Below are 63484 nucleotides of genomic sequence, written 5' to 3' on the forward strand. Positions count from 1 at the left end.
TTTCAAACCTGGGAATGAATGGATTAAACTGCAGCAGCGGTCAAGGTGCTGGAGATGCCAACTGATGGGAGAGAGAGCTAGGCTTCCCAGGTCGTAGGGGAGGTCGAGGAGTCAAAGGTCGAGTTCCGGTCAAGCCCGAGAAAAGCCGGAAGTCCTGGATCCGGTCCACTCTTAGCGAGACCTCTAGCAGCGTGATTAGCCCTCCCGAGGCGGAGCTTGAGTACCGGGAGAGGGCGGAGTTTGGAACCTCCCAATGGCAGCTCGGGAGTCCTTCCACCGCAGCCAATCAACACAGGCAGACGGTAAAATTTGAACCCCCCCCCCCCCACCTCCTCCGCCGGGACCTGTCCCGAGAGCGTTTGTAGAAAGTGTGGCCTCTCGCCCAGCCGGGGAGGCGGGGAAAGGGTGGGCTGGTCCTCCCGAGCTTGCCTATCACTGCACGCAGCCTGGGGAGAGGCGGGCAGCCGTGCCAATCAGGGCAGCAGCTGTAGCTCAGTGGTGCAGTTGGCTATAGTTGTTGCAACTTTTTTCGAAAGCTGCGTTTCCCGGGAGATCCTGGGCGGTGACAGAGCGGGGCCATGGCTAGAGGTATTGGCCCAGGTGGCCGGCGCCGGGGCGGCTGAAGTGGGAGGTCGAGCTGGAGGGGCGACTGGGGTGGCGGGAGCGGCGGCGGGAGGCATCTTCCCGCGGGCTGCTCAGAAGGAGCGCGGGACCTGGGAGGGCGGGGGACCGGCTGCGGAACCTGTCGCCACCCCCCAGCCCTCAGAAGCCCCTCCCACTCCCGTGCCTCGGATTTCACCTCTAAAGCCTGGGCACCCCGGTGGCTTGCCTCTGCCTCTCCAGAGGCAACGGATCCATCTGTCAAAGCTCTTTGGAAACTGAAGCGCAGGGCACCTCCAGGGAACTGTTGTTATTGATACAAAGACGGGGGAGGGCGAGGCTTCACCCTCTTCGGGGCTCTCGGTGCAAAGGGAGGTGACCCCGAGGCGAGGGCGCAGTCTGTAATCGTGGGGAGCGCGGCGGAGTAGACACCGCGGCAGGCGCCTTACTTCTCTCCCCATGCCCTGAGTCAGCTCTGCGCTGCCGGGGCGCGGACTTGGCCCGCTGGCCCACTTTGGAGTGAGACGAGTCCCCTGGCACCTTCTGAGGGGCCTTCGTGCCGCAGCAGGTCAGAACTCCTGCCCACGGGAGATGGCTTGGGTGTGATTGTACAGCCGCGGGAGGTGATGTCCCTGCCTAAAGTCCTTGGCACACTTAGTTTTCTGTCAGTACGGGAAGACCCATGTTATGCGGCAAAGGGATCTCCAGCCGCCGGTCATTTTCAGCTGCTCTGTCTCCATGCAAAAACTTGAGCGTGATGGTTGGGTAGCATTACTATTTAAAAAAAAATAAGTTGAGGTTTCACATTTTTCTCAAAATTCCAGGGAATAACATGTTAATAGTAATTAGCCTTTAATGTAGTACTCCCTATAACAATAATAATGAAAAAAAGAAAAATTCATTCAGCAAATATTATTGGGCCCCTTTGCTTCCGGCCCTACACGCAGTTGCATCATTTATTCTCCCAGCAACCCCTTAGGTTCTTCTGGGACCAGACTTACCCAGATTCTGATTAATAAATGAGTCATAATGAACTTCAAGTTGAAAAGCGTCATAACCCAATCCACAGAGAAAGTTGAGTATCTCTCTTAAGAGTTAAGCATCTGAAAGTATATTTAATAGTATCTGACAAATCTTAATAAGGCTATGCTTCCCTGGTTAATTTTTCCCATCACAGCAAAATCATTTAAATTACATTTCAACAGTAGTGCATTAAAAGAAAAAGAAAAGAGTTTGCTTTAACTAATCTATAGGGAGAAACGAAACTGAGCACTTTGCTATTCAAATACTTAAATAATATGGACAAAGAATAATTACCATTGAGGGCCAGGCACTTTATTATCTCACTTAATTTTTATAGATTGTTATTCCCATTTTTCAGAGGTGGAAACTGAAGTCCAAAGTCACTATCTGGACTCTGGCCATACTGTATCTTTGCTTGTTCCACATACCTCCCTTGGCCAAAACGAACACAAGGGTTTCCAGCCACTACTACCATGGCAGGCTTATGACTCACCTTTGTGATTATGGGTTAGTGATTCCGTCTTACTTGACCCCCAAATTAGTTGTTACTTATTTACTAGGCTTCATTACTCATGCAGAGTTTTGGGCATTTGGTGTCATAAATATAAAACCATTTACAATCTTTCATCTTTTTCTTCTGGAAATGTAGTCTTATTCCAAACTTGTAGTTGCCTTAAAGACCGCTGCTGGATCATATGAACAAAATGATCAGATACCAGGCAACTCCTCCCTCGTGTTGAAGTTTTACAATCGCGTATTTTCCCCCTCAAATATATTAGTTTGAGGAGGATCAGTCCATCTACTTTTCTCCATCTCTACTGCCACTGCCAGATGGCTCCTGTTGGTCTCCCTCTTTCTACTTTTATCATCTCCACTTTATTACCTCTCAGCAGCTAGAGTGGTCCCTAAGAACATAGATTTTTATCATGTGACCACTACCTCCTCTCCCCTAGGCTCCCTTTAATTCTTAGGATCAAGTCCACAATCCTCACCATGGCCTGCAGGGCCCTGCTGGACCTCTCTGGCTTTACTGTGCTCCATCTGTCTCTGTGTGCACTCTCATGTCCTTAGCACAGAGGGCCTGGAATAAAGTAGGTATTCAATAAATGTTTGTTGGATGAATGGATTGATATTTTTGTGCTTGAGTTCAAGGGAAGCAATATATTCTTCATGGTAAAGCACCCTTGTACTTGTATAGCAGAACTGGGTTCAGACTCCAGCTTTGTCACTACCTTAGTTGTATAATCCTTAGTCAAGTAATTTATCTTCCCCAGCCTCTATTTCACATCTGGAAATAGAAATAGTACCTTCTCATAAATGGCTATGAAGGTTAAATTAAATAATGCACTATTACAGGGTCTAACATATAATAAACATTCAGTAATGTTAGCTATTCGTATCATTGCTGTTGAATTCTTTTTCTATGAGGCCTGGGCAACATTAAAGAGTTTTTATTTCTGCCGATGGGTGCATTTGTTATGTACATATGAACACCTCATATAGAGAGAAAGGAAGAACTGTTTTTAAACTTATACTGAATTGTATTACATCTTCTACATAATAGAGTTGCAGAGGTCAGAGGAATGGGTGATGGATTTGTGTTTTAATGTATCTACTGCTGTTAAGGGCTAAAATAGAGAAACCTATGGCTATGAGTATGTGTGTGTGTTGGGTGGGGTGTTAAAATATATGTGAAGCGGACAAGATGATCTGAGTGGCTGCTCCCTGCTTCGAAACCAAGTTTCCCATAATAGTCTGGCAACAAACTGCAAACCTTCTCTGCCCTGCAGATGTAATGGGCACTGTTTCAAATGGCAGGACCTGGGGGTCAGAGGGTCACTTTAGAATTCTCTTTCACTCTCTGCATAGTCTCTTTAAAGGGTGAGCTGATTTGGGAACAGTGTCTTGACATTTAATCCTATTCAGCCTATCTCTTCTAAGGAGAGGTAGCTACTTAAAGTGACAGCCATTTGTTTATCTGTGGATTTTGGAAGGTGCCCTGGGTGATTATGGAATTCAAGGTTCTTGTTTTTTATCCATGACACTGAGACTGGGGAAATGACTTGGCGTGGTCACAAAGCACCTCTGGGGCAGACGGAGGGAGAGAAACCCAATCTTTGCCTCCCAGGCCATGACTCAAGCATCAGAGCTAGATGCCCTGTGTCTTGTTTGCATCTATGACTTTGCGTAAATACAATGACTCCTTGGCTGTGGGCCCTGAAACCCTGTTAGCTAAGTACAGTGGTGCAGGGCAGTGACCTACGCTGAGACAAAATACCAGAGTGGCTGGAACTCCGGCCTACCTAAGACATTTCCTCATGAGCGTGGGGACAGGAGCACTGAGTGACTTGTTAAGCCTTTCTGCAACACCGTTTGCTCCTCCCAATTTGAATTTCCTCATGTGCAACTGGAGGGTGGTGCCTTTAGCGCAGGCTCTGGGGTGAGCTGGCCTGGAAATCCATTTCTAGTTCTGAGAATTTGGCCAAGCTTCTAATTTCTCTGAACCTTGGCTTTCCCATCTGTAGAAAAGAGATAATAATGGTGTCTACCTTCAGAGGGCGGTTGTGAGGTTTGAATGAGATAACATACGCAGAAGCACCCAAACAAACTTAACACTTAACCCTTGCTCTTTCTCTCCGGGGCCTGTACAGGTCAAGCACAGACCGCCTGGGTTTGACATCTGACCCCATCACTTTCTAGTCCTGGGGTCTTGGGCAAGCCCCTGCACCTCCCCTGGGCCTCATCTTAAACGGGTTTGCCACGGGACCTGCCCGCCCCCGACCCGTGAGCTTGCAGAGAGGATTGAATGCCCATCAAAATGCTCTGTGAGCACAGGCTCAGGCACACAGGGACCCTGGCCTGACGCGTTCGCCGCCGCTGCGGATCGTGCTGGCACGGACGGGTCTTCCCGAAATACCGTTGAGCTAGTGAGAGAAGGAGCCCGGTCCCCCAGAACTGGGCTGTCATTATGTTTCCCACCCCTTCCTCCCAGAGCGGCTGCGGGCGCGCGAGAGGGGGCGCGCCCGAGTCGGGATTCGCCACGGCCGGGGCCCGCCTCCCTCCCTCAGAGGAGCCTCGCAGCGCCGCCCCTGCCAGCCCCGCCCCGGGCCGGGAGCCGGACAGTGGGCGGCGGCAAGCGGGACGACGCGCTGCCAGCGCCTCCCTCCTTCGTCCTCGGCCGGGCCGGCCGGGCTGCCGCGGCGCGCGTCGGGCCCGGCGTCACAGGCCATGGGGGAAGGGGGCGCCGTGGGGCGCCGCCGGCCCTTCCCCGGGGCGCCGCGGCGGCGCTGGTGGCGGCGGCAGCAGCTGCGGCAGCGGCAGCGGCAGCGGTGGTGGCCGGGCCGCGGCGGCGAGGGCGCGGGGCGCGCCGCCATGGGCCCGGCCGGGCTGCAGGTGGGTGTGTCGGGCCCGGTCGCGCGGGGGGCGGGCGGGGCCCGGCCGGGCCGGGCGGTGGGAGGGCGGCGCGGGCCCCGGCCCGGCCGGCCGGCCCCTGCCTCCCCGCGGCGCGGGCGGCCCATCGCCGCCGGGCCCTCGGAACATGGCTGCGGCGGGAGGCGCCGCTGCGGCGCCCGGCCCGGGCGGCCCCGCTCCCCGCCCCGCCGCGCCCTGAGCGCCCCCTCCCCCGCTTCCCCCGGGTCCCCCTCTCCAGGCAGGAAGATGTCCAAGCCCCGCGCGGTGGAGGCGGCGGCGGCGGCGGCGGCGGTGGCAACGACGGCCCCGGGCCCGGAGATGGTGGAGCGGAGGGGCCCGGGGAGGCCCCGCACCAACGGGGTAAGCAGGCACCTTCCCGGCACTCACTCAACGCGCCCCCAGGGGCCGTGCGGCGGCCGCCTCGTCAGCCCCGCACCGTGAGCACGTGGGCGCGCCCCCGGGACCCCCGCCCGCCGCCCTGGGCGGGGGTGCGGGCGGGGCGCCCGGCCGGGCAGCTTCCTTTTCTGCTGCCTGCCTGGGAGTGGCGTCCGCTCTCGCTCCGCCATAACTCCGGCAGTGTTTGACCTCGGAAAAGTTTGTCTCTTTATGGCATTTCTACATCCCGAAACCCAGCTACCCCGAGGTGGCCGCCTTCCCAGGGTGCGCGGGGCCTGCCCGGGTCCCTCAGAGAGGTCACGGGTCTTGCCGACTTGGTGTTTAATGGTTCACCAGCGGAAATGCCCTAGCAGTGTTTCTGGGGAAGCCTTCCTCCTGTCTTTGCTTGCTCAGGAGTGGCCCCCCGCCCAGAGACACCTCAGTGACCTGTACCGCCCCACCGGCCTGTCCCACTCACCCGCTAACGCCCAGATACCTTCTGCAATGGAGTGACTCCTGAGTGCGCTGGCTGTGGGCTCTGCTTTCATTGAGCTCTGCACCCCCACCCAGTCCCCCAGTTACCCTGAGAATTCCTCCAACCGAAGTCCAGACCCTTAGTCCTGGGAGGCTGCTGGGCTGTATTGATTTGAGAGGCGCCAGCCCTGGCACACAGAAGGCTCAGGCAATAATGACGAGTTCTAAAAGCTACCCTCAGGACCAAGAAGTGGTTAACCAGGTTCCCTGAGGCCTGTTTCTGTGCTAGAGTCCCTTCACCAACTGCCAGGGGAGTTGTTAGCTCCAGCACATAGGCCAGCCCTTCAAATTTGTTTCCTCTGGGTCATTCTGACCTCCCTGCCACTGGTAGGTTGTCTCTTTATGTAGACCTTTGTGTATAGCTGCTGGCCAGATGTCCCTTTAGTGACCAGAATTAGAGATCACATGTATTCAGGAAACGTCCGACTTGGGCCTGGAAGATTCCAGACCTTCCACTGGTAGCCCAGCCTTTGAGAGATGATGTCTGTTTTTTGTTTTTTGTATTCTGATTATCCGTTCTCCCCTAAATGCTATGGGATTTATTCTTAAAGCCTCTTTCAGAATATGCATTTGTCGTTTTAGGAGAATGTATTTACCGGGCAATCAAAGATCTATTCCTACATGAGCCCCAACAAATGCTCTGGAATGCGTTCCCCCCTTCAGGAAGAGAACTCAGTTGCACATCACGAAGTCAAATGCCAGGGGAAGCCATTAGCTGGGATCTACAGGAAACGAGAAGGTAAGCCTCTGAAATGGCCCAGTTCTGACCACAGTCAGGTTGCAGAAGCTTTTCTCCTCCGTAATTATGCATATATATGAAATGTTTCTCCATTCTTTTCAAACTCAAATTCAAAAGGTTTGAACCATATTTTCTGTCTTGATGCTAAGAAACACATTCACAGGAAAGAATGACCCATTCCTGGGTGTGTGCCCTGGTGGTCTGGCAGGTTCTCCCTGGTTTCACAAGAGTTAGCATGTTGTCTTGCCAAGTTGCAAAAATAAGGCACTTGACCTGCAGTAAAGAGGCTCACAGGTGCCAGAAATGTACATACCAGGCACTTGCAGTCCTGTGTTGTGTGAACACAGGAAACTGACTTCCTTCCTTTTTATGAGCCGGCCTTGACCTCATTTTTAAAGTTTCTTTCCACTCAAGTGTTCAGGGTTATTCTCCAAAGCAGCATCCTATGTGATGAGATTTGAAAATAAATTATTGAACACTTAAATGTGCATTTACTGAAAATTCTGTCTGGCCCTGAAAAATAAGGTGAAACCTTATAAAAGTCTTGTTGTAATCCACATATTCCCTTTTAAAGTTGCATTGAGCTTTCCCCAACTCAAGCATGCTCCCTTCTATTTAAAATTTGCTTTAAAGAAGCAGAACTCTGGCTACCAGCAGCTCGATACAAGGAAGGCTTGTATTTGTTAACAGAAAATGTCAGAAATGATGGTGTAGCCCAACCTCTGAGGTCAGATCTAAGAACCAGGGGTGGGAAAGCCCGGAATGAGGGGCAGGAGCCAGCACTTGGCTTGATTCCCACCCTGGTGGACAGTGATACTATTTCAGTCAGTCTTTAAATTACGTGGGTTCTAATCGTAGCTCTGCCACTAGGTTTGGGTGGGTTGTTCCTCTTTTCTGAGCCTCAGTTCTTCCATCCCTAAAGTGGGAGAGAAAAGAATCCTACCTCACAGGGCTATTCTGAAGGTGGTTTAAAGCACAGGTGCAGAAGGGCATGGTGAAGTGCTCTCTCCCGACAACCCTTCCTCCTCTGGACTGCATGTGTCACAACCTGCTCCTCCCTGCTTTGGCAGCACTTAGAATAGCACCTGCCTCACACGGATGGGGGAGGGCACTCTCTCTAAATGGTATTCCTACAGCCTCACACCCCTTCTGGAGTGGGAGGAATGTGATTTTTCCTAAATGGTGACATGGTACACAAGCCAGCTTATTTGGCTCATACTGTTACTAAATGGCAACAAGGAGAATTTGGGGACTGGATTTACTTTGCAGCAATCCCCAAGGGCCAGGCTCTTGTCCTTTGTTCTCTACCTTTTTTCTGCTTTGATGCAGATGGATGAGACAGCTGATAGTCACAGGTACCACCCACTCCTAGGGTTATAGCTGACGTCCTGGCCTTAACTACCTCTGTTTCCACTCAGGAAGGCATGTAAGGGAGTGAGAATGGTCTGGGTGGGTTTTGCTGCATTTTTTTTTCTTTGTTTATTGAGATAAAATTCACATATCATATAGTTTACCATTTTAAAGTATACAATTCAGTGGTTTTTAGTATATTCACAGATGTGTGCAACTACTAATTCCAAAACATTCCACCCCCTGCAAAAAAACAAACAGGTACCTATTAGCAGCCACTCTCCGTTCTTCCCTCAGCTGTGGGCAACCACTAATCTACTCTCTGTCTCTGTGGATCCGCTGTTCTGGACATTTCCTAGAAATGGAATCACACATACGTGGCCTTTTGTGTCTGGCTTCTTTCACTCAGCATCATGTTTTCAAGGCTTATCCATGTTGTAGCATGTGCCAGTGCTGTATTCCTTTCTGTATAAATCTCCATCATGTGGATTTACCACGTTTTATTTACCCATTCATCAGTTGATGGACTGATTTAGTTTGTTTCCACTTTTTGGCTATTTTGAATGAGCTACAGACATTCGTATACAGGTTTGTATGTAGGCACAAGTTTTTAATTCTCTTATTAAAACCACTTAGGAGTAGACTTGCTGGGTCATAAGGTCCCTCAATGTTTAACTTTTTGAAGAATTGCCAAACTCTTTTCCAAAGTGACTGCACTTTTTTACATTCATATCGGCAATGCATTATTTACTAATTTGTGAAGAGTAAATCATTAGGTTAAAAAAAGTGAAAAGTTCACCAGTTCTGGTGCTCCACAAGTATTTTCAGTAACAGACTATTTTTAGCACCCTTCATGACATGCTGACCAGTGTCTGGGCCCTGAATGCTGGGCTTCCACCCCTTTATAAAGGCAGAGGGAGTTCTTTTTTAGAATCTGAAAGGAATTAGCTCTTGGGTAAGAGGTCTTTGTGCTGAGGAGGAAGTTCTGCTTTATGGCCTTATTCTTGTTCATTATTGCTGGCCACTCTTTAGGAGTTTAGTATTTTTTCTGGGGTCTGCAGCTCAGTTCCCAAAAGCTATTGACCAAGTGTTCATGTGGTTCTGCTGTCTGCTTCCAGGGTGCTCTCCCTCATCAAGATGTGGGAGACAGGGTGTGCTAATGAATTGGGTGGGAGGGATCCTTTTCCAGTGCATATGTATGTCAGATCATCACAAGGAACAGTTTATATGTCTTACAGTTTTACTTGTCAAACTGTACCTCAGTATAGCCAAGGGAAAAAAAGGAGATAGAGAAGACCAAAAGCTCTACCCACTGTCTGGGTTAAAAAGTAAAGGTGATGCTTCTGAGGTGGTAGTGATATGGGCATCCTAGGCCAAGGACACCTCTGCCTGACACCCATGATCCTCTCTTCTCCAAAGGCTGTCTTAGAACAGGGAGGCAGAGAGTCGAGAATAAACTGTCTTCTTCTACCCTCTGCCTACAGAGAAAAGAAGCCCTGGGAACACAATACGTAGCACCGTGAAGGCCGAGGAGCAGAAGAGCAAAGACGCCAGGAGAGGTCCCCTGGCACCTTTTCCAAACCAAAAATCTGAAGCAGCAGAACCTCCAAAAACTCCAACCTCGTCTTGTGATTCTCCCAATGCAGCCGTTGCCAAGCAAGCCCTGAAAAAGCCCGTCAGGGGCAAGCAGGCCCCTCGGAAAAAGTAAGTGCCTCTGGCGCCCTCCCAGCGCAGAGCAGTTTGGTTCTTCTGACCCAGCAGAGCCTGGGTTAAGCAGTCCACCCTCTTAGATTCTCTCACATTAAGGCTCAGATTCCCTCTGTTGCCACCAGTGACACCATTATTTATCAGCATCTCAGTCTGGTATATGGGTCTCCTCCCCTCCCCAGAGTAGGCAAGCCTGCCTTTGATGCCCTCTCTGAGGACTCCACAGGCAGGTGAGCCTGTGAGACCACAGTGGAAAATGGTGTTTGAGTGACATTGTTTCCAAGGAGCTGCCTGCTAAGGCGTTGTGTGCTGCTGGGGTGTGAGTGTGATTTGAGTGCTAATACTTACGTTCTCCTCTTCTTGTCCACCCCAGGGCTCAAGGAAAAACGCAACAGAACCGCAAACTCACAGACTTCTATCCTGTGCGCAGGAGCTCCAGGAAGAGCAAGGCTGAGCTGCAGGTGGCATCACATGGTTTCCATTCCAGCTCTTGGAGGGGAGACGGCCCAGTGGGCACTGCTTGGCACACACAACCTGAGCTTTCTTTTTGTCATGTTGGGGCAAGTCTGTCTCTGTGGTCTTGGTATTCTTGGTCTAGTGGGCGTCACCAGGAGGCTTGGCTCAGATGCTTCCGTGAAGAAGCCTCGTACTTGTAGCATGTGGCATGGAAAGTCAGGTGTTAACACTGCAGGCGCATTTTTCAGGACTTGTTGGCAGGGCCATTGGAGCCTGAGACCATGGGGTAGGCTGCTTGTCCTTTTAGAAGTTTGTCTGGAGGCCAGAAGTTTCCATGTGGTGTCTTTTAAGGTGGTTAAAGAGTAGTAACTTGGTTGTATGACTTCGGAGCAGTTACCTAACTGCACTGTGCCTTCGCTGCCCTGTCTGTACAGTGCGATAATAAAGCAGTGTCCCATGGGGTTATTGGGAGAATTAGGTGTGTAAATGCATGTAGAACACTTAAAACCGTGCCTGGAACACGGTAAGCGCTGGTCATCCACAACTATGATCACATATGTTCTCCCATTGTTGTCACTTCCCAAGGCTCCTGTCTGCTCTTTCCCACCCTGGTCACAGGCAGGAAGGCCGGATGGACTGCCTTCGCCCAGTGTTTGCAGAGTGCCAAGCTATGCAGCAGTTGTCAGTATTTGATGCAGTGAGGTGTGGTGGTTGCCTTTCTGTGAAGGGAACCCAGAGTGTGGCCTGGCCCTGCAGCCCAGAGGCTGTTTACCTCCGCCTTCCCCGAGGGGTGTCTGGGCCGGCCCCTCTGCTCTCCCACACCCCTACAGCAACCTCTAGGCAGAGGAGCTGGAGCCGGAGGAGCCGTGCTCAGGATTGCCACCTCCTCAGGATTGCCACCTCCACAGAGTGGTGGTGGTGGGGCCCTTGTAGGCACACACAGATTCCTTCAGCTTTTTTTATGTTAAAATCTGTAGATACATACATGGTAATGTAGCCTTTTCTCTCTTTTTTTCTTTGAATTGATAAGGCTTCATTTTAAAAAACAAACTAAAAAGGGGGGTCCATTTTTCCCTATAGAGAGAAGCTTTGGCTTTTATTTCCTTAGAAAGCCAGTGTCTTTTGGCCAAGAATGAGCTGCTATGTTTGCCTGCAGTGGGAGGCTGTGCTAGGTCTGTCTTAAAGACAGCACTTCAGAGGCTGGGGCAGTGCCAGGCCCCAAACCCAAGACCCCTCCCAGGTGTGGGTTAACCACTGTTTGCCCACACAGAGTGCTGCGGGCTCACCAAGCAGCTGGTAGCTGCAGGTTGGGGGCAGCTGGGTTTGCCTCTTTAATGAAATCACAAGGGCTTTTCTGTCTGGAGGAATGAAGGTTGCAGTGGGACAGGATGCAGGTCCGCTGAATCTTGCAGCTGGTGAGCGCAAGGGAAGACACTTGCGTCCCCAGATCCAGGCCTGCAGTACAACTAAGCTAACTCTGTCACTGGACGAGGAGCCAGCTGCAAGGGAGAGCCATGCTGCCCCCCTCGTAGTTTATGTTGGCCCTGCTGAGTGAACACCATGGCCAGGTGGTTGCTGGCCAGGCGGTGAGGTGGCTGTTGGCTGGACGATGAGACTGTGGCTGGCCAGGGTGCTGGTATCTCCTGACTGCACAGGTAAAGCTAGAGGCCAGGGCAGCCAGGCCTCACCTGAGGGGTGTGGTCAGTCCTGACCTGCCTGTCCTAGGGGGCAGAAGCCAGAGCCCAGATGGGTAGGGCATAAGAGAGGGGTGAGGTAGCCAAGGGTGAAACTGAGATTAAAAGTTTTGCAGACACCTCACTGAGTTTGAAAACAGAGTAGGCAGGGCCAGTGCCGGGGCTGGGGTGAGAGGTGGAAATGGTCTTAGAGAGATGCCCAAGCCCCTCATTGCTTCGCTGTGGGGCCCCTTAGCTGTTTGGCCCAGATGTGGTGGGATGATGGCCAGTATTGGGGCAGGAACTCATCCTGTTGGCAGTGCTCTGGCTTCCATTTCCGGCTCAGCCCTGGGCCGGAGGTGCAGAGCAGGCTGCTGACTGCCTTGGGCATGTCTTCCATCTGTCCCTCCTTCCAGCCCTAATTCAGACCTCCCTTACCTCCCACTCGGTCTGCCTCAAGGCTGCCTTGTGGGCTGCTGCTGGAATTCTATTTAGGAAGCCTAGAGCTGGCTGTTTGCATGTCCCAAACCCTCAGCCTCCAGAATGAAACTCAACCTTTGGGCTTTGCATTCAGAGATCTACCCTTGTCCCAGCTTCCCTTGGCGTCTGTGCCATGTTCAGTCATAGCAGGAAAATCCCCAATCCTTACCCCCGTTTTCCCACTATTAACTCCTGTTTACATAGCGCAACATACTTCTCAATAGTCTCTGCATAGCCGTAATGAGTTCAGCAAGGGTGTGTGTGTGTGTGTGAGTGAGTGAGTGATGTTACCATGTGCAGTGTGGTGTGTGTTTGTGTGTGTGTGTGAGTGAGTGAGTGAGTGATATTACTATGTGCCAGGCACTGTTTTCAGCCAAGAGACTGCATAGTGAACAAGGTCAGGTCTTTGTACTAATGGAGTTTATATTCATTATAATAATTTTTTTTTAAAAAACCCAAAAGCAAGGTAATTTCAGATGGCACTTTGACATTAACTTAATAAGACAGTGGTTTGACAGTGTGGCCAGGCTAAAGGGAGTTGTTCTGAGGAGATGCCTTTTGAGCAGAGCTTGGAAAGAAGGAAGCAAGCCAGGCAAATTGACTGGGGAGAAGGTACCCCAGGCTGGGAGAACAGAAAGTGTGAAGGTCCTGAGGCAGGGATGAGCCTGCCTGAAAGAGCCAGCAGTGTGGCTGGAGTGTGGGCACAAAGGTGACAGTGGCATAAGAAGCTAGTTAGGTGGGGCCTGGATCCTGCAGGATTCAGAGTTCATCGGAAAAATAGCTCTTATTCCATAGCAGTGGGAAGCTACTGCAAGGCTTTTCTTTTTCTTTAAATAAACTTTTTATTGGGTGTTAATTTTAAATTTACAGAGGAGTGGCAGAGATAGTACCAAGTGTTCCCATAGGCTCCTCACCCAGTTTCCCCTGTCATTGACATCTTACAGTCCCCTGGTACATTTGTCTCTTTCAGGAGCCAACTCTGTATATTACTATTGAATGAACTTACTGGAAGGTTTTAAGCAGGGAAACAACATGATCTCATTTTTAGAAGTCCCCTCTGGATGCTTCTGGAGAATGGGTGGTGGTAAGAGCAGAAGTGAGGAGGCCTGTGAGGCAGCTGTCACAGACAGACATCTGGGCCTGGCTGGCTGGAGCAGTAGAACTGGAGCAGGGTCGGCTGGATTTGGGGCTGCCCAGTGAGGGTGTTACATAGCAACAGTAAACCCCTCCTAAGGGAGTTGCAGAGGCCTGGTCTTGCTCACCTATGTGTCCCAGCACATATCACAGCCATCCAGAAATCTATGTGGACTGATGTACAAGTCCACAAGGGCTTCAGGCTGGCCCTGCAGGTGCTATACAGTTGGTGGGCAGAGCTTCTGGTCTGTCTTGTCAGAGCTCCCTCTGCCCGCCCTAGTGTCCCCAGAGCAGTGGGACCAGCGTTGGGGATGGAGGTACGTGCCAGGAAGGGCCTCAGGGACAGGAGACTGGAGTGTCCACTCCTTTCTTACTTGGCCATCAGGGGGTGCTGACTGTTTAGGGTGGGAGGCCCTCCTCTCCACCACAGTCATGGAGATGCAGCTCAGAGATCCTGAACCCAGACGCCCTTAGGGGCCAGTAGGTGGGAGGAGTGTGGAGTGTACCTTATCCTCCTCAAGGGCGTGCACCTGTTTGACTCCAGCTGATTTTATGTGATGTCAGAGTCCTGATGCTTCGGTATCAACAACTTAAACAGAATATAGCCCAACCCAGTTCTGCTGCCACCATGTGTCCCTTACAGTCCAGTTGAATCCCAGGTAGCAAATTGTCCACAACGGATGGGTGGAAAAGGGTGGGGATGTAAGGGCTTAGGCACTTCCAGGACCACTGTCATGGAGGTAAACTGAGTGACCCTGTGGGTGTCCTGGGTGGCCAGGGCTGCCCAGAACAGGCCAGGAGACAATGCTGACATCTTGTTCTTTCCTCTCCACCCAGTCTGAAGAAAGGAAGCGAATAGACAAACTGATTGAGAGCGGGAAGGAAGAAGGAATGAAGGTAAGGACAGCAGGGGCCCCACACGGAGGCTGGGCCATAAGATCACAGCTGCCACGGTTTTCAGCTGACAGTGGCCGCCGTGCTTCTTTAACCTGTAGTGGCCCCAGGGCCCAGACTGCTAGCTTACCAAGGGGCTGAGTACCAAAACTGATATTAAGGACCATCTCAGGAAGGAAACATAAATGGGCTTTGTGTGGGAAATGTTATCCTGAGGAAACTTTTTAGAATTGTAGTACAATACATATAAAATGTACCATTATAACCATTACATGTACAGTTAAGTGGCATTAAGTACATTCACAGCATTGTGCAACCATCAGCCTAATGAAAAAGTTCCAGAGCTATTTCATCCTTCCAGACACAAACCCCATACCTGTGAACAGTCACTCCCTGTTCGCTCCCCCAGCCATGGGCTACCACCGTCTGCTTTCTGTCTTTGGGTTCGCCTGTTCTGAACATTTCACATAAATGGCATCATAGAATAGGTAGCCTGTTGTATCTGGCTTCTTTCATTTAGTGTAGTGTCTGAAGGAACTTTTAAAAGGAGAAACTAATACATTTTTCCTAAACTCTTTTTCCAGGAAATGACAATGCCCAAGGAATTCGCTTTTTTCTTTGTATATTTCAAAACACGGTGGGTGAGAGGGGAGGAGGATGTCCACATGGGCTGGGCTGGGACACGGGTCAGAAAGCTGCAGTTTCCACCCTCTGTCTTGGGGAATCTGAACTTAAGTCTGGGCCCCTCAAACAACCATGCTCCAGCTCCGCTTGAAACGGAGTGAGGAGAAACACAGGAGGGCAGATTGTGGAGGAAAGGAGAGACGTGGAATACTGGGTCTGCCCCCCCCGAGGAGGCCGAGTATGTGGGTTTGAGTCTGCACCGCACCCCTTCCTTGCCATGTGGCTGTGGACACAGTATGCAGCCTCAGTTTTCTCATCTGCAAACAGGCCAACACCCACTTAGTACATCTATCCTGAGGATCGAATGTAACAATGCGTTGTGGGGGACACAAGGCAACATTTTGGGGCGATGGATGGTCGCATGACTATTCACACTTAATACAGCATTTAACTGCACGTGGAGTGAATCCTATGGCACACTCGATAAGGCCCCAGGCACCTGGGAAGCGGGTGTGCATGGCCTCTCTCTCTCTCCCCTCCCTCCTTCTCTCCCTCTCTTTTCCTTCCCTCCCTCTCTCCCTCTCCCCTCTTCCCTCCCTCCCTCCCTCTCCCTCCTTCTCTCCCTCCCTCCCTCTCCCCTCTCTCCCTCCCTTCCTCTCTCCTTCTCTCCTCTCCCTTTCTCCATCTCTCCCTCTCTCATCATCTCATCATCTCTCAACAGATCGACCTCATCGATGGCAAGGGCAGGGGCGTGATTGCCACCAAGCAGTTCTCCCGGGGCGAGTTTGTGGTAGAATACCACGGGGACCTCATCGAGATCACTGATGCTAAGAAGCGGGAGGCTCTGTATGCACAAGACCCCTCCACAGGCTGCTACATGTACTATTTTCAGTATCTGAGCAAAACCTACTGGTAAGCCCATTAGCACACCAACTGCCTTTTCCCTACTCTGGCGGAGAGGACAGGCCACAGCCAAAAGCCACCAAGAGCATCCTGATTCTGTTCAGGTCTTGCCACCCTTTTTCAAAGGTGTTTCACAGCTCTGCAAGTTCCTACTTCCCCTCCTTATTACTTGGGCTTGGACGTATTCTGGATGCCATCTCATCAGATGAGATGCAGGTGTGGCCAAGGCACAGGAAAGCCTTTTGGGAGGCTTACCTGCCTCTCCTTCTGGGGCTTTCAGCCAGAGCAGCTCTAGAAATCGCCAACTGTTCCTTCTCCATATGGCCAGTGTAGTTGACTGTGTTTTGTTAACAGGCTTTATTTTTTAGAGCAGTTTTATGTTCCCAGCAAAACTAAGTGGGAGGTACAGAGAGTTCCCATGTGCCCTCTGCTCCCACATGTACACTGCTGCCCCCACTCAGCATTTTGGATTTTTACCCATTTATTTATTATGCATAACTATAGTTACCTCACATTCCTCCACAAAGATTCTTTTGCATTCCCATCTATTCCCACCCACACCTCAAATACCCCACACAGTGCTTCTATCTAGGCTCTCAAAGATAAATTTTTTCCCAAAAAAGTGGTAATAAATCCCACCAGAGTTGAGAGCATGATTCTACCTGGAATCAAAAGCCTCTCTTACCAATTTAATCCTGTGTTGTCCTTCCTCCCTGCCAGCGTGGATGCAACAAGAGAGACAGATCGCCTGGGAAGACTGATCAATCACAGTAAATGTGGGAACTGCCAAACAAAACTGCATGACATCAACGGCGTGCCTCACCTCATCCTCATCGCGTCCCGCGACATTGAGGCTGGGGAGGAGCTCCTGTATGACTATGGAGACCGCAGCAGGGCTTCCATTGAAGCCTACCCCTGGCTGAAGCATTAATGCCCCACCCCTTTCCATGGACAAAGTGCCCTCAAAGGGAATTGATTTTTTTTTACACACTTAATCTTAGCAGATTACTTCAGATGTTTTTAAAAAGTATATTAAGATGCCTTTTCACTGTAGTATTTAAATATCTGTTACAGGTTTCCAAGGTGGACTTGAACAGATGGCCTTATATTACCAAAACTTTTATATTCTAGTTGTTTTGTACCTTTTTGCATACAACTCAAACGTTTGTGCTTCCCGTGCATGCAGTCAAAGACTCAGCACAGGTTTTAGAGGAAAGAGTGAACATGAACTAGGAGGCTGGGTGATTTCTCCTGCCTCCAGCTGAAGAGCTGGGACTGTCTCCGCACACCTGGCACTGAGTGTGGGCCGGTGTGAGGACAGCGCTGCCTCCCAGGGCCTGTACGGGATGTTCCTAAGCTCTTGTTTCCTTGACATCTCGACAGGCGCACCTTGAAGTGTATGAATATTTTTTAAAAAGGTTTCGCAGTAAGCTAGTCTTCCCCTCTGCTTTCTCGAAAGCTTACTGACCCAGTGGCCCGTGAGCATGGGCCGGGCCAAGATTTACTCTTCCACAGGCTGCTGCTTTCTGGGCACCTTGAAGCATCAGGGCGGGTAATCAAAGTAGGTGTGGGCAGGGAAAGCATCGCTTACCTAGCCTTGCCAGGGCAGGGCTTCCCGAGACTGGGTTAATTCTTTATAGAAATGTGAACACTGAATTTATTTTAAGGAAATAATAAAAATCAAAAAACAAAAAAGACAAAAAAAAGAAAAAAACCACAGAAAACAACTTAACGTGTATATAGGTCTTGAAGTGAGTGAAGTGGCTACATTTTTCTTTTTTCTTTCTTTTTTTGGTGGGGGGGTTTGTTTTTGTAGAAGAGATTTGAGATGGTACTCTATTCTAATCAAAAATAAAGTTTTGTAGTGGGACCAGAAATTACTTACCTAATTACCTTATCACCCTACCCCCACCCCAGCCTGAACCGATTCTGCTGGCTTGAAAGTTCCAGACCTGCTGTCAGGCTTTCTATTTGTCAGACCACCTGGTGTCTTTCCCACAGAAATGCAGCCATGATAGGCATGTGAGCCTACAAGCCCTGAAACAAAGGGCCCCACCCCATCTGCTGGTGTGCAAGGTAGTAGACAGGCCCAGCAGCCCAGGGATGAGGCTAAAGTTCTTAACTCACAGCAGGAGTAGGTAGCTTCCTCCCACCAAAGGGGGACCCATTCTCATAACCTGTAGTCTGGGGGTGCCATGGCTCTGGAGCCATGACCTGGAGTCCCCCTGGTCCCAGGTAAATGAATAGAGACAGGTATGAGAGCCTGTCCTCAACCTTGATGCCCCCGAGCCCCCACCCCGGCCTTATATGATGGTGCTACCTAAGAAAGTCTTCCCACCCAACCCCCACCGGCCTGGTCAGTGGTCAGTGAATTTGGAGGAGGATCCGATGGGAATATGTAGATGTGAGATAAAATGTCTTGGTTGTACCTGTTTGTGGTTTAGCTTTGTATTTAAAAAGAAAAATTGAAAATTATTTGTCATCATAAAAATGAAACAAATTAAAATATTTATTGCCAGGCAGGCTACCTGTGTGTCTTTTTTAAAGGGTAAGGGTAGAAAAGAGTAGGGCTGGATTTTGTTTTATTCTACAAAAGGGTTATACACCTGTTGTTTTGGGGAATGTCCTGGGGACAGTTTATTCCTTTGTACAAATGGGGTTTTAGGGTACTAGAGAAGCCTGAAAGTTAATGCATGCTGAACCCACCTTAGAATAATGGTTGGCATATGGTATAAATTTTAGCTGCTACAACAGTCATTGTTTCTAATGTATTAGGCTTGATCTTCAGGCAGGTGTTTCAGAATCCTCAGCTGCACCTGTCTTGTGCTGGAAGCCCCTTCTACCAGCCCAGATCTGTCCCTGCCACACAGCCTCCATCTGCCCTTGATAGGCTTTTAATTCCCTCAGCCTCAAACACTGACAGATTGAACCGTGGATAGAGTCCTTGATTTATGGGCAAAAGATGTGGTTCCAGCACCAGCTTTGAGCCGTTGTCAGCCCATCGTCTAGGACAAATTACTTACCTCTCTGAAACCTGTACATCACATGGAAATAGCCTCTGCCCACCTGCCATGCAGGGGTGTCTGGAAGATTGAGTCATTCCATGCTATTACATCTTCACCTTTGGGGGTGGTGTGCCTGATGGCTGAGAGTTGAGCCCTGGAACAGGATCTCTGGCCACTCAGCAGCTGTGTAACCCGGAAAGGTCACCTAACCTCCTGAGCACCACTTTCCTCTATAACATGAGGCTGTTCTGGTACTCAGATAGGGTGATAGGATTAAATGGGTTTGTACCTAAAAAGCACTTGGAGTAGTACCTTACATACAGTAACCCTCAGTAATTACTGTTACCTATTATTATTAGGATTAAAAATGTGAGCTGTTTCTACCATTCACTGTTCACAAGTGCCCAAGGCTGACAGACAAGTGCCTCCAAGCTCTGATATATAGTTGTATTTATTTATTTTTTAAAGACAATTACTACAGCAACCACTCCTCATGCCTTCCAAAATCTGGCTTGAAAACTTGCTTCTCAGCCTGTTCCTCCCATGCTGGGTTTGTAAATGGAAGCCCATGTGTGGGGTGCCTGTGAGCTCTGTTTTCCTGTGGTCACATCAGGTCTCAACCCCAGGAGAAACGTTCTCAAGACTTACCTGAATGCCCACCGTCTGATTTTACCAAAAGTTGGTAAAATATGAGCATTCTTTACTGTTACTTTTTTGAGCCTCTCAGGATACACAGCCACCAGGGCTGTTTTAATTGCCATTTTTCTCTGAGTGTTCTCTTGCCTTATCTATCCCCACGAGGGGGAGAGAGAGAGGTGAGCATTCCTAAGTCTGGAAATAAATGATCCATGTTATAAGAGGCTTATTGATAGCAACCCACATTGATCTGTCTGCTTCTAGACTTGATGGTCATCCTACAGCATGGAGATGAGGAAACAGGCAAGAATGGCACAGGTGTAGGGAGGTCAGCTGCCATGGGGCTCTGGGATGTTAGGCTGGTGCCGTGGAGGATGGATCTCAGAGCTGGACTTCAAACATCAGTCCCAGGGGCCAGCACTGCTCTGCGGGCCTGCAAAGGACACAGCCCAACCCAACTCTGTCGTGTGCTCCTGCACCCCAGGGTGTACATGGTGCTGCAGTCAGGAGTCATGGATTTGTTTCTGAGTTGGCTCTCACCTCCCAGGTGCAGAAATCTTTCCCCTCCCATACCTTTTAAGAGGGAAGCTCCCAGTGAGGGCTGCAGTGTCATATGGGGTCAGGAATCAGAAGCCTCTGAGCTAAGACAGTCAAGGTGGTTTTCTGGACCAGATTCTTAAACGTTGCTGACTTTTTTTGGGAGGCAGAGTGGCCGAAGCCTGGGATGTGGAGTTTGCACCTGGGTTCAAGTCCTACTTCTATCACTTTGGAATAGGGGCCTTGGACAAGTTTCCTAGTACCCCCTGCTGTAACCTTGGGTGCACCACGGGACTAACAAGGCCCATCCCATGGGGGTATAGTAGGACAGTGCATGGAAGGTACCTAACATGGTGGCAGCAAGGGGGGCAAGGAACCGTGTTCCTTATTCATGCAGCACTTTTTGGAGAACTGGGGCACATACAGCCTCACCGATAAGAACCCAGGTCTCAGAATCAGGCCTGCGTTTGCATCCTAGGTAGCTGCTGCCTACCTGCATGACCTTGTGTAAGATGCTTTAACCTTGCTGAGTCTGGATTTCCAAATCTGAAACTGGGGGATGAATACCAGCCCCCATCTCCCAGAGTTGTCACAGGAATAAATGGGATGATCCATGTAGCAGGTGACACACATTCAGTAAGTGAGTGTTTTTTACTAAGACAGGTTCCCAGGATGATATATATATATATATCTCTATATCTATATATATATATATATATACACACACACTACCATGTATGTGTGTGTGTGTATATACACACACACACACACACACACACACACATATATATATATATATATATATATATATGTTAACACTTCTACACGTATACATACAGCTTATAGATTTGGAAATCCAGATTCTGAAAGGTTAAGATACCTATACAGGTGCCTAACAGATCACTCTAAAAAACTTACATAAAGTGTAAAAGTCATTTTACTTTAATACAAAATCACATAAAGTCATGTTAGCAAATAGATGAGATATTCACTAAATATCAGTGAAATCAGCACTGGAATGTCAATGCCACATTTCCTGTGTCCTCTTACCCCTCCCTCTTTGGGCTGATATATTTTGCTGCTATGCGGTAAAGATGTTATGTGTGGGACCAGATGAGGAGAATATATATCTGCATGCTGGAGGCCCCTCTGGACTGCTGAAGTGGGGCAGGTGGTGGGCCCTACTGTGCTTTCCCTCTGCTTCCTTGATTTCTTTGTGCTACTTCACCTGCTCTGGCCAAGCCCTCAGAGGGCATCCAGTTCTGCAGCCAGGGTGAAAGTGATCATGAGACAACCTCACCTTCTTCCTCCTCAAATGGTTTCAGTGGGGGCAGATGAGCAGGCACTGTGTGTACGGACCCTGAGAGACGGCTCTGGAAGTCTTGGTGAGTTGTCTTCTCAAGTCTGAGAACCACTGCCTAAATTGGCCTGAGACCTATGGCTGCTTCCCTGATCGGAAAGAAAACCTGGGTGGAGAGAGAGAGAGATGTCAGAGGGAACAAAGAGAATGAGACAGTCCCCTGCAAAATCTGTTAAGCAGCTCTTGAAGGCCATTGTCTCAAACATTACTCAGACTCATTAGGGGCAGGTACTGTTCAGGAGCTTTCCATCTGTTAGCTCATTTCACACTTGATACAACTTGAGGTAAGAGCCATCAATGTCCCCATTTTATAGATGGGCAAATTGGCAGGGTTAAGTTACAGACCCAAGGTCACACAATATGTTGTGGAGTCAGGAATTGGACCCAGCACTGCCTTAACTACTGTGCTATGTTGAAAGGTGGTGCCCCACACCATTTTTTTCCCTCCAGGGTGTTTTATTGTAGAGGAAACAATAATTTCTCAATTTTACTTACAGTTAAAAACAGATCTTTACAATGAAGAAAGATTAATATGTAAGTTCTTCGATAAAATATATGAAGGTTTGAATATTGCAATATGAATTCTAAATTTTCTGTTTTTCCCCCTCACAGGCAAAATTTTGAAAAGGAAGAATGATATCTGGGGTTGATCACAAAGTACAATCTCAATACTATTTCCATCTTTGAGCAAGATGCAAAGATGGCTGGGGGGCTGAAAAGTCAGTGGAGGGATATAGGCTCTTGCATCTTATCAAAGACAAACCCCTGGCACCACTTGCAGCCATGGCTCTGGCAAGCCCTTGACTAGCATTCGGACACAGGCGTGAGGGCTCAGCCTTCTCTCCTGAACCAGTGCTGCTACCCCCAGCCCCCAGATCCCCATCTTGGGAGGTGATCATCCTCTGCCCAGTCACTCCTGCCAGGACACTGGGGGTTGTTCTCAATTCCTTCCCCTTCTGCTGTATTTCAGTCATCATGCTTCAAATGTGTTCCTAATCCCATGTCTCACCTATACTGCCACCCCGGAGTGTGAGCCCATAGGATGAGCAGGACAGCCTTCCCGCCACCTCTACAATCCACTCACACAGCAGCCAGCATGACCGCATCACAGTGCAGAGCTAAGTCATTCCGCAGCTTAAACCCTTCCACGCTCCCCACTGTCCTCAGAATAAAGTCGTCTTAGCATGATCTACTTCAGAAAGTCATTCATTCATTCCATTAGCCCAAGAAGCTTCTCTGACCATGAAAATGTGGCATCACGCTCATTAAACATATGCTCTCAAAGCAGCTCACGCATCACACAAACATTTTATTTTTGCCATGTCAGGCTCAAACTCTTAAGTCACAGAAAGAACTCTGCTAGAAAGGGCAGAAAGAAACCAGTGGTTTAATGTCTTCTGGGAGCCTGTTACAATGGGATACTCAACCAATGAAAATGCTAAACACTTCCTAAGTCAACACACTGAGTCCGGTGGAGATGCTCTCATACACTCTCACCTCAGGGGACCCTTCCTTGGACAAGAAACACTCCCCTTGGCCCTGCTTTGACTCTGTCCCCACCAGCCCCAAATCACAAAGCAGCCAGAGTGAGCTTTTACATGGAAATATGGTCATGTTACTCCCCAGCTTAAAACCCTCTGAAGTCTCCCCAGGGCATTTAGAATGAAGGCCAGAGTTCTCACTAGGACCCACCAGCCCTGAGTGACCAGACCCCTGGGCCTCTCTGACCTCTCCTCCACTCTCTCTACTGCTCCAGCCACCATGGTCTCTGCTCCCAAGCTCTCTCCTGCCTCAGGCCTTTATATCGGCTGTTCCCTCTGCCAGGAATGCTCTTTCCTCAGGCCCTTATGGTCTTTCAGGGCTCATCTGAATGTCACCTCCTCATGGAGGCCTTCCAGGACTCCCCATATGTAAAGTAGCCCCAGTCAACCTCTCTCTCAGCACCCTATTATGGTCTCCACAGCACTTACGGCTATCTGAAACTGTCCTGTTAATACATTCCTTACTGGTTCACTCCCTGACTCCCTCTCCTAGAACATAAGCACTGTGAGGGCAGGGCCTTCATCTGGTTCCCTGAATTGCCAGCACCTAAAACAATGGCTGCACATGGTAGGCCCCAATAAACATTTGTGGAAGGAATTAATGAATTTGGTTTCAGGTGGTCTTGTTTGGCAAAGCGGTTTTCATAAAGCCATCCTAGAAATTCTAGTAATACCACAGTCTACGGGCTGTCTGCCCTGCAAATCCATCCCCTTGCCCCTCTCCTGCTCTCTGCCCCAGGAGGCTGACCTCCGTGGCTTTTAGTAACAAGCTCCCTTGTCCTCTAGCTTCTGGCTGGGCTCAGCCAATGGAAGGCAACAGCAAAAGCTGGGAAGGGTGGAAGGAGAGAGAGGTGGGGGTATTTAGGTCCCTGCTCCCTCCCTGCCAGGCCTCAGTTCACTAGCTGCTGTGTTCCTGAAGGCCACACTCTTGCCTGGCCCCTCTCCCCTTACTGCTCCCTCCCTCCGTCACCCCTCTGGTGTTGTTCTAGGGTGCTTCTCCATCCCTTGCTAGTTCCTTAACCCTGGTCACACATCTGTAAGATGTCCCTTCTGAAGTCTTTTCAGTCACTCCTTTTGAATGTGCCCCATGTTTCTGAATACCAGGACCCTTGACTGACAGACCCATGGCCTGAAATTTCACTCCTGGTGTATACCCCTGGAAATTCACACATTAAGTCCATGAGAAGACATGAATAAGCACAGAATATTCATTGCAGCATTGTTTACAGAGGGGGATTGCCAAAGCACTCGGGGATTCCACCACTGGGAGTTAGTATTTAATGGGCACAGAATTTCAGGGTGGGATGATGGAAAAGTTCTGGAAAGGATAGTGGTAATGGCTGCACAGCATCATGAATGTGCTTAATGTGGCTGAATTATACACTTAAAAATGGCTAAACAGTAAGTTTAATGTTATGCATATTTTATCATGTTTAAAAAAAATCATTTGAACTCAGTTTTCCAAGCCTAAAGGATCTAACCATGTGTGGGCTAAAGCAGTGCTGTCCAATAAGGTGGCCACTAGCTACACATAGCTTTTGAACCCTTGAAACATGGCTAGTCTTAACTGAAATGGGCTGTGACTGTATATACACCAGATTTTAAGGGTTTACTATTTTTTTAAAAAGAATGTAAAATACCTCATTAATAATATTTTATAGTGATCACATGTTGAAATGACAATATTCTGGATATGTTGGGTTAATAAAATATATTATCAAAATTTTTAAATAAGTGTATAATAAAAAAGAAAAACAACAGTGATTAGTGGGGAAAAAAAACTAGGAAACCGAATGAGGTATTCATCATCAGTTATGTACAGAAAATACATCCACACAAGACAATATACAGTTTCTAGAACACACTGAATAACACATTATTATGATTATGATTATTATGATTAAATGAACTATAGTTTATACATAATATTATATTGATTTCAAGTTGAATACCATATGAATATGGCTGGCAGGAGGGGAGCTGGACAGCAGAATGGGAATGGGGGACGGGGACAAAAAAGAAAGAAAGAAAAACCAGGAAGAAAGGGATCTTGTGCCCACAATGGAGATTGTGTGCCATGAGCTGAGACTCAATAACTCAACCTTCTATTCCTGAGGTCAAAAAGGGGAAAAAAAAATTGTCTTCTCTTCTTGAAACAAAGGTATCTGAAACCTGCTCTGGAAGGTAACCCAGAATCTCTGACCCCTCAAAAATATTTCCCTGTGAAATGGGAGCCAGCAGAGTCCTTGTTATCAAGTCACTGCTGTATCCCCAGCTCCCAGCACAATGGCTGGCACACAGTATCAACTCAGGGTGGGTTTGCTGATTGACTAATGACCAAATGAATGCAGGAAAACAAGGTCACCTCAGCCGTCTGCCAAGAGAAGCTCTCCCTCAGAGGTGGGGCTAACGGGGCAAGAGTGAAGTGTCAGCCCAGGGCCAAGGACGCAATGCAGCCTACAACAGGGCTTTATTTGCATCGCACAGTTTTTATCTTTTAATTTACATTATTTGCCAGCATTTGGAAATCAGATTCTATGAACAAATCTGGTTTCTTGGCTTCTCTCAAGAATTATAAGCTCTGGTAGCCTGTTGTCCCTCAGCCAGACAGACTGAGGGGCAAATGTCCCCCTATGCCACCTCACATCCCCGTCACTCATCCGCATCAAGGACCTGGCCCTAAAGGCATTTGAGTATGAGACCCCTAACTGAGGCTGTTTCTCAGTTTCCATCCAAGAGGTGAGGGGCTGGTAAGCTGTCACCAGGCCAGACATTCTCAAAGCAACCAAGGCCAACAGGCTGTTTGCTTCTGCGTGGGTGGAGGAAAGGCATGCCTAATTGTACTGACACCTGGCAACTGCGAAGGCGCATCTCGAAGTGTGATCCAAGGTTTCTGCATATCAGCGTTGCCTGGGGAATTAGTGGAAAATCCAGATTCTGGGTTGTGTCCTAGAACCATTGCCTTGGTTTCTAAGAATGTGAATTTTAAACAAGCACCCCACCCTGGTCTGAAGCTTAGCACCCGAAGAAACCAGGGATTAACGAAGGTACATAAACATGAGAGGAGTGAGTACTCAAAGGAAACTGCATTACATGTTCCAACACTATAAGACACAGGCTCCTTCAAAATTAGAGGTAAGACAGGTAATGAATGAATCAGGCCCTTAAACTCCAATAATTATTGTTATTTTTTGTTTTTGCTGTAATATTATTTTTCGGTTATTATATCATAGGGAGGCAGTAGAATGTAGAAGCTGGACTTCTTGGGTTCATTCTTGGGTTCAACCCCTGACTTCACTATTTATTATCTCAGGCAAATTACTTTACCTCTCGGTTTCACCACCTGTAAAATGGGAATAATAATAGTTCCTACCTCACAGGGTCATTGTGAAGAGTCATGAATTAAAACATGCTTAGTTTAGTAGAATTTGCGCCTCATATCAAAAATTACCGAGTATCATAATTCTTCCAAGTGGTAAAGATACCTCAAGACAAATGCTGGGCATAGAAGCCACAGAGCATAAATCTGCAAAGAAGTAAAAAGCTAACCTTTTCAAAGAATATTGCTTCTCTCTCACTTACCAACTTCACATTTCCCTGTATGGCCCCGGAAGATGACTGGTTAGCCAGAGACGGGTAAGATTCCTCAAGGGAGGAACAACCTAAGACAGGCACAGTCGCAGGGGGGCCATCAGGTGAGAAATTGGGGATCAACAGAGGTGAGGCTTAGAACCTTATCCCCCCTGTTTTGAGAGAAATCTTCTGCATCCGTGGATGTTTTGTTGCCCTTGTCTAGCTTGGATTAATACTTAGTCTATAGGCACAGACCTGAACATCTACATTTGCCCTCTTACAGCACTAAATTATGTTTTCTACCTTTATCTTGCATCTACTTACCACTTCAGCATTTTATTTAAAAAAAAATAATAATAATAATAATAAGGGAGAAATGTGGGATTCACATATAAATCAAGTATAAAAATCAAACGAATAATCATATCTGACTTGATTGTTTATAGTTCATGATGCATGATCAAAACCGAAAGTTTCTGTGATGACTGCCCTTGCACTGTTCACCATGTAAGAACTTATTCACTATGTAAGAACTTGTTCACCATGTAAGAACTTGATCGTTATGCTTCAGAAGAGACTATTGAGAATTAGGCTTGGGGTTGATTAATGATTGTGCCTTGAGTCCCCTATACAGAATTTTATTGTTGTTAACAACCATCTGATCAATAAATATGAGAGATGCCCTCTCAAAAATATATATATATATATTATTCATGGATACATGAACATTAAAAAAAAAAACATGCTTAGACTACTGCCTGGCAGATACAACATACCAGCACTGAATTTTCCCATCAGCTGTAGCACCACCACCAGGAGGGCAGGACCTCCCTGTCCTATAGCTGGCCAGCCTCCTCTGGCCCCCCATACTTCCTTCAGCAGTTATTTAGTGGTATCAGTGGGCAGCAAGATAACTTACAGCTTCCTTATGATGGTCCTCTCCTCCTTGTTGCTGCTGGCATTGCTGACCCTGGCAACCACAGTGTCCTTTTCTCTTCTTCCTCCTGGGCCTTCTCTTGGTGGAAGCAAGCCACTGGGAAAAAAGGGGACAAATGAATGCATTGCTTTACTGCAGACCTGTTACCTGTGCAGCTCTGAAAGTGAAGGGTCTTAATAATTATTAGTATATTAATAATATTATCATTGAAAGCTCTGGAGTCCAAGAGATTCTGACTCAGTGAGAATCTTCCCTCCACCTTTCCAATATTGATACCTCTTACTTCTTTTCTCTTGTCTAACTATTGGCTAGTACTTCAAGCTTCTCCACTTTCTAGGAACGTGACCATGAATAAATCTTCTAACATAAGCCTTGATTTCCTAATTGGAAAAATAAGGATAACAAAAGTATCTCCTAGAATTGACTGATTAAATGAGATTCATATGTGGCACCTGACATTCATTCAACAAATGTTTATTAAGGCACATATTACACAAGGGTACTATGAACAAACAGGCAAAATGTCTTCTCTCATGCAATTCATATTCTAGTGGGGAAGGAAATAGTCAATAAACAAATAAGTAAAATAAAAATATAATAGTAAGTCAGATGGTGGTAAGAACTAGATTGACATTGATTGATAAGATATTGAGGACAGGTGACCAAGAGAGGGCCAGGGTATTCCCTGGACTTGATGTAGAGAACCTGAAGAAAACTGTTCTCTCTCACCTGCTCAACTGGGATTGCCAGTAGCTATGCTTCCAAGGACTCAGAGAAGGCGTGTCTGCGATACAAAATGAGGAAGCCAACAAACAGAAGCAAAGAGGAAATAGGCACCCAGTCCCTGTTTCCAAACCCTGAGGCCTTAGTTGCAATTTTTCTTTATTTCTGAGAGCAGTTCCAGGATCCTTCCCAGCCATATAGGCCAGTAAATTCCCTTTTGTGCTTAAGCTAGTTTAAACTGAATTTCTGTCATTTGGCCCCAAAAGAAGCCTGACCACAACAAAGCATTTCAACGTATGACCCAGGACAGCTTGTTCTATGTGTTTAGGTACTTTGTTGCAGTACCTACCAACAAATTTAAGACCATGGTAATTCCCTCTTGCTATGGATTGAATGTGTCCACCCTGAAAATTCATATGTTGAAGCCCTAACACCCATATGATGTTATCTGGAGATGGGGCCTTTGAAAGACAGTTGGGTTTAGATGAGGTCATGAGGGTGGGGGCCCCATGATGGGATTATTGCCTTTGTAAGAAGAGACACCTGAGGCTTGCACAGGCTTTCTGAGAGCCCCCTCACACTTTCCTTCTCCCTCCCTCCCTCTCTCCTTCTCTCTCCCTCTCTCTTCCCCACTCCCCCTCTCACCCCCCTCTCTCCCCGCCAAGTTAGGACACAGCAAGAAGCCAGCAGTCTGTAAGCCAGGAAGAGTCAGAACCAAACATGCTGGAAACTTGATCTTGGACTTCTAGCTTCTAGAATAGTGAGAAAAGAAATTTCTACTGTTTAAGCTGCCCAGTCTATGGTATTTTGTTATGGCAGTCTGAACTGAGACACTCTTTAAGGTGTGAGTGTCAGAGAGCAGAATTCATCCTTCTCTTTCCTTTGCAAAGAGTGAGCTCTTATTATTTAATATTATTACTTCTATTTTCATAATACATGTATTAAAATAATGTAAATGTTATTTAATACAAGGCATCATCTAAAAATTCTCTTTTCCCATTATCCATGGTTACATAACATCCTAAAATGTAGTGATTTAAAGCAATGATGATTTATGATTTCTCATGATGCTCCATTTCTTATGGTTGGCTTGGTCATTCTCCTTCTGGTCTAGTTCGGGGTTCTCAGGAGGCTGTATTCAGTTGGTGGATCAGCTGAGGGCTGGGCACAGCTGGGGCCCCTCTGTTCTACATGGAACCTCTCCCTGTGACTACCTTGAGCTTCCTCAGAGCATGGTGGTCTCAAGGCAGCATCCCAAGACACAAAAATGGAGGCTGCAAGGCCTCTTTGAGAAAGAGGACTCCTCTGACCTAAAATCCAAACAGTGTCACTTCCAGCACATTCCACTGGTCAGAGCAAGTCATAGGGCCACCCAGACTCATGGGGAGGGAACAGGGACTCTTATCTCTTGAGGAGAGGAGTGGAAAAGTCTCATTGCAAAAGGCGTGCAGGATTGGAAAATTGTTGTAGCCATTTTGGAAACAGCCTACTACATCTGCCTTTAATTAAAAACTGTCATTAGTATGAGTTTGGGCCTCCAAATTGGTATAGTTGCTAAGAGAACACCTCAGCTGACATGCTGGTTTCTCCAGAGAACACAAGCAACTGAACAGAATCCTTGCTGTCCATGGGCCTATATCAGCTGGTCAGTGCACATCTGCTATTCTCTGGGAACTCAAAACTGGAAATAGTGTGTTGCTTTATTCACTAACAAGCTGCTCACAGCACCAGCAGTTTGGCAGTTCCTGCTGTTAACCACCTGTGTCTGAAGTACTTAACTGAGAGGAAGTCAGGTCTTTCCGTTAACATCATTTCAGCCTCGGCAGAAACGAAGACAATTAAATTGCTGTTGGCCGAATTCGGCCCTTTTGGATCTGGCTTCCTAGAAGAGTTTAATTGTACTGCCGCTCTCTTAATTATGTGACATTGAACCAATTTGAATAATAATATCACCTGGACTTTTGTTTTGTTTTGTTTTGAACCAGGGTATATCCTTAATTCCAAATTTTCAGAATCTCAACAGGCCATGATAATTAAAAAGCACAGGCTCTGATGCCAGGCTGGCTGAGGTCATGTCTCACTGTTGCCACCAGCAGCCAGGAGACTTCAAGAAGGTACCTGACCTCTCCAGACCTTGATCTTGGGGATAACACTGCTTTAACTTACAGGCTTGCTGTGAACACTAATTGAAATGATGCCTGGGATACACTTAGCAGAGTATCTGGCACATGGTTAGTATTGATAAATATTAGCTGGCACTGTGTGCTTATTTCCTTGGTCTTTCTTTCTTTTGCCTGTAAGGAAATCTGTTTGCTTAACTCAGTATTTCCCAGAGTTATTTGACCTCAGAGACCACCTTTCAAGAAATACCTGTGTGAAGGAAAACATTCTGGGAAACAGTGGTGCAGATGAAAAAGCAAAGTCCAAATCTGATTATGTCAACAGCCTCCTTATTTTCTCCCTTGCTTTTCCTACAATCCTTCCCTACACACATTATTGTGATTTTTTGTAACTTTTCATTTTTATATAATTTCAAACTTACAGAAAAGTTGTAAGATCAGTACAAAGACTTCCCATATACTTACCCTGATCCCCCAATTGATTATCTATGTATCTGCCCACCTACCCACCCTTCCATCCATCCATCCATCATCTTCTGAACCACTTGAGAGTAAGTTTCCAACTTACCCCTAAATACTTCAGCGTGTATTTCCAGGGAACAAGGATATTCTCTTACATAACTAAATAGTTCAGTTATCAAAACCACCACATTGTCTTCTAAAATAGTACATCAGATCTTGTCATTCCCTTGGTTAAAACTTTCCAATGATTCTCATGACTCTTATTAGAATTAGCACTCTTTCCCGCAGCCAACAAGGCATCCTGCCCACTCTTTTCTCGACCGTCCTCTATCCTGCATTCCCAGTTCCGCCAAGTCAGGTCTCAAATTGGCCAAGCAGGTTCCCATCTCAAGGTCTTTACAATTCTAGCTCCATTTCTGCCCTACCAAATCTTTACCGGGTTGGAGGCTGCTTGTCATTCACCTCAAAGGGGTCTCCCCTGACGTCCCCATCTAAAACAGGCCCCTTCTCGTCTCCCTCCGTGCTTTGCTCCATCATGTCACATTGTTTTACGTTCTTTAGAGTGTTCACTCCCATTATCCTGCATGTTCATTCCAGGCCTCCTGTTGATTGCCTCTCTTCCCCTAGACAATCATAGACTTCCTCTTGTTCACTGCTATTTCCCCAGTGCCAGGAATAGTGCCTGGTGTACAGTCATTGAATGAACGTAAGAACAAATATGCAACATGTGGAGGAATTCCAGGCAGGACCTAGGTCTCAATGCAGGAGCCCCACCTCTTATAGCACTGCAGCTCTTCCTGCACCACCAGCAGCTGAGACTTGAGTTTGTTGCGCTCCTGCAGCACATCCCTCAGCTCCTGCAGGGTGAAGCGTGGTCGGTTGGGATCTCTCAGGTCAATCACCATTTTGTCTGGTCCCAGGTTCACCTGTAGAAAAGACACCACTTATACAGTTTTCCTCCTGAGGATGGACTGTCCATCCCAGAAAGGAAAGTCCTCTTGTTTTGCTACTCTCAGGGACCCTATGAGATGTTACCCATTGGAAGTATGTGGTTGATGGTAAGGAAGGAAAGGTTCTAAGACCATTCTCCAAGAAAAGAACCAGGGCTCCCTGGGCTGGCCGATTCCAGGGCTGGAACAGGGAGAGTACAAGACAGGCCTTCCAACTTGAACTGAATTACACCACTGGTTTTCCTGGCTCTTCAGCTTGCTGGAGGCAGATTGTGGGACTTCTCTGCCTCCATATCCACTTGAGCCAGTTCCCATAATAAATATCCTCTTATATCTATATTTTAATCTATATTTCCTATTCTGTTTCCCTGGAGAACTCTAATACAGGAGATAGTGGGGAGAATCTGTACCCTACAGCAGAATGCCATTTAATAAGTGTAGAGGTTGATATAGTTAAAAAACTCATCCTTGGCAATCATTGATTCAGGCAAGACTAATTAACAGATTAAAATTTTTAGGTGAAAGTGTTTTAGGCAACAGGTTATTTTACAAAGTTTCAAATTTTTTCTGCAAAGTTTACTTGAATCTAATCATGAAGCAAAACCAGAACAAACTCAAATTGAAGGATATTCTACAAACCAAATGATACATAATCTTTAAAAATGACAAGGTTACAGTCAATAGTTCTGCAACATCTTTCTTTGCTGACAATAGTAACTACACTAGTTGGGGCAAGGATTTAATAATACATATGACTGTTGAATCACCGTTGTATAATTAAAACCAATGATGTATATCAACTATACCTCAATAAAAAAAATTTTTTTTAATGTCAAGGTCATGAAAGATAAGGAAAAGCTGAGGAACTGTTTCAGATTAAAAGTAATTAAAGAGGTATGTCCACTGGAGGTATTGTATAACCCTGGACTAGACCCTACATCAGAAAAAAAAAATACTATGAAGGAGACATTATTGTGAATGTTGAATAAGGATGGTAACATTAGATCCTAATATTCTATCAACTTTTTCCCCCAAATTTGTTCATTTATTATAGTTTTGTAAGAGTATGTCTTAGGAGATACACACTGAAGTATTTAGGGTAAAGGATCCTAATCTTTTACTAATCCTGTAACTAACAATGTCTGCTCAAATAACTGAACAAAACTATGAGTGAATTAATGACATATATACATAAATATAATTTTTGTATAGGTGAATATACATATATGTATATGTGTATATAAATATTTTAGTGTATATCTGAAAATACATTGAACATGCCTGAATACAACACTTGAATCAAGATGAAAGATATACAGGTGTTCATTGTACATATCTTGCAACTCTTCCATAGCCTTGAAATTTTTTCAAACTGAAGTTAAAGCAAACATTTGAAAACAGCCAAAATGTCCATTAATAGAAGTTAATTAATGTCCATTTAAATGTCCATAAAAATAAGTAAAATACAAAAGCAAAAATGAACAAATGGGACTATATCAAAATAAAAAGCTTCTGTACAGCAAAGGACACCATCAGTAGAACAAAAAGGTATCCTACAGTATGGGAGAATATATTCATATATGACATATTCGATAAAGGGTTGACATCTAAAATATACAATGAGCTCATGCACCTCAACAAATAAAGAGCAAATAATCCAATTAAAAATGGGCAGAGGATCTGAACAGACACTTATCCAAAGAAGAAATTCAGATGGCCAACAGGCACATGAAAAGATGCCCCACATCGCTAATCATCAGAGAAATGCAAATTAAAACCACAATGAGATATCACCTCACACCAGTTAGGATGGCCAACATCCAAAAGACAAACAACAACAAATGCTGGCAAGGATGTGGAGAAAGGGGAACCCTCCTACACTGCTGGTGGGAATGTAAACTAGTTCAACCATTATGGAAAGCAGTATGGAGTTTCCTCAAAAAACTCAAAATAGAAATACCATTTGACCCGGGAATTCCACTCCTAGGAATTTACCCTAAGAATTCAGCAGCCCAGTTTGAAAAAGACTTATGCACCCCTATGTTCATCACAGCACTATTTACAATAGCCAGAAATGGAAGCAACCTAAGTGTCCATCAGTAGATGAATGGATAAAGAAGATGTGGTACATATACACAATGGAATATTATTCAGCTATAAGAAGAAAACAAATCCTACCATTTGCAACAACATGGATGGAGCTAGAGGGTATTATGCTCAATGAAATAGGCCAGGCAGGGAAAGACAAGTATCAAATGATTTCACTCATCTGTGGAGTATAAAAACAAAGAAAAAACTGAAGGAACAAAACGGCAGCAGAATCACAGAACCCAAGAATGGACTAACAGTTACCAAAGGGAAAGGGACTGGGGAGGATGGGTGGGAAGGGAGGGATAAGGGGGAAAAAAGGCATTATGATTAGCACACATAATGTTGAGGGGGGTGCACAGGGAAGGCAGTACAACACAGAGAAGACAAGTAGTGATTCCATAGCATCTTACTATGCTGATGAACAGTGACTGTAATGGGGTATGTGATGCGGACTTGATAATGGGGGAAATCTAGTAACCACAATGTTGGTCATGTAATTGTATATTGGTCATACCCCCCAAAAAAAAGAAGTTAAATAAACTCAGGCATGACTACACTCTGGAATATTCTACAGGCGATAAAGAGAATTAAGACACACTACACAGAGAAATGCAATAATGGCTGCATGCCTACTATGGGAAGGACAAGTATCAGTGCATTTGTTGTGAAGGCTGTGGGGAAACAGGCAACTTCACTGAGTGCTGAGGGGGATTTCCTCAACCTATTTGGGGTGCAACTTGGTAACTGGTAATACTTATCCAAAGTTCACATGCACTTTTCTTTTGACCCAGGGAACCCATTTCCTCTAGATACTCTCCTGCAGGGGCCCAATGGCATATGTCAGGGTTATGCATTGTTGCTTGTGCAAACAGCAAAGGATTGGAAGATAAATGTCTTGTGATAAGAGATTGGTTAAAGCAGAGATTCTTAATATTTTTGTGCCATGGACCCTTCTGGAAGCCTGGTAAAGCCCAAGTGGATTCTTTCTCAGATCAAGGTTTTTAAATATATAAAAGAAAAGCCATAGGATTATAAGGAAACCAGGTAAGGAGAAAAACATATACTCATCAAAACCTTCTAAAAACAAAGTTATAATTAATATACTTGCTTCTTTATTAAACAACATGATCTAGCCACAGGTCTGATAAAATACTGAACAGCAACAAAATTTTGAGATATGTACTACACTGTGATATGAAAATATCTGTGATGATTATCACAGGGATTGTTAACATTCCTGTGGTTTGTCGTCTATGTTCAAAGTTGAAAAAAGTGATACACTTCAGTTGGAAGTTGTGAAAATAAAAATATAATTTTTTCCCCCATGAAAATTCTCTTGGATTAGAATCATGATCACCCTGGGAGGTTCCAAGAACACCAAGTTTAGAATATTCAAGGTTGAACAACTGGTAATACTACACAATGACAGTTTTCAAAAGCCATTAAAAGATGACGTTTTTTTTTTTTATTTTGTTATCATTAATCTACAATTACATGAAGAACATTATGTTTACTAGGCTCAGCCCTTCACCAAGTCCCCCACACACACCCCATTACAGTCACTGTCCAGCAGTGTAGTAAGATGCTATAGAATCACTACTTGTCTTCACTGTGTTGTATAGCCCTCCCCATGCCCCCCCTACATTATACATGCTAATCATAATGCCCCCTTTCTTTTTCCCCGCCCTTATCCCTCAGAGGAAGTTTTTTATATTCTGATTTAGTAAACTTTCATGCTGTGTACAAAATGGGAAAATATATTCATATCTGCTCATGTTTGCATAAAGAAAGTATCTCTGGAAGGACACACAAGAATCTGATCATTCTAGTTTTTCCAGGGAGAGAAAGTGGGCGGCTAGGGGAGGAGAGAGGTGGGGAAGGAGATTTTTCACAGCAAACACTTTTGTACCTTTTGAATTTTGAATTAAAAAATTTTTTAAAGATTTTATAACTTTTTGTTATTTTTTTATTAAGGTATCATTGATATACACTCTTGTGAAAGTTTCACAAGAAAAACAATGTGGTTATTATACTCACCCTTATTATTGAGTCGCTCCCCATACACCATTGCCGTCACTGTCCATCAGTGTAGTTAAGATGCCACAGAGTCCCTATTTTTCTTCCCTGAACTACACTGTCTTCCCCGTGACCCCACACACACCATGTGCACCAATCATGATACCTCACCACAATCCCCTTCTCCCTCCCCCTCCACCATTCCTCCCCCACCCCTCCCCTTTGGTAACCACTAGTCCCTTCCTGGAGTCTGTGAGTCTGCTGCTGTTTTGTTCCTTCAGTTTTGCTTCATTGTTACACTCCACAGATGAGGGAAATCATTTGGTATTTGTCTTTCTCTGCCTGACTTGTTTCACTGAGCATAATAACCTCTAGCTCCATCCACCGTTATTGCAAATTGTAGGATTTGTTTCTTTCTTATGGCTGAATAATATTCCATTATGCATATGTACCACCTCTTCTTTATCCATTCATCTACTGATGGACACTTAGGTTGCTCCCACATCTTGGCTATTGTAAATAGTGCTGTGATAAACATAGGGGTGCATATGTCTTTTTCAAACTGGGCTGCTGAATTCTTAGGGTAAATTCCTAGGAGTGGAATTTCCGGGTCAAATGGTATTTCTATTTTGAGTTTTTTGAGGAACCTCCATATTGCTTTCCACAATGGGTGAACTAGCTTACATTCCCACCAGAAGTGTAGGAGGGTTCCCCTTTCTCCACATCCTTGCCAGCATTTGTTGTTCCTAGTCTTTTCTATGTTGGCCATCCTAACTGGTGTGAGGTGGTATCTCATTGTGGTTTTAATTTGCATTCCCCTGATGATTAGCGATGTGGAGCATCTTTTCATGTGCCTGTTGGCCATCTGAATTTCTTCTTTGGATAAGTGTCTGTTCACATCCTCTGCCCATTTTTAAATAGGGTTATTTGCTTTTCGGGTGTTGAGGCGTGTAAGTTATTTATGTAATTTGGATGTTAACACCTTGTCAGATATATCATTTACAAATATATTCTCCCATACTGTAGGATGCCTTTTTGTTCTGCTGATGGTGTCCTTTGCTGTACAGAAGTTTTTTAGCATGATGTAGTCCCATTTGTTCATTTTTTATTTTGTTCCCCTTGCCCGAGGAGAAGTGTTGAGGCAAAAGTTGCTCATGTTTATATTCAAGAGATTTTTGCCTGTGTTTTCTTCTAAGAGTTTTATGGTTTCATGACTTACATTCAGGTCTTTGATCCATTTCGAGTTTACTTTTGTGTATGTTTCATTTTCTTGCATGTAGCTGTCCAGTTTTGCTAACACCAGTTGTTGAAGAGGCTTTCATTTCCCCATTGTATATCCATGGCTCCTTTATCATATATCAATTGACCAAATGCTTGGGTTTATATTGGGCTCCCTAGTCTGTTCCATTGGTCTATAGGTCTGTTCTTGTGGCAGTACCAAATTGTCTTGATTACTGTGGCTTTGTAGTAGAGCTTGAAGTCAGGGAGCTGAATTTAAAGTTTTAAAATAGGAAAAGAACTACCTCACACCCATTAGGATGGCTACTATAAACAAAACAGAAAGTAGCAAGTGTTGGTGAGTAGGTGGAAAAACTGGAACTCTTGTGCACTACCGGTAGAGATGTAAAATAGTGCAGTCACTATGGAAATCTGTATGGAAGATCCCTATAAAGTTAAAAATGTAATTATCATATGATCCATCAATTCTACTTTTGAATATACTCAAAAGCATTGAAACCAGTGTCTTAAAGAGATACTTATACATCCATGTTCAGAGCAGGAGTATTCACACTAGCCAAAGGGTGGAGGCAACCTAAGTGTCCATCATGGATGAGTGGATAAACAAAATGTGGTCTCTCCACACAATAGAATATTATTCAGCCTTTAGAAGGAAGGAAATTCTGATATAACAACACAATGTGGTGAACCTTGAGGACATTATGTTAAGTGAAATAAGTCAGTGACAAAAGGACAAGTAGGATTCTACTAATATAAGTGCCTAGAATAGGCAAATTCACAGAGATAGAAAACAGAACTGTAGTTACCAAAGGTTGGGGGGAAGTGGGAGAGGAAGTTAGTGTTTAATGGGGACGAAGTTTCAGTTTTGCAAGATGAAAAGAGTACTGGAAAGAATGGTGGTGGTGTTGCACAACAACGGAAATTCACTTAATGCCACTCTACTGTGCACTTAAAAATGGTTAAGGGGGTAAATTTTATGTGTACTTTACAATTAAAATGATTTTTTAAAAAGAAAAAAGTAGCATATTTTTATGAACTGTCTAGTGGCACTAAAAATTCATTCTAATTGCCCTTTCCCCATGCCTGTTCTTAAGACTGCAGTTTGGGAGGAAAATGTGCGATCTCATCTGCTGGCTGATAGAGCTTGTCCACTGGGCCCCATATGGGAAATCAAACAGCCCCTGTGCAGACCACACTGTTCATGGCCCGTGGTGCGACTTCCTCCTTGTCCCTGATGTTGGAGGACAGGAAATGAACTCAGAATGTGAGCTAAGTGATGCTGGGCAAGTCATTCAACAACTCTTGAATCTCAAAAGCCAGACTACTAATTATGAAATTAAATAATCTCATATAGGATGGATACTAAAGTAGAGCTTTATCTACAAATACAAATGTCAATGAGACAAATGAATAGGCAAAATAAAAGTGTCCCAGGGAAACAAGCAAAAACCTTTCCTCTTCCCTGCGAATTTCAGGGACCCTGTTCTTGCTGTCCTTTCATGGCACACATCTCAGTTTGTGACCTTGTATTCTAGTTCTGGAGGTGTGTATGTCTTGCCGTTGCCACTAGATGTGAGCTCATGAGGAGAGGGACCTAGTCTAGTTTACCTCCATGGCCCCAAGAGCCAGCACAGTGCAATCAGTCATTAAATAGTACAACAAATAAAATAAAATGTCTATTTTAGTATGGAGTGGTTAAGAATAGCACCTCTGAACTCAAATCCTGCCTCCACCTCTTGCATAAATTCTTATACAAATTACCTAATTGTTCTGTCTTCATTTCTGAAAATGGATAAAACAATTGTGTGAAGATTAAATGATGATCCACTTGGAGCAGCCCTTCTTTTAAACTGTGGTTGGAGACCCACTAGTGAGTCATGGCATTAATTTAGTGAATTGCAGCAAGAATTTAGAAAACTAGAATAGTAAAGCAGGACTATGTATCATGTTCAGGAAGGGTGGGTTAGGGTAAATTGTTTCTTGAAACTTCTGTTTCATCAATACTGGATACTGATAGACAAGATACTCTTGCAAAATGGAGGTATAACATACAGGAAAATGCTCGAATCTTGAGTTTATAGCTTATTTTTAATATATGTGTATACCCATGTAACCACACCCAGAGAGCTCCCTACACAATTCCCTACTGCTCCCTTCACTCTCCCCTCCTGGGGTTACCATCAATCTGTCTTCTATAAGTAAAGATTATTTTGCCTGTTCTTCAATTTCACATAAACATACAGTAGGCTCTCTTGTGTGCCCAGCATCTCTCTCTCAGTGAGCGTGGTCTGTGAGAGTCATCCACACAGTCGTGGATACCAGCACACTGTTCTTTTTCACTGCTGCCTAGTATTTCACTGTATGACTATACCCAGAGTTTAATAAATGCATTCCTCCATTACATTTGTACCAGTTTGGCATAATTATGAATAAAGCTGCTTGAATATTCCTGTATGTGCCTTTTTGTGGTCTTAAGCACTCATTTCTCTTTAGTTTAAATTCACTTCTTACTCCAGGTTGAAGAATCTCAAAGTGTGATGCCTGCACCAATAGCACCCATCAGCACCACCAAAGAACTTGTTGGAAATGGGGATTCTCAGGTCCCATTCCATACTCAGAAACTGTGGGCCCGGTACTCTGTGTTTCCACGAACAATCCAGGTAATTCCAATTCAAGTTAAAGCTTGAGAACTCCTGCTCTAGGTCAAAAACGCAGGAAGTCGCTGGCTTAGAACATAGCACACGGCCCAGCGCACCTGGCAAGTGCTCAGTGTTAACCATCATAGGACACCAACCTGAACACGGGACATCCGCAGCGACATGTTCTGAATGATGACCAGGTGGATGAGGAGAGGAAAGGGGCCTCCCTGCCAGGGCCGCCGCTTCCCAACCCCTCGCACTCACCTCCGGACCGGCCGCAGCGCCCTCAGCCCGCAGCCCCTCCACCTCCTTCCTGAGGCTGTCCCTCTCCATCCGCAGCGCCTCCAGCGTCAGGTTGCCCTCATTCACCAGCGTCTCCAGCATCTCTAGGACGCGGACGACCTTGAACTGCAGCTGTGTCACCCGGGGGTCGCTGCCCAGGGCCATCAGCTCGCGGCCCATCACGTAGGAGATGTCATACACGTCCTCGGCGGTCAGCTGGAAGGGGCTCTTCCGCAGAGCCCCCTCCGGCCCAGCCTCGTCCCCCTCCTCCTCTTCCTCCCCTTCCTCCTCTCGAAAAGGGGGCTCCTCCATGGCTGCCCAGACCCCTGCAGCCTCGGGAGCTGCTTTCTCGGCGGCGTCCCCAGCCAACTTCCTCCACACACACAAAACTTTCCGCTGGGCGGAGGACGCGGCTGCCCGGGCGGGGGGTGGCCCCAAGTAGCCAAACAGCGCTGCAGAGGGGTGGCCCCGGGAGCAGGGCCGCGCGCGGCCGCTCTCAGGCCCCGGCGCCCGGAGCAGCGTCCCCGCCGAAGACCGAGTAGGAGGTGGGGATGTGGTTTGGGGTGCGAAAGGGCAACGGAAAGGGGCGGCGGCCGCGAAGAGGAACGGAGAGGTTACGGGGTGACTGTGATTGCGCCCCCGCGGAGCTGTTGCAAGCCGGGGAGGGGCAGCGGCCTGGGCTCCGCCTGTGGCAGCCGCGACCCACGCCGGTTTCCACAGAGACGGGGGCGGACTTTCCGAGGCCAGTTAGGGAAAGAGGGTGAAAAGGCCACAACTTTTTCCTGTCTTCATTCAAGCTTTGCAGCCATAGAATTTCCATTGTGCGGGAGGAAAACCCGGGCCTCGGGCCTCGGGTCTTCTGTGAAGCCAGCGGCAAGACAAACAGCTGTTTGCTGGTGGCAGCGCGCTGGAGGCCAAAGGCCTGGGCTGCGCAAAGCTCCAGGGCCAACTGTGTCCAGGACCTGCGGGATCTGACCCTCAGCAAAATGGAGACTCCGCTCCGTGCAACTGGCAGACTCGTGGGCTCCTCTGCTTGATGAGCCCTGTAGCTTGGGCAAGTTCTTAATTCCTCTAAGCCTCAGTTTCCTCTCTGCAAGTAACAGTCCCTACGTGGAAGGGCTGCCTCCAGGAATGTATGAGATGAGGTCCTTAGATAATGTGTGTCACAAAAGGCACTTAGGAAGCGCTCAAAAAAATGTTAGCTGGATCTTACTATGCTGATGGACAGTGACTGTAATGGGGTATGTGGGGGGAGGACTTGGTGATGGGGGGAGTCTAGTAAACATAACGTTCCTCATGTAATTGTAGATTAATGATATTTTTCATTCTCTCCCCTAACAAACATTGAGCTTTTGTGCAAGACACTCAGCACATGGGTTGGGGTGGGAGGAGTAATAAACAAGACAAAAATCAGTCTGCTTTGAAAATTATAAAGTAATCTGCAGATACACAGCATTTGTATTCCTGAGAACATTAGCAGTGTGCATTGCAAACCCAATTATTTTAGGTTTGACTAAAGGCTTGTGATAGCCAAAGCAGAAAACTCAGCAATGGAGCTTGTCTTCCCAGGAAGCTTTCTTTCTGGTAGATGCACCTGACTTTCTCCCCATCGAGATTCTAGCATCACAATGGAGAATGATGGAGAATGGACGAGGATAAAACAAGCAAAAAGCAAAGCAAACAAAACAGACACTATTTTCAGAGGGTCCGTGTTCTAATGATCAAAGTGAGTCTCTGAGCAAGGACTCAGTAATCCATAAATCACAAATGTGACAACACCTAGTGATTAAATCCTGAGATAAAATACCAGGCTTATAAATAAAATATTGTGTCCCCGTATAGTAGAATATTATTCAGCCTTCAAAAGGGACAAAGAAATAGAATACAGATCCCAGATATAAACTCTTGCATATGTAGTCAAATGAATTTCAACAATGGTGCAAAGACCATTCACTGGGCAAAGGACAGTCTTTCAACATTGGAAAAATTGAATGCCCACATGCAAAAGTATCAAGTTGGACACTTACCTTATACCATACTCAAACTTAATTAAAAATGGATCAAAGACCTAAACCTATAAAACTCTTAGAAGAAAACATAGGGGAAAAGCTTTATGTCACTGGATTTAGCAATGATTTCTTCAAAGACACAGGTAACAAAGGAAACAAATAGAAAAGCTGAACTATATCAACATTTAAAACTTGTGTGCATCAAAGTCCACAACAGGGTGAAAAGGCAACCTAAAGAATAAGAGAAAATATTTGCAAATAATATCTAATAGGGAGTTAATATCCAGATTATATAAAGAACTCCTGTAACACAGTAACAACCCCCTGCCAAAAGCCCAGTTAAAAAATGGGCAAAGTAAAAGTAGATGCAAAATTCTTAGCAAGGTATTAGCAAACAGAATTTAGCACTACGTAAGAAGTGTTATTACATACCACGACCAACCAGAGTTTATTCCAGGGATGTAATGTTGGTTCAAAAAAGGCAATCGATATAACCACCATATTAACAGGCTCAAGAATACACACACACACACACACACAAAAAAAAAAAAAAAAAAAAAAAACTATTAGAGCTAGTAAAAGGGCTCAAGGCTGGAGGTTACAAAATCAATATGGAAAAATCAACTGCATTCCTATAAACTTTCAAAGAATAATCCAAAAATGAAATCAAGATAACTCCACTTACAATGGCATAAAAAAGAGTAAGATACTTAGAAATAAATTTAACAAAAGTGGTACAAACCTGTACACTAAAAACTACAAAACATCATTGATAAGAATTAAAAATCTAAATAAACAGAATGACATCCCATGTTCATCAATTATAATACCTAATACTCTTAAGATGGCAATACTGTCCATTTTATACCTCTAGCTGATCTATAGAATCAGCACAATCCCTATCAAAATCTGTGCAGAAAAGAGTTAAGAGAACAGGCCTGAGAATGCTATTGTTTGAAAATCCTGCTTGCAAGTTTGGTCCTTGGTTACGATCTGGGAACTTGGATTTGGGGAGGGTCTCCACCATCCCAACTGACAAGAGTCACTTGCTGTGCCTGAACTTTTTGTACAAACAACATAGTTCACAGTGTACACCTGCTTTCCTCCTGGGAGCCTGGCATTTTGGTATGTGCTAGGCAGAAGGTGTCTGCAAGACCACCCTCAATAAAAACCTTTGGCACATGGGTTTGATTAATGATTGTGCATTGAGTCCCCTATACAGAATTTTATTGTTAACAACCATTTGATCAATAAATATGAGAGATGCCCTCTCAAAAAAAAACCTTTGGCACAAAGTCTCTAATGAGTCTCCCTTGAAGATAAAATTTCATATATGTCACAACTTGTTAAAACCTCATATTATATGATTCCATCTATAGGAAAAATCCAGAATAGGCAAATCTAACAGAGCATCGTCTACATGCAGTCTGTAATGTCGAAGTCAACTGGGCTGTGGAGTTAAACAGTCTTTGACTTGAACATCACATTTGCTACCTGCTGGTACAGAAGTTTACTCAAATTCCCTAATCTCTCCAAATCCCCATTTCCTCACTGTGAAATAGGAAAAATAAAAGTATTCCCCAAGCCTGGTATGAGGACTAGATGAGACAACACATGGGAAGTGCCTAACCCAGTGTTTTGCACATCATAAGTTCAAATGAATGTTGGCTATTATTATAAAGTATTAATGATCTTAACTCTTAGACCCCTCATAGAATTCAACAATCTGTTGATAGGTAATCATGACCCTTCTTTCTCCATTGGGAAATTATGAAAGCAAGTATGAATCACAAGGGAGCTTCTTAAAGTGTGCTCCCCGGACCAGCAGCAATGGTTATCACCTGGAAACTTTTTAGAAATGCAAATTTTTCACCCACTGACTGAATCAGAAACTTTGGGGGTGGGACCCAGCAGTATATGTTTTAACAAGCCCTCTAGGTAACTCTGATGCACTCAAATTTGTAAAACAATGAGTGACAGCATATGTTCAAAGGGTGGGTTCTAGACCAGACTACAAATTTCAAATCATGATTCATATCTTCTCACTTGTAAACTGTGTGATGTTAGGCAAGTAAATTAAGCCTCTACTCTGGGGCTCAATTTTCCCAGCTGTAATATGGGAATAAGGATACAATCGACTTCATAAGATTGTAGTGAAGAATGTTAGAACTGTTTGGCACATAGAAAGTGCTCAATAGATGTCAGCTATTATTAATATAAACTACTTTTGTCACCAAAATATGAAGTATAAAAAATGTCCCAAGGTCATATAATAATTATTTTGGAACATGATATGGAAAAATGGATCAGTAACACACATTGTTACTGATGTGTCTACAACATAGAACATGTCTACAACAAAACTTTATTAAAAATCCCAATGATATGTCATTATACAAAGTTTTAAAAATAATTTCAAAAACACATTTCCCCTGAGATTTAAGACAGGCATGCAGCAGTATGCAGCTGCAAAACCGAAGTGCAAAAAGGAGCATAAAGTGAGGTCATGCCATACCCATGATTAAACAAACATGGGAAACAAGAGCAGTAGGTGGATCACACATAAAAAAAAATTAAACTGTAAATGTCTGGGGGCTAAGGTCCACCAGGACGAAAGTTCTATTAGCAAATATCTGATGGTCCTATTTTGGTACATCAAGCAGAGTAAATCTTACACTCTTTTGAATATCTGTGGCGTATGTATTTCCTGAGTGGCATACTCAGCATGGCATCCTGTTCTCTAAATTATTTTCAGATCTTACCCCTTAAATCATGCATGGAAACAGCAAGGATTCTGGAGACTTTCCAGTTTGGCTTAAAGGCCTGCAATCCTGGGTCAGTGATTTTATCTCTAGGAATGGAAGGTCTTTAGAAAAGAATCTAGTTGTAGGAAGGGTGGTGCCCAGGGCACTTGTTTTGAGTGTGTGTTTACATAAAAGCATAGTTTTGTTTTTAATTATTAATTTAATGTGAAATGTTTATCCAGGGTGGCAAGTGGGTGGGGGAGCATTGAAGGAGATTTCCGCGAGGATCTTGAGTCCTCCACCCTATCCTCCAGGCCAGGCCCTGATCCACCATAGAATGTAACAGTACACTTCTCAGAGCTGTTGAGAGGTTGAATTGAGCTTAGCCCAGTGCTTGGGCAGGTAATGCTAAATGTTTGCTTTAAGATTCCATTAGTGTGAAACTTCTACAGAAATCTCTAGGAGGGTAGATCTGCTTGGTTTGTAAAGTATTTTGTTACTAATTTTTAATTGTAGAGACCTGGCAGTCGTGGAGATGCCTTTGTCAGATGAGCCCTCTAGGGGCCAACAAACATATGAAAAGATACTCCACATCACTAATGAGAGAAATGCAAATCAAAACAACAAGGATGTAACACCCATTAGGATAGCTACTGTTCAAATAAACAAAACAAAAATCCAGAAAATAACAAGTGTTGGCAAAGATGTGGAAAAATTGGAACTCTTGTGCACTGTTGGTGTGAATGTAAAATGGTGCTGCCAGTTATAGAAAACAGTATAGCAGTTCCTCAAAAAAATTAAAAATAGAAAAACCATATGATCTAGAAATTCCACTTCTGGGTAAATATACAAAAGAATTGAAGGTAGGATCTGGAAAAAAATACTTGAACACTCATGTTCACAGCACCATTATTCACACTAGTCAAAATGTGGAAGCAACCCAAATGTCTGTCAACAGATGAATGGATAAGCAAACTGTGCTCCATCCATACAATGGACTATGATTCAGCCTTAAAAAGCAAGGAAATCCTGACACATGCTACAACATGGATGAACTTTGAGAACATTCTGCTGGATGAAAGAAGCCAGTCGCAATTGTCCCTATTTGCAGATAACATGATATTGTACATAGAAAACCCTAAAGAAACCACCAAAAACTACTAGGACTAATAACTGAATACAGTAAAGTTGCAGGATACAAAATAATACACAGAAATCTGTTGCATACCTATATACTAACAATGAACTAGCAGAAAGAGAAATCAGAAAATAACTCCATTTACATTGCATCAAAAAGAATAAAATACCTAGGAATAAACCTAACCAAGATGTGAAAGACCTACACTCTGAAAACAAGACACTCATGAGAGAAATTAAAGAAGATACTAACAAATGGAAATCTATCCCATGAACATGGGTAGGAAGAATTAATATTATCAAAATGGCCATCTTGCCTAAAGCAATTTACAGATTCAATGCAATCACTATCAAAATACCAACAGCATTCTTCAATGAACTAGAACAAATAGTTCTAAAATTCATGTGGAACCACAAAAGACCTCAGATAACTGAAGCAATCCTGAGGAAGATGAACAAAGCTGGAGGATTACGCTCCCTGGCTTCAAGCTCTACTACAAAGCCACAGTAATCAAAACAATTTGGTACTGGCACAAGAACAGACCCATAGATCAATGGAATGGAATAAAGAGCCCAGATATAAACCCACACATATATGGTCAATTAATATACGATAAAGGAGCCATGGATATACAATGGGGAAAAGACAGCCTCTTCAACAACTGGTGTTGGCAAAACTGGACAGCTACATGTAAGAGAATGAAACTGATTACTGTCTAACTCCATACACAAAAGTAAACTCGAAATGGATCAAAGACCTGAATGTAAGTCATGAAACCATAAAACTCTTAGACTAGGCAAAAATCTCTTGAACATAAAGCAAGAGCAACTTTTTCCTGGACACATCTCCTCAGTCAAGGGAAACAAAATAAAAAATGAACAAGTGAGACTACATCAAAGTAAAAAGCTTCTATACAGCAAAGGACACTTTCAGCAGAACAAAAAGGCATCCTATGGTATGGTAGAATATATTCATAAATGACTCAACTGATAAGGGATTAACATCCAAAATATATAAAGAAGTCATATGCCTTAACACCCAAAAAACAAATAACACAATCAAAAAATGGTCAGAGTACCTGAACAGACACTTCTCCAAAGAAGACTTACAAATGGTCGACAGGCCCACGAAAAGATACCCCACATCCCTAATCATCAGGGAAACGCAAATTAAAACCACAGTGAGATATCACCTCACATCAGTTAGGATGGCCAACATCCAAAAGACATGAGACAACCAATGCTGGTGAGGATGCAGAGAATAGGAACTCTCCTACACTCTTGGTGGGACTACAAATTGGTGAAACAGCTGTGGAATGCAGTATGGAGGTTCCTCAAAAAACTAAAAACAGAAATACAATTTGACCCAGTAATTCCACTCCTAGGAATTTACTCGAAGAAAACAAAATCCCTGATTTGAAAAGATACATGCACCCCTATATTTATCACCGTGCTGTTTACAATAGCTAAGATATGGAAGCAACCTAAATGTCCATCATTGAATGGGTAAAGAAGATGTGGTACATATATACACAACAGAATGTTATTCAGCCATAAAAAGAAAAATCATGCCATTTGCAACAACATGGATGGATCTAGAGGGTATTATGCTCAGTGAAATAAGCCAGGTGGAAAAAAACAAATACCATATGATTTCACTGATTTGTGGAATATAAAAACAAAGCAAAACAGAAGGAACGAAACAGCAGTAGACTCACAGACACTGAGAAGGGACTAGTGGTTACAAAAAGGAAGGGGTAGGGATGGGGTTGGGGAGGGGAGAAACGGAGGGGAATACAAGGGCACAGTAATTCGCAATCACAGTATAAGTCGATCATAGGGACTGTTAAACCACTGTGATGTACATTTGAACCCAAGATATGATTGTATATTAACAATACTTTAAAAAAGAAAGAAAGAGCCACCATCCAAAAGACAAATAACAACAAATGTTGGCAAGGATGCGGAGAAAGGGGAACCCTCCTTCAGTGCTGGTGGGAATGCAAATTAGTTCAACCATTGTGGAAAGCAATATGGAGGTTCCTCAAAAAGCTCAAAATAGAAATACCATTTGACCCAGAAATTCCACTTCTAGGAATTTACCCTAAGAATGCAGCACTCCAGTTTGAAAAAGACAGATGCACCCCTATGTTTATCGCAGCACTATTTACAATAGCCAAGAAATGAAAGCAACCTGAGTGTCCATCAGTAGATGAATGGATAAAGAAGATGTGGTACATATACACAATGGAATATTACTCAGCCATAAGAAGAAAACAAATCCTACCATTTGCAACAACATGGATAGAGCTAGAGGGTATTATGCTCAGTGAAATAAGCCAGGTGGAGAAAGACAAGTACCAAATTATTTCACTCATATGTGGAGTATAAGAACAAAGGAAAACTGAAGGAACAAAACAGCAGCAGACTCACAGAACCCAAGAATGGACTAACAGTTACCAAAGGGAAAGAGACTGGGCAGGAGGGGTGGGAAGGGAGGGATAAGGGTGGGGAAAAACAAAGGGGGCCTTATGATTAGCATGTATAATGTGTGGGGGGCATAGGGAAGGATGTGCAACACAGAGAAGACAAGTAGTGAGTCTACAGCATCTTACTACGCTGATGGACAGTGACTGTAATGGGGTTTGTGGGGAGGGACTTGGTGAAAGGGGAGTCTAGTAACCATAATGTTCTTCATGTAATTGTAGATTAATGATAATAAAATGAATTACAAAAAAAGAAAGAAAGAAACCAGTGACAAACAGACAAATACTGTATGATTCCACTTGTATGAGATGCCTAGAGAAGTCAGATTCATAGAGACAGAGAGTAGAACAGTGGGTGCCAGGGGCTGGAGGGAGGGCAGCATGGGGAGTTGCTGTTACTTGGTACAGAGTTTCAATTTTGCAAGATTGCTTCCAATATATATACTTAAAATTTAGAGAATGCTTATACAACAGTGTGAATATACTTTAACTGAACTGTACATTTGGAAATGATTAAGATGGTAGTTTCATGTTCTGTTATTTATTTTTTAGTAAGGTATCATTGCTATACAATCTTATGAAGGTTTCACATGATCAATATTGTGGTTACATTCACCCATATTATCAAGTCTCCCCACACACACCCCATTGCAGTCACGATCCATCAACGTACTAAGATGCTAGAGAGTCACTACTTGTCTTCTCTGTGCTAAACTGACTACCCTGTGACCCCATACATATGTATGCTAACCATAATAACTCTTAAGTCCCCTTCTCCCTCCCTCCCCACCCACCCACTCCACCCTCTTTTCCTTTGGTAACTGCTAGTCCCTTCTGGGAGACTGTGAGTCTGCTGCTGTTTTGCTCCTTCAGTTTTCCTTTGTTCTTATACTCCACATATGAGTGAAATCATTTGGTACTTGTCTTTCTCCGCTTGGCTTATTTCACTGAGCATAATACCCTCCAGCTCCATCCATGTTCTTGCAAATGATGGGATTTATTTTCTTTTTATGGATGAATAATATTCCACTGTGTATATGTACCATTTCTTCTTTATCCAGTTTTCTATTGATGTACACTTAGGTCGTTTCCATGTCTTGGCTATTGTAAATAGTGCTGCGATAAACATAGGGGTGCATATGTCTTTTTGAATCTGGGATCTTGTTTTCTTTAGGTAAATTCCTGTGTGCAGGCAGACAGGAATTATGGAATTCCTGGGTCAAATGGTATTTATTTTTGTTTTTTTGAGGAACCTTCATATTGTTTTCCACAATGGCTGAACTAATTTACATTCCCACCAACAGTGCAGGAGGGATCCCCTTTCTCTGCATCCTCGCCAGCATTGTTGTCCCCATCTTTTGAATGTTTGCCATCCTAACTGGTGTGAGGTGATATCTCATTGTGGTTTTAATTTGCAACGTTCTGTGCTTTAGCACAAACAGCAATAAAAAAAGGGCAGAACTTGCTGGTCGGTGGGAGGGATGCAGTTTAACTGACAACCTCCAGCTGCAGCACTTGGATTCCGCTGCAGCAATCTTGCTCAGGACACACTTTTCCCAGGAGCTGTGGGTTGATGACTGAGCACAAGAGGGATACTAGGATCAGGGCATTTCTGTCTAAAAAGGGGCAACCCTAGTGGACAAATATATTGGACAGTATCAGTGCATTCTAGACTTTCATGTGAACACATAGTACTCTCACACACTGTAGCTTTGGGAGTAAGGGGGTTCCCTGCCATGGCCAAGTTCCTTATGAATCTGCTGAAACCGAAGGAGAACAAGGAGAAGGGCAGGTTGGGAGAAAGGGTTCTTATTGCTCACAGCTCACTTGGATTTCCTGGCCAGACCCCGCTAAATCTGTCCCCTGCCACCCTGGAGCACGCTCCCTTCCCCCATCTGGCCCTTCTGGGAGGAACCCCTACCAAGAACAGACTGAAGGAGAGAATGGCAGTTTTCTCTCTACTCCTTTCCCCCATTGGGGGCCCCCTGCAGTGGCCTACAGATATGAACATAGGGCGGAAAATTCTGGGTGCATGCTTCCATTTACCTCTGTGGATAAAATGAGAGTTCCTGTGGCCAGGAGTCTCACCTGGCCGTGGTTGACTAGCTCACTGCACACCTGTGGGCAATACATGGCTGTTGACTCTATATAAAGAACTCCACCCAGTGCTCTGGGCACGACACGGTGGCAGGGCTGCAAGGCTGCATGAGAGCAGAGCAGAGGCTGGAGTGGTGGCAGTGCCAAGGACAGAGGCCCAGAGGACGGCTGTGTGGGACGACTGTGCAGAGAGGCCCAGAGGATGGCTGTGTGGGACGACTGTGCAGGACAGCTGTGCAGGCAGACAGGCCCAGAGGACGGCTGTGTGGACAGAGGGGCCCAGAGGCAGAGACCGGCTTGCTGCATTGCAGGCTTGCTCTGAGTAAATGAGATTCTAGTGACTGACCTGCCACCTGGAAATAAAGCTGGGTATAACCCTTTCACCCCAAAGAGCGTTCTGTGGTCAATTTTCTTTGGTCACATTGACTCCATAGTGAACTTGCCCAGGGCTGAAACCCATTGGCAAGACAAGCTCACACACACACACACACACACACACACACACACACACACACACATTTACATTTTACTGAGGTATAACATCCTTATACCTTGAGGTGCACAAATCTTAAGTATACATTGTTTTTTATGGATGTTGAATTTTATTTAATTTTTTTGGATACATATTGAGATGATTATATAGTGTTGAATTACATAAATAAGATTTCCATGGTGAACCACTCCTGTGGTAAAACCCATGTTGATCACCAAATTGTATTTGATTCGTTTATATTTGGGATTTTTGCAACTATGCTCATGGACAAGATTTTTTTAAGTGAAAGTAAAGTTGATATATTAGTTTCAGGTGTACAACACAGCTTACATACATTACAAAATGCACATCATGATAAATGTGTTTAGCATCTGCCATCAAAGTCATTACAATATTATTGACTATATTTAAGTATACACATTGAATATGAATTTTTTTCATAAACATATAATCCTAGAGCCACCATCAAGATAAAGATATAAAACATTCCAGCACCCAGAAGGCTCCCTCATGCCCTTTCCCAATGAACAGCACCCTCCATAGGACACCTCTATTTTGACCATTATCATCATTGGTTGGTTTTGCCTATCCTAGAACTTCCTGTAAATGGAAACATACAAGTAGAAGAATGTATACTCTTTGGAGTCCAGCTTCTTTGCTCATCATTACATCTGAAAGCTTCAACCATGCTATTTATTTATTTATTATTATTATTTTTTAATTTTTTTATTGAAGGGTAGTTGACACACAGTATTACATTACATTAGTTTCAGGTGTACAACATAGTGAGTGACTCAACATTTATATACATGACAATTCTAGGTACCAGCTATCACCATACCAAGCTGTTACAATATCTTGACTATATTCCTTATGCTATACATTACATCCCGGTTACTTATTTATTTTACCATTGGAAGTGTGTACTTTTTTTTTTTTGGGGGGGGGGCATCTCTCATATTTATTGATCAAATGGTTGTTAACAACAATAAAATTCTGTACAGGGGAGTCAATGCTCAATGCCCAATCACTAATCCACCCCAAGCCTAATTTTCATCAGTCTCCAATCTTCTGAGGCATAACAAACAAGTTCTTACATGGAGAACAAATTCTTACATAGTGAATAAGTTACATGGTGAACAGTACAAGGGCAGTCATCACAGAAACTTTCGGTTTTGCTCATGCATTATGAACTATAAACAGTCAGTTCAAATATAAATACTCATTTGATTTTTATACTTGATTTATATGTGGATACCACATTTCTCTCTTTATTATTATTATTTTTAATAAAATGCTGAAGTGGTAGATAGATACAAGATAAAGGTAGAATACATAGTTTAGTGTTGTAAGGGAGCAAATGTAGATGATCAGGTGTGTGCCTGTAGACTATGTGTTAATCCAAGCTAGACAAGGGCAATAAAACATCCATGTATGCAGAAGATTTCTCTCAGAACGGGGGGGTGAGGTTCTAAGCCTCACCTCTGTTGATCCCCAATTTCTCACCTGATGACCCCCCTGCGACTGTGCCTGTCTTAGGTTGTTCCTCCCTTGAGGAATCTTACCCGTGTCTGGCTAACCAGTCATCTTCCGGGGCCATACAGGGAAATGTAAAGTTGGTAAGTGAGAGAGAAGCCTTATTGTTTGAAATGGTTAGCTTTTTATTTCTTTGCATATTTATGCCCTGTAGCTTCTATGCCCAGCATTTGTCTTGAGGTATCTTTACCACTTGGAAGAATTATGATACTCGGTAAATTTGATATGAGGCACGAATTCTATTTAAGGGTTGTAATTAGGAAGGAAGAAGAAAAGCTATAGAAGTAGCAGGCGGAAGAAAACATGGGAAGATTGATTATTTCTTTGACATATCTTCTTGTAGAGTAACTTCAGCATGTATAGGTTTTAAGCTACTACTTAAATTGCACACACACATTAACATAATAGGAGTATAGTTACATAACCAAAGCATACCTGTAATTACCAGCCATCTCCAGTGAAACCAAGAAAACCAGTTAGGCACCTTAGGCATTTGTGAAAACTTATCTATGATATGGTGGATATTGTCCAACTGAACTTGAACAGTCTGAGAGAAATCAGACAAATTAAAACAACCCATTCCTGGGGAATGTTCACATCCCTTATGTTCTTTTAACAGTAAATAGTCTGTAGTTGTAAGATTTTGGAGCGCTACAATTTGCACTTCTCCTAATTCTTGGTTGAGTTCCAACAGTATAGATCCAGTCAAATTTGTTGTTTTACTGTATGCACAGGCCAGCTTAGATATCTCCTTCATTCCCATGGCAAGTCCAGGAGCTGGTGGGATGAGTGCATATACAGCTGTAGCAGTGCGTGGATCTTTGTTGGGTTTTTTTGATGATCCTCTTCTGGCATGAGTCTTCCAGAGAGTGCTTATGTTGGAAGTTCTTTTTCATATCGTATCTTAGTTCATTTTCAGGGTAGCCCAATTAGGCTTTGATCCTCTGTATAAACACAAACAGACCCTTTGCCTACACTTTTATATGCCCGTTATACCCTTGTGTAGAACTCATTGGAGGTTACCACACAGGAACTGCCCTTTTTTTTTTGTTTTGTTTTTTTTGGTATCACTAATCTACACTTACATGAAGAATATTATGTTTACTAGGCTCTCCCCTATACCAGGTCCCCCCTATAAACCCCTTTACAGTCACTGTCCATCAGCATAGCAAAATGTTGTAGAATCACTGCTTGCCTTCTCTGTGTTGTACAGCCCTCTCCTTTCTCCCACCCCCCCATGCATGCTAATCTTAATACCCCCCTACTTCTTCCCCACCTTATCCCTCCCTACCCACCCATCCTCCCCCGACCCTTTCCCTTTGGTACCTGTTAGTCCATTCTTGAGTTCTGTGATTCTGCTGCTGTTTTGTTCCTTCAGTTTTTCCTTTGTTCTTATATTCCACAGATAAGTGAAATCATTTGGTATTTCTCTTTCTCTGCTTGGCTTGTTTCACTGAGCATAATACCCTCCAGCTCCATCCATGTTGCTGCAAATGGTTGGATTTGCCCTTTTCTTATGGCTGAGTAGTATTCCATTGTGTATATGTACCACATCTTCTTTATCCATTCATCTATCGATGAACATTTAGGTTGCTTCCAATTCTTGGCTATTGTAAATAGTGCTGCGATAAACATAGGGGTGCACTGATCTTTCTCATACTTGATTGCTGCATTCTTAGGGTAAATTCCTAGGAGTGCAATTCCTGGGTCAAACGGTAAGTCTGTTTTGAGCATTTTGATGTACCTCCATATTGCTTTCCAGAATGATTGAACTAACTTACATTCCCACCAGCAGTGGAGGAGGGTTCCCCTTTCTCCGCAGCCTCGCCAACATTTGTTGTTGTTTGTCTTTTGGATGGCAGCCATCCTTACTGGTGTGAGGTGATACCTCATTGTAGTTTTAATTTGCATTTCTCTGATAATTAGCGATGTGGAGCATCTTTTCATGTGTCTGTTGGCCATCTGTATTTCTTTTTTGGAGAACTGTCTGTTCAGTTCCTCTGCCCATTTTTTAATTGGGTTATTTGTTTTTTGTTTGTTGAAGTGTGTGAGCTCTTTATATATTCTGGATGTCAAGCCTTTATCAGATGTGTCATTTTCAAATATATTCTCCCATACTGTAGGGTTCCTTTTTGCTCTATTGATGGTGTCTTTTGCTGTACAGAAGCTTTTCAGCTTAATATAGTCCCACTTACTCATTTTTGCTGTTGTTTTCCTTGCCTGGGGAGATATGTTCAAGAAGAGGTCACTCATGTTTATGTCTAAGAGGTTTTTGCCTATGTTTTCTTCCAAGAGTTTAATGGTTTCATGACTTACATTCAGGTCTTTGATCCATTTTGAGTTTACTTTTGTATATGGGGTTAGACAATGGTCCAGTTTTTTTTGTTTTGTTTTGTTTTTTATTGAAGGGTAGTTGACAACAGTATTACATTACATTAGTTTCAGGTGTACAACACAGTGATTCAACATTTATATACATGATAATTCTAGGTACCAGCTATCACCCTACCAAGTTGTTACAATATTTTGACTATATTCCTTATGCTATACATTACATCCCGGTTACTTATTTATTTTACAATTGAAAGTGTGTTTATATATATATATATATATATATATATATTTTGTGTGTGTGTGAGGGCATCTCTCATATTTATTGATCAAATAGTTGTTAACAACAGTAAATTTCTGTATAGGGGGGTCAATACTCAATGCACAATCATTAATCCACCCCAAGCCTAATTTTTGTCAGTCTCCAATCTTCTGATGCATAACGAACAAATTCTTACATGGAGTACAAATTCTTACGTAGTGAATAAGTTACATGGTGAACATTACAAGGGCAGTCATCACAGAAGCTTTCGGTTTTGTTCATGCATTATGAACTATACACAGTCAGTTCAAATATGAATATTCATTTGATTTTTAAACTTGATTTATATGTGGATACCACATTTCTCTATTATTATTATTTTTAATAAAATGCTGAAGTGGTAGGTAGATACCAGATAAAGGTAGAAAACAGAGTTTAGTGTTGTAAGAGAGCAAATGTAGATGATCAGGTGTGTGCCTGTAGACTATGTGTTAATCCGAGCTAGACAAGGGCAATAAACATCCATGTATGTAGAAGATTTCTCTCAGAACATGAGGGGGGAGGTCCTAAGCCTCACCTCTGCTGCTCCCCATTTTCTCACCAGATGGCCCCCTGCGACTGTGCCTGTCTTAGGTTGTTCCTCCCTTGAGGAATCTTACCCGTGTCTGGCTAACCAGTCATCTTCCGGGGCCATACAGGGAAATGTTAAGTTGGTAAGTGAGAGAGAAGCCTTATTGTTTGAAAAGGTTAGCTTTTTACTTCTTTGCATATTTATGCCCTGTGGCTTCTATGCCCAGCATTTGTCTTGAGGTGTCTTTACCACTTGGAAGAATTATGATACTCGGTAAATTCGACATGTGGCACGAGTTCTATTTAAAGGTTGTGATTAGGTAGGAAGAAGAAAAGCTATAGAAGTAGCAGGCAGAAGAAAACCTGGGAAGATTGATTATTTCTTTGACATATCTTCTTGTAGAGTAACTTCAGCATGGATAGGTTTTAAACTACTACTTAAATTGTGCACACACATTAACATAATAGGAATATAGTTACCTAACCAAAGCATACCTGTAATTACCAGCCATCTCCAGTGAAACCAAGAAAACCAGTTAGGCACCTTAGGCATTTTTGAAAACTTATCTATGATATGGTGGATATTGTCCGACTGAACTTAAACAGTCTGAGAGAATTCAGATAAACTAGAACACCCCATTCCTGGGGACTGTTCATATCCCATATGTTCTTTTAACAATAAATAGTCTGTGGTTGTAAGATTTTGGAGTGCTACAATTTGCACTTCTCCTAATTCTTAGTTTAGTTCCAACAGTATAGATCTAGTCCAATTTTTTGTTTTACTGTATGCACAGGCCAGCTTAGATATCTCCTTCATCATTCCCATGGCAAGTCCAGGAACTGGTGGGATGAGTGCATCTACAGCTGTAGCAGTGCATGAATCTTTGTTGGAGTTTTTTTTTTTTTTTTGCTGATCATCTTCTGTCATGAGTCTTCCCGACAGTGCTGATGTTGGAAGTTCTTTTTCATATCGTATCTTAGTTCATTTTCGGGGTAGCCAAATTAGGCTTTGATCCTCTGTATAAACACAAACATACCCTTTGCCTACACTTTTATATGCCCTTTATATCATTGTGTAGAACTCATTAGAGGTCACCACATAGGAACTGCTTTTTTTTTTTTAATCATTAATCTACACTTATATGACGAATACTTTGTTTACTAGGCTCTCCCCTATACCAGGTCCCCCATATACTCCTTTACAGTCACTGTCCATCAGCGTAGCAAACTGTTGTAGAATCACTACTTGTCTTCTCTGTGTTGTACAGCCCTCCCCTTTCTCCCACCCCGCTCTGGATGCTAATCTTAATACCCCTCTTTTTCTGCCCCCCCTTATCCCTCCCTACCCACCCATCCTCCCCAGTCCCTTTCCCTTTGGTACCTGTTAGTCCATTCTTGAGTTCTGTGATTCTGTTGCTGTTTTGTTCCTTCAGTTTTTCCTTTGTTCTTATATTCCACAGATGAGTGAAATCATTTGGTATTTCTCTTTCTCCGCTTGGCTTGTTTCACTGAGCATAATACCCTCCAGCTCCATCCATGTTGCTGCAAATGGTTGGATTTGCCCTTTTCTTATGGCTGAGTAGTATTCCATTGTGTATATGTACCACATCTTCTTTATCCATTCATCTATCAATGGACATTTAGGTTGCTTCCAATTCTTGGCTATTGTAAATAGTGCTGCGATAAACATAGGGGTGCACTGATCTTTCTCATACTTGATTGCTGCATTCTTAGGGTAAATTCCTAGGAGTGCAATTCCTGGGTCAAATGGTATGTCTGTTTTGAGCATTTTGATGTACCTCCATACTGCTTTCCACAATGGTTGAACAAGTTTACATTCCCACCAGCATGTAGGAGGGTTCCCCTTTCTCCACAGCCTCACCAACATTTGTTGTTGTTTGTCTTTTGGATGGCAGCCATCCTTACTGGTGTGAGGTGATACCTCATTGTAGTTTTAATTTGCATTTCTCTGATAATTAGCGATGTGGAGCATCTTTTCATGTGTCTGTTGGCCATCTGTATTTCTTTTTTGGAGAACCGTCTGTTCAGTTCCTTTGCCCATTTTTTAATTGGGTTATTTGTTTTTTGTTTGTTGAGGCGTGTGAGCTCTTTATATATTCTGGACGTCAAGCCTTTATCGGATGTGTCATTTTCAAATATATTCTCCCATACTGTAGGGTTCCTTTTTGTTCTATTGATGGTGTCTTTTGCTGTACAGAAGCTTTTCAGCTTAATATAGTCCCATTTGTTCATTTTTGCTGTTGTTTTCCTTGCCCGGGGAGATATGTTCAAGAAGAGGTCACTCATGTTTATGTCTAAGAGGTTTTTGCCTATGTTTTCTTCCAAGAGTTTAATGGTTTCGTGACTTACATTCAGGTCTTTGATCCATTTTGAGTTTACTTTTGTATATGGGGTTAGACAATGGTCCAGTTTCATTCTCCTACATGTAGCTGTCCAGTTTTGCCAGCACCATCTGTTGAAGAGACTGTCATTTCGCCATTGTATGTCCATGGCTCCTTTATCAAATATTAATTGACCATATATGTCTGGGTTAATGTCTGGATTCTCTAGTCTATTCCATTGGTCTGTGGCTCTGCCCTTGTGCCAGTACCAAATTGTCTTGATTATTATGGCTTTATAGTAGAGCTTGAAGTTGGGGAGTGAGATCCCCCCTACTTTATTCTTCTTTCTCAGGATTGCTTTGGCTATTCGGGGTCTTTGGTGTTTCCATATGAATTTTTGAATTATTTGTTCCAGTTCATTGAAGAATGTTGCTGGTAGTTTCATAGGGATTGCATCAAATCTGTATATTGCTTTGGGCAGGATGGCCATTTTGACCATATTAATTCTTCCTAGCCACGAGCATGGGATGAGTTTCCATCTGTTAGTGTCCCCTTTAATTTCTCTTAAGAGTGACTTGTAGTTTTCAGAGTATAAGTCTTTCACTTCTTTGGTTAGGTTTATTCCTAGGTATTTTATTTTTTTTGATGCAATTGTGAATAGAGTTGTTTTCCTGATTTCTCTTTCTGTTGGCTCATTGTTAGTATATAGGAAAGCCACAGATTTCTGTGTGTTGATTTTGTATCCTGCAACTTTGCTGTATTCCGATATCAGTTCTAGTAGTTTTGGGGTGGAGTCTTTAGGGTTTTTTATGTACAGTATCATGTCATCTGCAAATAGTGACAGTTTAACTTCTTCTTTACCAATCTGTATTCCTTGTATTTCTTTGTTTTGTCTGATTGCCGTGGCTAGGACCTCCAGTACTATGTTAAATAACAGTGGAGAGAGTGGGCATCCCTGTCTAGTTCCTGATCTCAGAGGAAATGCTTTCAGCTTCTCGCTGTTCAATATAATGTTGGCTGTGGGTTTATCATAGATGGCCTTTATTATGTTGAGGTACTTGCCCTCTATTCCCATTTTGCTGAGAGTTTTTATCATGAATGGATGTTGAACTTTGTCAAATGCTTTTTCAGCATCTATGGAGATGATCATGTGGTTTTTGTCTTTCTTTTTGTTGATGTGGTGGATGATGTTGATGGACTTTCGAATGTTGTACCATCCTTGCATCCCTGGGATGAATCCCACTTGGTCATTCAACCATGCTATTTAGTGTAGTGGTAGTTTCTCCTTTTTTATTTCTAAATATACACACCCAAATGTATTTAATGAACTTTAAATTTTAGGACAGTTTTAGATTAGAGAAAAACTGGGAATATAGTACACATACCCAGTTTCCCCTGTTATTAACATCTTACATTAGTATGGTACATTTGTTATAATTAATTAACTAATTATCAATACATTAACTGAAGTCTACACTTTATTTAGATTTCCCCAGTTTTTGCCTAATGTCCCTTTCCATTCTGGACACCACATTACATTTAATCGCCATACTTCCTCAGGCTCCTCTCAGCTGTAAAGTTTCTGATTTTCCTTGTTTTTCACGATCTTGATAATTTCGAGGAGTACTGGTCAGCTATTTTGTAGAATGTTCCTTGGGGTCTATCTGATGTTTTCCTCATGATTAGACTGGGGTTATGGGTTTTTGGGGAGGAACACTATAGAGGTAAAATTTTGTTGGTTTCTCCAGTGTGAAATACTCCTCCCTCCCCCTTTTTAATACTGTCCTCTTTGGAAGGAAGTCACTATGCCTAGCTGGGAACTTCTGCCCCTCCTTCTTGAGAGAGGATTTAACTACATGAATTATTTAATTCCGCATGAGAGATTACTCTCCTCTTCCCAGTTTATTTACTTAATATTTATTTATATCAGTAGAGACTCATGGACATTTATTCTATATTTTGGCTTATAATCTAATGCTACTTTATTTTGTTGCTCAAATTGTTGTTTTGGTCATTGGGAGCCTTCAATTGGCTCTGGCATTCCTTTGATATCATCATCACTGGTGAGATTTTTTGTCTTTAGTACTTCCTTACTTTCTGGCACTACAAGTATTTAAAGCTCATCTTCTATATTTCTTGCCTCAGTTCTAGAATTAGCTATTTCTCCAAGGAGTACTGGTTACTTTCATTAGAGAATGGTATTAGAAAGCAAGATCTGGGTGCTAGGTTGCACTCGTTACTACTGGAGTGCACACACATATTTAACAAAACTTTTACTGTGGTTAAATTATACATAACATAAAATTTGCTATTTTAACATTTTTGAGATTAGTACAGTGACATTAAATACATTCACAATGTTGTGTAAATATCACCACCATCTCCAGAACTTTTTCATCACCCCAAAAAGAAGCTCTGCACCCATTGACACTAACTCCCCACCCACCCACACCCAACCAACATTCTATTTTCTGTCTCTATGTATTTGACTATTCTAGATCTCTTATGTAAGTGGAATCATACAATATTTGTCCTTTTGTGCTGGGTTATTTCACTTAGCATACTGTCCTCCAGATTCATCCACTGTTCAATTACCAGAACTTACTTCCTTTTTTTTTTTCTTTTAGATAATTATTTTTTATTGAAGGGTAGTTGACACACAGTATCACCATACCAAGTTGTTACAATATTTTGACTATATTCCTTGTGCTATACATTACATCCCGGTTACTTATTTATTTTACAATTGGAAGTGTGTATATAAATATATATATATATATTTTTTTTTTGTGTGAGGGCATCTCTCATATTTATTGATCAAATGGTTGTTAACAACAATAAAATTCTGTATAGGGGGGGTCAATGCTCAATGCACAATCATTAATCCACCCCAAGCCTAATTTTCGTCAGTCTGCAATCTTCTGAAGTATAACGAACAAGTTCTTACATGGAGAACAAATTCTTACATAGTGAATAAGTTACATGGTGAACATTACAAGGGCAGTCATCACAGAAGCTTTCAGTTTTGCTTATGCATTATGAACTATAAACAGTCAGTTCAAATATGAATACTCATTTGATTTTTTTTTTTTTTTTTTTTTTTTTTTCACTCAGCAAAATTATTTATTAAGTTTCCATCATGTTTATCAGCATAAACAACAGCAAACATAATTGGGGGCTTAGGTAGCATTTCCTAAAATCCTCTCTCTGCTTTTTTTAGTACTCCCACAGTGCTTGCCCTCTGTATCATTATCCTTACCGGAGTGCATTTAAATGAACACTTAATTAAGATGAACTATTTTTTTATTACCACCAATATAGATGTAACACAAAGTAAATGTTATGTATGATTTACCTTTCCAACTCTAATATCAAGTCCATGATGTCTACCACATAATTTACTAATGATATTTATCAACATGAACTGAACTTCTTTAAAAAAGTTCAGAGGAGTGTGAATTTAGGCCCCTTTTGGTAATTATTTTGCTATATTTCGTTTTGTTAAGCAACTGTGCCTTTCAGAAATGCCAGTCATTTTCCTTTCCTTTCCAAACAAATCTTTATTTCTTGTTTTCCTAGAGATCTGCCTGCTGACCAAGGGATGCTGCACTGCCAGTGTTTGAGCTGATACATATTGTCTTTATTCGCTGTCTGTGGACAATTTCAGTGAGGTCCTGGAGGAATATCCAATGATGAAGAGAGCCTTTGAGACAGTTGCCATCAACTGACTAGACCGGATAGGTACTCTTTCTTCAGTTTTCTAATCTTCTTTGTGCACAGTGTAGTTTTAATCCAGTGGACTGATGTATGTTTGCCATCATAGGTCCTTGTAGTAAGATGATAGACCTTCCTAAATAAGGTTATTTAGAGACTTCCTTCTGCATGTGGAGCTTCTAATTAACTCTTGAACTCATAATTCCCTGGGGTTTGCCACAACATTTGTCAATTCAGTTCTTCTCTCAGTGACACATGGATACCATTCGAGACATATTTCTATGTAAAACTTCTTTGTCTTTTTATTTCCACCTAAGAAGAATCTTTACTGACTGTAGGAAACTTTGCTTAATCAATTCTGTTTTGTTTCTTGCAGGTAGCTTCATAGTCTATTGTGTCTGAGGACTCTTGACTTCACCTGCTGGAAGGTCCTTCCTTTTCCGATATCCTTTTTTGGGGGAATTTGTTCTCTTTGGCTGCTGAACAGCTTCCATTAGCCAGCCCATAGAAACTTGAGGGCTCAAAGGTAATTTTAGTGTTCGAACAGTCACAACCTCCTTTAATTCAGGCTGGTGGCCTTTTAGGCACTACAACTTTTTCAAAAATATTATTGGTTTCTTTGATGTCTTTGTTTCTTGTTAATGGCTCCGAAACCGGCTGGGTCCGCAGCCAGGCCGCCGAAGAGCCTCATTTGATTTTTATACTTGATTTATATGTGGGTACCACATTTCTCTCTTTATTATTATTATTTTTAATAAAATGCTGAAGTGGTAGGTAGATACAAGATAAAGGTAGAAAACATAGTTTAGTGTTCTTACTTCCTTTTTAAAACTAAATAATATCCCATTGCTTGTATATGCTGCACACACATATTAAATAAAATTTTAAACTACAGATATTGTTCATATTTCACTCAATAATATACTTCTATTGAATTTGTTCACTATGTAAGAACTTGTTCGTTATTCTTCAGAAGATTGGAGACTGACGAGAATTGGGCTTGGGGTGGATTAATGATTGTGCATTGAGCATTGAGTCCCCTATACAGAATTTTACTGTTGTTAACAACCATTTGATCAATAAATATGAGAGATGCCCTCTCAATAAAAAAAAAATAATGATATAATATACTTCTATTAATATTTTAAGAAAAGTACTATAAAGCTATAGATAATTAGAACCTATCTTTTGCCTATATAATAAAGATCCAATAAAGACTAGGTACCAGTAATACATTCTTAGCAATTAGAGATAAGCTGACCTTCTATAAAAAATTAGAAGGAAAATGAGATCAATTGTTGGCAGAAATCACCCACTCAAAGATTAATCAGAACATGAGTGGCTGAAGAACATCACAAGACATACGTCATCAAATTTAAGCACCGCTGTATCAACAAATTTCAAGTTGTAATACAATCAAGTCGGAATCTACCCGAATATTTTGACCTATCAAAAAAGAAACATTTAACAGTCAGAAAATGCATCCATCCATCCTTTCTCTAAGTATTGACCACACGGTTCTCTCCCGTTCACGCCCAAATTTTAAATCTGGGTTTTTAAACCTTGTCTCTAACGTCAGGGTCCTTCAGTACGCATCCCAAATCATGGACGGACTTGCAGAAAGTGCCAATTTCCAGAGATCCAGAGGTCATAGATCCCGGAGGGGACCAGGAAATGGCATTCTAACAAGCAATTCTAAAGTCCAAGGCGCCAAGCTCATTTTGAAAAGCTGTTTTGCTTGTGGGTAAA

At 43.6% G+C, this 63484-nt stretch overlaps 2 protein-coding genes across 4 annotated transcripts; one reads left to right on the forward strand and one right to left on the reverse strand.

Annotated features, from left to right (window-relative positions):
• Positions 1 to 478: 478 nt before the first annotated feature.
• KMT5A (lysine methyltransferase 5A) lies at positions 479 to 18421 on the forward strand. 3 transcript variants are annotated; one of them, XM_036921985.2, is made up of 8 exons: positions 479 to 588; positions 5273 to 5394; positions 6526 to 6682; positions 9517 to 9736; positions 10113 to 10200; positions 14320 to 14379; positions 15722 to 15912; positions 16624 to 18421. In XM_036921985.2, the coding sequence occupies exons 1-8, from the start codon at positions 579 to 581 to the stop codon at positions 16832 to 16834; spliced, it is 1059 nt and encodes a 352-aa protein (XP_036777880.1). In that variant the 5' UTR covers positions 479 to 578; the 3' UTR covers positions 16835 to 18421. The 3 variants fall into 3 exon arrangements, with proteins under 3 accessions (XP_036777880.1, XP_036777878.1, XP_057347228.1); XM_036921983.2 differs by lacking the exons at positions 479 to 588; positions 5273 to 5394 and adding an exon at positions 4753 to 5016; XM_057491245.1 differs by lacking the exon at positions 479 to 588 and having other exon boundaries at positions 5137 to 5394.
• Positions 18422 to 21000: 2579 nt separating this feature from the next.
• On the reverse strand, positions 21001 to 40646 carry RILPL2 (Rab interacting lysosomal protein like 2). Its single transcript, XM_036921986.2, has 4 exons — positions 39997 to 40646; positions 31572 to 31723; positions 27475 to 27588; positions 21001 to 21547 (listed from the first exon to the last, which is right to left on the reverse strand). Exons 1-4 carry the CDS (start codon positions 40324 to 40326, stop codon positions 21517 to 21519), a joined length of 627 nt encoding a protein of 208 aa, XP_036777881.1. The 5' UTR covers positions 40327 to 40646; the 3' UTR covers positions 21001 to 21516.
• Positions 40647 to 63484: the final 22838 nt, after the last annotated feature.

This window comes from Manis pentadactyla, chromosome 14 (assembly GCF_030020395.1).
Source record: "Manis pentadactyla isolate mManPen7 chromosome 14, mManPen7.hap1, whole genome shotgun sequence".
Classification (NCBI taxonomy): Eukaryota; Metazoa; Chordata; class Mammalia; order Pholidota; family Manidae; genus Manis; species Manis pentadactyla.

Coding starts and splice junctions, on each gene's coding strand:
- KMT5A (XM_036921983.2), top strand. CDS start 4,852: ATGGGGGAAGGGGGCGCCGTGGGGCGCCGCCGGCCCTTCCCCGGGGCG. Junction 6,683..9,516: donor GATCTACAGGAAACGAGAAG/GTAAGCCTCTGA, acceptor CTCTGCCTACAG/AGAAAAGAAGCCCTGGGAAC. Junction 10,201..14,319: donor AGAGCAAGGCTGAGCTGCAG/GTGGCATCACAT, acceptor CTCTCCACCCAG/TCTGAAGAAAGGAAGCGAAT.
- RILPL2 (XM_036921986.2), bottom strand. CDS start 40,326: ATGGAGGAGCCCCCTTTTCGAGAGGAGGAAGGGGAGGAAGAGGAGGAG. Junction 31,724..39,996: donor GCGCTGCGGCCGGTCCGGAG/GTGAGTGCGAGG, acceptor TCTTTTCTACAG/GTGAACCTGGGACCAGACAA. Junction 21,548..27,474: donor AGGACCATCATAAGGAAGCT/GTAAGTTATCTT, acceptor CTCTCCACCCAG/GTTTTCTTTCCGATCAGGGA.